The 60,948-nt window shown below is 35.9% G+C and overlaps 8 protein-coding genes across 19 annotated transcripts in view; 4 read left to right on the top strand and 4 right to left on the bottom strand.

Annotated features, from left to right (window-relative positions):
* The first annotated feature begins 487 nt into the window (after positions 1-487).
* On the top strand, positions 488-4,939 carry LOC113725246 (autophagy-related protein 18d-like). Its single transcript, XM_027248290.2, has 5 exons — positions 488-766; positions 1,741-2,541; positions 3,468-3,726; positions 4,230-4,353; positions 4,565-4,939. Exons 2-5 carry the CDS (start codon positions 1,762-1,764, stop codon positions 4,656-4,658), a joined length of 1,257 nt encoding a protein of 418 aa, XP_027104091.1. The 5' UTR covers positions 488-766; positions 1,741-1,761; the 3' UTR covers positions 4,659-4,939.
* Positions 4,940-5,194: 255 nt separating this feature from the next.
* On the bottom strand, positions 5,195-8,863 carry LOC113725247 (uncharacterized). Its single transcript, XM_027248291.2, has 6 exons — positions 8,327-8,863; positions 8,060-8,168; positions 7,808-7,899; positions 7,322-7,580; positions 6,661-6,804; positions 5,195-5,495 (listed from the first exon to the last, which is right to left on the bottom strand). The coding sequence occupies exons 1-6, from the start codon at positions 8,671-8,673 to the stop codon at positions 5,400-5,402; spliced, it is 1,047 nt and encodes a 348-aa protein (XP_027104092.1). The 5' UTR covers positions 8,674-8,863; the 3' UTR covers positions 5,195-5,399.
* A 2,109-nt stretch (positions 8,864-10,972) lies between these two features.
* On the top strand, positions 10,973-14,984 carry LOC113725244 (uncharacterized). Its single transcript, XM_027248288.2, has 6 exons — positions 10,973-11,370; positions 12,176-12,668; positions 13,075-13,414; positions 13,843-13,941; positions 14,088-14,208; positions 14,609-14,984. Exons 1-6 carry the CDS (start codon positions 11,142-11,144, stop codon positions 14,821-14,823), a joined length of 1,497 nt encoding a protein of 498 aa, XP_027104089.1. The 5' UTR covers positions 10,973-11,141; the 3' UTR covers positions 14,824-14,984.
* A 196-nt stretch (positions 14,985-15,180) lies between these two features.
* On the bottom strand, positions 15,181-18,841 carry LOC113725248 (uncharacterized). 4 transcript variants are annotated; one of them, XR_011838789.1, is made up of 5 exons: positions 18,188-18,841; positions 18,050-18,108; positions 17,557-17,613; positions 16,009-17,264; positions 15,181-15,768 (listed from the first exon to the last, which is right to left on the bottom strand). XR_011838789.1 is itself a non-coding variant. In XM_072073703.1 (2 exons), exons 1-2 carry the CDS (start codon positions 16,460-16,462, stop codon positions 15,257-15,259), a joined length of 966 nt encoding a protein of 321 aa, XP_071929804.1. In that variant the 5' UTR covers positions 16,463-17,121; the 3' UTR covers positions 15,181-15,256. The 4 variants fall into 4 exon arrangements, 1 of the variants encoding a protein (XP_071929804.1); XR_011838790.1 differs by lacking the exon at positions 15,181-15,768 and having other exon boundaries at positions 17,184-17,264; positions 17,893-18,331; XR_011838791.1 differs by lacking the exon at positions 15,181-15,768 and having other exon boundaries at positions 17,206-17,341; positions 17,893-18,331.
* Positions 18,842-19,668: 827 nt separating this feature from the next.
* LOC113725243 (cytochrome P450 714A1) lies at positions 19,669-23,889 on the bottom strand. The gene is made up of 5 exons (XM_027248287.2): positions 23,481-23,889; positions 21,216-21,442; positions 20,843-21,093; positions 20,376-20,742; positions 19,669-20,205 (listed from the first exon to the last, which is right to left on the bottom strand). The coding sequence occupies exons 1-5, from the start codon at positions 23,806-23,808 to the stop codon at positions 19,762-19,764; spliced, it is 1,617 nt and encodes a 538-aa protein (XP_027104088.2). The 5' UTR covers positions 23,809-23,889; the 3' UTR covers positions 19,669-19,761.
* An 11,189-nt stretch (positions 23,890-35,078) lies between these two features.
* Positions 35,079-39,022, top strand: LOC113725242 (uncharacterized). 2 transcript variants are annotated; one of them, XM_027248285.2, is made up of 8 exons: positions 35,079-35,707; positions 36,670-36,817; positions 36,918-37,068; positions 37,159-37,284; positions 37,380-37,460; positions 37,673-37,865; positions 37,939-38,209; positions 38,369-39,022. In XM_027248285.2, exons 1-8 carry the CDS (start codon positions 35,510-35,512, stop codon positions 38,632-38,634), a joined length of 1,434 nt encoding a protein of 477 aa, XP_027104086.1. In that variant the 5' UTR covers positions 35,079-35,509; the 3' UTR covers positions 38,635-39,022. The 2 variants fall into 2 exon arrangements, with proteins under 2 accessions (XP_027104086.1, XP_027104087.1); XM_027248286.2 differs by having other exon boundaries at positions 35,095-35,707; positions 38,372-39,022.
* Positions 39,023-47,341: 8,319 nt separating this feature from the next.
* On the top strand, positions 47,342-53,949 carry LOC113725240 (uncharacterized). Of its 4 annotated transcripts, none has more exons than XM_027248283.2 (12): positions 47,342-47,482; positions 48,094-48,148; positions 48,267-48,368; positions 49,074-49,259; positions 49,357-49,468; positions 49,541-49,574; positions 50,103-50,137; positions 50,243-50,277; positions 50,359-50,511; positions 50,588-53,061; positions 53,328-53,417; positions 53,556-53,949. In XM_027248283.2, the coding sequence occupies exons 3-12, from the start codon at positions 48,298-48,300 to the stop codon at positions 53,621-53,623; spliced, it is 3,258 nt and encodes a 1,085-aa protein (XP_027104084.1). In that variant the 5' UTR covers positions 47,342-47,482; positions 48,094-48,148; positions 48,267-48,297; the 3' UTR covers positions 53,624-53,949. The 4 variants fall into 4 exon arrangements, with proteins under 4 accessions (XP_027104084.1, XP_027104085.1, XP_027104083.1 ...); XM_027248284.2 differs by having other exon boundaries at positions 47,352-47,482; positions 48,054-48,148; positions 53,583-53,949; XM_027248282.2 differs by having other exon boundaries at positions 47,352-47,482; positions 48,054-48,148.
* Positions 53,950-54,766: 817 nt separating this feature from the next.
* Positions 54,767-60,948, bottom strand: part of LOC113725239 (uncharacterized) — an 8,239-nt gene continuing 2,057 nt past the window's right edge. The window contains exons 6-15 of one of the 5 annotated variants that reach the window (XM_027248280.2): positions 60,263-60,381; positions 59,588-59,980; positions 59,366-59,500; positions 59,079-59,216; positions 57,691-57,846; positions 57,137-57,370; positions 56,618-56,775; positions 56,205-56,319; positions 55,922-56,002; positions 54,767-55,277 (exon numbers count right to left, since the gene is read on the bottom strand). In XM_027248280.2, coding sequence (XP_027104081.1) covers positions 55,068-55,277; positions 55,922-56,002; positions 56,205-56,319; positions 56,618-56,775; positions 57,137-57,370; positions 57,691-57,846; positions 59,079-59,216; positions 59,366-59,500; positions 59,588-59,980; positions 60,263-60,381 — 1,739 coding nt within the window. In that variant the 3' untranslated portion in view covers positions 54,767-55,067. The other 4 variants (XM_027248281.2, XM_072073699.1, XR_003457301.2 and 1 more) reach the window with 4 other exon arrangements.

The following is a 60,948-nucleotide window of genomic DNA, read 5'->3' as shown; positions in this document are numbered from 1 at the left end:
AACGAAACTTGCTCTAAAAAATAAATAATAAATTATTTACCTATCACGGTAATTTAACGGATTCAGATTTTAAATTTTAAATTTATCAAATGTATCCTAACTCTAGTGGTTAACGTTGGTTTAACTAATTCAAAAACGAATCTAATCGAGTTTTCTATAATATATATATTTAATTTTTTATATTTATCATTGTGAAATGTCGATTATATCCTTCATTAAAAATTATATGTAAATATTATTTTTTAGTACGTAAGGTGGATTAGACTCGAATAAGTTTGATTAAGTTCAATTAATCTCGAATAGAATCGATTAAACTTGATTAGATTCAATTAAATTCGATCTTGAATTTGAACTCAAATAAGCTTAAATTGATCGGATTCAGTTCCGACTGAATTCGAATGCATCCCTTCCCTAGATTCCGTAAAGGAGAAAACCAAATTGTCTTTAAAGAGAGCAAATAATTGGTTGGCAGAAATAATACCACTCCACTTGTTGTACATCAATCATTGGGCCCATTTTTAGTCTCCGATACGATTCTCACCGACCAAACGACGAGACCCGCCACCCCCCTGCCCCCAAACACAGCCCCCGCGGCCTCTCTCTCTCTCTCTCTCTCTCTCTCTATTCCCTCTGGTTTCTGGTTGTGTTTGTCCTTCAATTAACCATGGAAAACATCTCCTAAATATGTGGTTCTGTAATACTGGCAGTGATCCCTCCGAATTCAGAGGTTGAAGCTTCTGGAGCTTGAGGTGAACCCCTTCAACAGGTATACTAATAGTTTCAATAACCCATGGAGTGAGTTCCAATACAAAAGAAATTTAAAAAATTGGAGTTTTTAGGGTTTTTGACTGAAGTATTTGTTTGATCACATCTTTCCTGGTTTCTTATGATGAATTCATGAGCAAGCGTATTTGAATTCAAGTCCTAGCAAAAACCTTATATTTTTTAGGATCATTGGAAGATGCTCAATTGGCTGTAATGATCGAGTAATTTCATGTATTATTTATAAAGTGTACAATTTAAAACTCTCATCTCTTTATTATTTCTAATTGAGTTCTGATTGGACTTTCACTTTTCTTTCCTCGTTTTTTACTATTTCACTTGTTTTTTCTGTTTGGTGTAGTATAATGGGTAGTGAAGTCGTAGAGAAAAGATGCTAGAGCTTGGCATCAATACTTTGGTGAGCGTTGTTAGGGTAGCATGTTCTTGTAATAATATTCTTGGGAATTTTTCTTGGACAACCAATTTGATCGAATCTTATAAATTAGTACACAGGGATGCATAATTTGCTAAGATTTGTGGTTTAAAATGTGAACTACTGTTTGAATTCAAGGTGGCTTGTACATTGAAATTTCCATATCTGAATAGATTTTTGAATTCGCAATTCGCATAAATTTGATGCCTGTGAAGCATAACCTGACTTTTGCGGTGACAAATTGAACTGTATTCTGACTCGTTGACTCATTGCACTGTTCCATGCTTCGAAAATGTCATCATTCCTTCTTCTCTTCCCCTTTACTTTTTGCCAACTTTTTCCCCTACCTAATCAATACTCAAGAGTAATTTCCCTAAAGGGAGATATGTTTTAAACCTATCTATTGCAGACGTTTGTTTGAACTGCCCTGATGTTGATGTGTACTTTTCCTTTCTCCAGTTTTTCTTGGAAATGGTCCATAACTGATAGTAGTTTTGGTATCCTATCACAGTGTATTTTCATTTGTAACTTCCTACTTTCTGTAGGTTCTAGTTGCTGGATTGCTGATGACCATTCTTTCATCTCCCATGAGTTCAGTTGTTTCAACATCTCAAGAAGTACTCTCGCCAGTGGGTTTTGGTTCCTGCAGATCTCCAACAGCTGGGGTATCTGGTCCTTTTGGCCATTCTGAACCAGACTTTAATGACAATGATGAAGCAGAACTGTTCTCTGTGTCATGGAATCAGGATTATGGGTGCTTTGCTGCTGGCACAAGTCGTGGTTTCCGAATATACAACTGCGATCCTTTCAAAGAAACCTTCAGACGTGATCTTAAAAATGGGGGATTTGGGATTGTTGAGATGTTGTTCCGATGTAACATTTTGGCACTTGTTGGTGGTAAAGCCAATGCCCAATATCCTCCAAATAAGGTTATCATTTGGGATGATCATCAGAGCCGGTGCATTGGTGAATTTTCATTTAGATCTGATGTTCGTGCAGTGAAATTGAGGCAGGATCGTGTTGTTGTCATTCTTGAGCATAAGATATATGTTTACAATTTTATGGACCTTAAGCTTCTCCATCAGATAGAGACTTTGGCCAACCCAAGGGGACTTTGTTGCCTCTCACACCATTTAAATACTTCTGTGCTAGCTTGCCCAGGTCTTCGCCGAGGGCAAGTTCGAGTTGAACACTTTGGCTTAAACATGACAAAATTGATCAAAGCTCATGATTCCCAGTTATCATGCTTAACGTTGACTATGGATGGTCTGCTTCTTGCAACTGCTAGTACCAGGGGCACTTTGATAAGAATTTTCAATACAATGGATGGTACTCAGTTACAGGAGGTACTGTTCCAGCATCAAATTCCTGTATTCTAAACTTTCATTAGGTCTTGGGGTCTTTGGTAAATGAGAAGGATTTTAAAGTGGTTATAGTGAATAAAACTGCTAAAATGTTTTTCTCTATTTACTATTTGTCTGGATAATATTGTTTTTAACAAAAGAAAATAAAATTGAAACAAGAAAGAAAAAGATCTTTGTTCTCTTTGGTGGCCATTGCCAAAAGAAAGATGTTCAAATTTTCCCTTGTCAAAGTGGAGCGAAGAAGAGAAACTGAAGTAGACAAACTAAAAAAGTATATGTTTTAGGGTAGACTTGAAATATATTGTGCCAATTGCAGCAATTCACATTCCATATGAAAAGCTAAATTTTGCTTTCGAACCTTGTATCTAGTTTATGACACATCTGATCTATAAAGATTATTTGTCCATCAAAAAGTTGTACTTGTGTTTCTCTGAAAAAAGAAAAGAACTCAGAATCAAAATCAAGGGCCGCATCGGCCGCATCTGATGAAGTACTGATCTCCCAGTGAAGAAAAAGATCATTTTTTGGAGTGAGTTAATAGAAGAGAAGGGGTTTCATCTTTGAGGGTGTAGCTATTCAATGAGATGCTTTTCTCTTTAATACTCGACTTTCTTTAGAATGCAAATTGAAATCTGTCTACAATACCTGGTATGCAGAAAATTCAATTGTAGTATATGATGTTGTTCACTGCATGGAAAATCCACTCTTTTGGCTTTGGCTTCTAAATTTGTAATGTTCTCTTCTATGATACTTAATATTGTCGCTTCAGGTCTTGACTGGCAGCTGATGTTCAATGTTATGTTCTTTTTTAGGTTCTAATTTGTTCCATAGTACTAATATTTGTTTCAATGTATTTCCTGCCAATTTTGCAAAGCTTAGTTTTTTTTACATTATTTGGATTTACATAGGTACGCAGAGGAGTAGATAGAGCTGATATTTATAGCATTGCTCTATCTCCGAATGTTCAGTGGCTGGCCGTTTCCAGTGACAAAGGTACTGTACATATATTTAGTCTCAGAGTACGGGTGGTAGGGGAAGACCCTGAATCTGATCCAGGCACTGCTAAGAATCCTGCATTGTTTTATCAAAATTCGTCTTCTTCACTTGATGCTCTCATTTCTCCTAGTACTGGTGCCAACCCTGGTTCATCACTGTCTTTTATGAAAGGTAAGAGGAATTTTGTAGCTTCAATGATAATAAAATCTAATTTCCAATCACGCACTGCTTATATGGTTTGTGCTTCATCTTCTAAACAATATAGCACTATGAATAGAATTAATTATCTGAAGCTGAACTTCCATGTATATCAGGATTAATGGCCTAGGATTCCTACAATGTTGTTTATCCAGTGCAACCCTATTCTGGATGCATCTAAAGCAGGAAAAATTCTTTGTAAATCAAATTCAGTAAGAAAAGAAGGTTTATTGCGAATTAACCTTATGGAGTAAGAAGACTTTCTGATGGTTATACTACTTGGTTGTTTTTATAAACCAGACTCTTTTCACAGCTTAGCCTTTTTTGTATGTCTTCTAAGCAGAATAGCACCCAAATAGAAAGGCATGAGAAAGGCTACCACTTGTTCAACAGTTGTAAAGCAACTTGCTCAGTAGTAACATTTAGTTACGTGGTTGGAAGTTTCACGCTTATATATATTGACATATATTGTGCAGGTGTATTGCCAAAATATTTCAGCTCAGAATGGTCATTTGCACAGTTCCACTTATCAGAAAGCATACAGTTCATTGCAGCATTTGGATCTCAAAATACTGTTATCATTGTTGGCATGGATGGAAGGTATGCTCTTATATAATTATGACAATTCGATTTAGTTCCCCCATCTGAAGGTGTTTGTACCTAGGTTTGAACTGTACTCTAGTTCTGCTCATGCTTCTTTAAGTTGGGTGCTTAGCAGGATAAATGTGTTGAAATCATATTTGAATGTTTTGGAAATGCTTATTTCCTAATCAGTTATGTTCTTTTTGTGTTTCTTGGCCTTCATTACCAGCTTCTACAGGTGCAGTTTTGATCCTGTGAATGGAGGGGAGATGGTGCAGCAGGAATATTTCCGCTTTCTAAAAAGTGAAAGTAGCCCTAGGTAGCACCGCTCAGATCTGCTTGCCCAGTTTGTTCACCCTTCAAGAGGCCTATAATTGTATAAAACGTACGTCTGTGTAAATGCATACCGTTGTTGTAATTCTTCAAGAATTTTTTTTTTTTTTTGGATGGCGCGGGGGGAAAGGGGTTGGTTTTGGTGGGGGGGGGGGGTTTAATTATAGTAATAAGGTGCATACTTCGTGGTACTGCACTGTTTGATGCGAATTTGTTAGTTGAGAACTTGTACAGCAATGATAATGTACATATCAAGCCATTCTTGCCTTCAGATTAGAGGAGTCATCCGTGCGGATCAGTATACTATTGTTTTTAGAAGTACTTTCATTTGTAAATTTCGCTAAATCTCCATTCATTGACCGTGAAGCATGTGCAAACTAGGCAGAGGTGTCAGATGTCTCAAAAATGTTTGTTTTTGGGTGTTTCGGAGGGGTAGAGGTTTTTTTTTCTTTTGTGGGGAGGGGTTTAAGGAATGAACACGAATGTCAGATGCACGCAGTGGCTCCTAAAAGTAGATGACAAAACAGAAAAGAAAAAAGGCTCCATTCATGTTGTATTCTAGTTTATAACACAAAATCTGTTGAGTGATAACAATATCCTTTATTTGTATACGAGTTCCAAACTCGTTCCTGGATTAACTGCTTTAGCTACTAATTCAAGCAATTGATACAGAATCCTGGGCCTGGATATTCACAGGATGCTCCATTCAACTTCTATCTGGATACTGGCTCTTATAATTTAGATCTGAATGTCTTCTGATCATCAAAAACAATCATCACCTTTCCAATTGCCTTCCGATCTTTCAGGGCAGAAAAGGCAAGATTTGCCTGCCAAAAGCAGAGAATTTGAGTCAAGAGGTTTTTGATCCACTTCAAAATTTTCGCTTTCGCTAAAGTGAAAATTTTCCACAATTGCTCTTCCCTGAAACTGCAATTCAGACGGGAAGAAGATCCAAAAACTCCAAACACTAGTAACAATTTCAGGAAAAGAAGAGTCTTCAGAAAACAAAAAAAAGTAGTGTCTTCCAAGTTTAGGTAAGTCTACACTTTTTTGTTTATTTTTTTTTATTTTTTAGGCAGGTGAATTGTGGGATTTAAGAAGTGAGGAGGGAGAAAGGAATTTCTGAACCCAAGACCTTTAACTCCAGAGGCCTTAACCTTAATCATTAGACCGAGGCCTCTTGGGAGTTTAGATAGGTTTACATATTCTGTTGTACAAAAATTATTTTGGAGCAGTTCACAGGTTCTAGTTTATGTCCTCCCATCTTTCATTAACGAGACTGAGTTCTCAAAATTGACTTTAGTTATCTCTTCATTTTTCCAGAAGAATATTTTCACTAACCTAATTTCAAATTTCAAAATTTTCAACTACACAGAAGAGCATGTGTTTAGCGAATATTCAGAAAGTTATCAAATCAAATTCAGTGGCAGGTCTTTGTATCATAGATTCAAACTATATAAGAAGAAGCCCCAATTTCCAGTTTTTGGTACCCATTAAATCACAAAGTAAACAAATCAAAATAGCTAGTATTTTGTTGCCTCAATCTTATTTTACTCTTAACATCTAAGCCAAATGGACTGGCCTTTTAGTTGCAGTGTTCTTTGACTCTTAAGAAGCAAATAAACATGGCCTATGAAAAAGGATGGAGTCGTGTTCACAACATCCAGCTGGAAGGAAAATATTGGAGGATAAATTTGAAGTGGCACACTTGTAATTTTTAGTTTCTTGAAGATTTGATTGGTTATTGGGAGTTTTTCTTTTCGAATAGAAAGAGGTAACTGGTAAGCAAGTCATTCAGAACCTGAATACAAGTAGACCACTGACGTTACCCTAAGATTGTCTGGCCCTTGACCAAATTTTCATTCCTTAATGTCCATGCAGGTTCTGTTTAGACACATGATTTAATGTGGCAAAGCAAACGGAAATACTAAGTTGCCTTTAGTTTTGCAAAACCTTTACTCCACATAGAAGAAGGAAAGAAGAGGTTCTCACTTCTGACAGGCTGAAAGCATGAGATATGTTAATGGTAATTAAGCCACTTGCCAACCAGGATAACAGCTCCTTTAGGGAATTTTGAAGTACAACTGGTCGATGTATCATATAGCTTCCCCAGTAGAGACCATGAACCGTCCAGTTCTAGAACATAAGGAAGCACATATCAATATAAATAATAGCAATACTTCCAGAGAGGAAAGAGCAAGTTCATAGCATCAGGTACAAGATTATGGTGTCAGCCACTAGCATGAAAAATGTCATGACAACTCCAACCCATGCCATATAGAGCAAGCCTCCAATTTGGAGCATGCAAAAACTTGCCCAATAGGAGATTAGCATCAGAAGCAAGCCTCCAATTATGAGGTTAGCTACTAAGAACAGATTATTTCTGTAACTTGACCTAACAAATCATCATATGGTAAAATCTCAACCTAGGATAAACTACATTTTGATTATTTTAGATAGAATCCTCAAATAGGAGAAAAGCAAGGAAAGCAGAAATTTCTAGGAACCTCAAGACTGAGGAATAAAATCCAGCTTTGAACTTGACCTTATGAATCTGGTCCAAGGAAATGATTTCTTTATTCCCTCAGAAGAATGATATCCAAAAATATGAAACAAGCAAGCACCAAATAAGTCATATAATTCCTAGTGATACCTTAACGAGAGCAATATTTGCTGGGATAACAGGCACATCCCCACTTGCAAAACCTATTACCAGAATGTGAGCTCCCCAATTCAACAACTTCATAGCTTCCTTTGTAACTTTACCACCAACAGGATCATACAAAACATCAGCTCCTTTTAGATTTCTTGCCTTTAGGAATCCCTTGACGCTTTCTGTGACATTTCCTTTACTCAAGTCAACAACATGATCAACACCTAGGGTCTTCAAAAGCTGAACCTTGTCATCTCCCCTGAAATTTTAATACACAGACCAAGTCCAAGTTATGCTAGACCAAGGTTCGTAAAAGCAACAAATTACTCAAAACCCTTTCGAATTTAGGTCTGCTTTGTTGGAGTAAGATTAATTTCTTGAAAAGTTTTTATGCATACTCAGTTGTACCAATAACCAGAAAACATATCATGTGCAACCAACAGGACCCTGAAGTTTCTAAAACTACATTAACCACTAGTAGAATACCTAGCAACGGCAATAACAATAGCGCCGCAAGCCTTTCCAATTTGCACGGCCGCAAGGCCCACTCCTCCAGCAGCACCAAGCACCAACAACACCTATGGAGTGGTATTCAATTATAAATCTTCGTTTTACTAGTCCAAGGCAATAATATAAAGAAATGCTAGTTATGCTATAGCCCATTCACAACAACCAAAAAAAGGAACAAAAAAAAGTGAAGAAAGCAGAAGGCAGAGAAGCTAGCATTATTAGTGCAACCTGATTAGGCTGCAATTGAGCTCTGTGAAGCAGGGCCAAATGCGAAGTCCCATACGCCACAGGAAGTGCACCCGCAGCCACTAGATCACACCCTTCCGGCACTCTAAACCTTCAGTAGTAGCAGGAAAGTTTTACAGAAACAAAATTAATGAAACTATTCAAGACCAATAATACTTAGTTCTACTATTTGGGTAGAAGAAGATGAAGAAGCTAAAACTTGAATCAATGAATTGAAAAAGAGAAAGAAGGAAGGGCGGACGGACTTACAATTGGGCTTCATCGGCGACGATGAACTGTGCAAAGGAGCCAAGGGAGGCCAAGGAGCAAACAGCATCGCCAGCTTTGAATTTAGTGACTCCGGAACCAACAGAATCGACGACGCCAGAGTAGTCGGAGCCGGGGATGAAGGGTAAAGGCGGCTTCTCCTGGTACTTGCCGAGGATCTGGAGATAATTGGCGTAGTTCAAGCTGGTGGCTCTGACTCGGACTCGGACAGAGGTGGGCGAGTTGAGTTCCGGAATGGGGTGAGTGGCTGTAAGAGTAAAAGGAGAGGAGGGGGAGTCGTCCAAAGGCAGCGTCGGATCGCCGATTTTTTTGCAGAGCAAAGCTTCCATTTTGGTATGACAGTCACAGATACGAGGCTTCGAATCTGCTGACAGATGCGGCAGATACGATACCCCCAATAAGGAAGTTTATTTTTATTTATTTTTTTCTGTCAGAACGGCATTGTATGAACAATAAGGAAGTGTTTGGTTGATTGTAAATTGGTCTCCCTTGGCGTTGCGGTTTTATGATTTGGAAGGAATGGATTGGACTGGATTATCGAAAGCGCAATTTCAGAAACCTCTTTGCGGTTTGGCTATTGCAGGGAGCTTTCTCTTAGTTTAAAAAATTACACCTTCCACCCCCATAATTTTAGCATTTCAATAATAATATAGACCTAATATACTAATTTTGTTCTCAAAAATCCTAAAATACCCCTTTGTTATTTAGAAGGGGGAAAAACTCACTAATAAGTTTTTTCCACGTTGTAACTATTGTAAATTGCATAATCACCGCTCTAAAGTGCCTAACGAACTTGTTAAACCACTTCACCTTAATTTGTATATTTTTATAATTTTGATAGCCTACCATTGCCGTCGCAAAGCTTCCCATGCAAATCAACTGGGACAATTAAAGTTTGCATTCAATATAATCTTTAGCCTCCTTTTTTTTTGCCTAAACTTAATGTTTGAATTGACTATTGTTACTATCCAACCTTGTTAACGCTTAAATAATGTAATCCACCAAGAATGACAACATGGAGTAACCAAAAGCAACACTAAAAGCCACATCTTATGGCTCTAGGCAAATCTAATTGCAGTTTTATATTTCAAAAATTTTTTTACACAATTGGCATAACACCCCTAACCTTTCTTAGTCCATATTTCTTTTTTAGCTATCGCTTTATTTTCTTGTATGTACTTTGTATCATCGCTATCCTTTTCGCCTTCATTTAGTTTAACAATAAATATGATTCGGCAACTTATCATTTTGCAATTTCAATTCATAATATTTATAAAAAAGGAAAACAAAAAAAAAATAGAGGATCTATTTGCAAAAAAAATAATAAATTATGAGATGTAGGAAAAAAAAGGTCAAAAAAAGAGTCTGAGAAATAGAACAATAGCTTAGTTTGTGTGGCAGCCATTGCTTTAGAATGAAAAACTAATTATAATTGTGGGAATTTTTTTTTGTTTATAAGAATTATTTATAAGTGAAAGATATTATAGTCATTTTACTACAAGAATAGAGGCTAGTGTAATTATTCAAACCTAAAGGGAAGTAAGTAAAATTGTCAGAAATCTCAGGTAGGTTTATGAAATTATCCCCTTCCTAAACAATGGTATAGGGAGTAGTTGTCGGGAGGAAAGAGATGGACAAAATTGCCGTCACGATTCACGAACGAGGATTCTAAGCAAAGAGTACAATACAATTAGCATTTCCAGAGTATTTGGAAGGTCATGACGTAACGGTACAAATACACCACCATGCTATATAGTAGCATTTTACACAGTTTTGCTTTACCATGAACAATCCTCCCAGCCAAACCACCCCCCCCCCCCCCCCCCCCCGCCTCCTCCTCCTCCTCCTCCTCCTCCATCCCAAAAACCCAAAAAATATACACATACATACATACATATATATATATGTACACACACGCTACGCTCATGCTAAAAATATGAAATAGCGCTTCTTTTTTTTTAAAATTTTTTTTTTAATTATTAAGGTCATTGCATTACTAACAAATAAATGACCACATCCAGTATAATGGGCTTGACGATTATTTATAAAAAGAAATGTTTATTAGATCATGAACATTTTTTAATTATTGTTTTATTTTTTTAATTAATTTTTTGTCTCATATACCACATTACATTTACTTCTCCAAAAAAAAGTTATAGTGGATCTATTTGATTATCAAGACTTGAAAAATAAAAGGCTTCAAATTTTGTCCTACTTGCAACATAAATATAATTTTTAATTAAATTTATATCTCATATACATTATATTATAAAAAGTGCTATAATATTATTTTATTTCAAATATATTTTTTCGAATAATCTCATGTCCAATGGAACTCAGTGAGTTTGTTTGGACAAGTCAAATTTGGTTTGCAAAATTTGTTTTCACAAATCCCAATCACCTTTTTATCTTGCCAATAACTTTTTTATCTCACATACATCACATCACAAAAAGTGCTACAGTAAATATCTCAAATAAATCATCCAAATAAACTCTTATCCAAACAAACTCAGTATTTTTTTTTCCAGATTCTAGCCAAGCACACTCATGACAAGGGAAAAAAATTTACTTTCTGGTCGAGCACACTCGATGAGAAGGAAATAATAAGAAAGCGGATTCCAAATGAATCCATCTCTTATCACACACAGAAGTGGTAGGTGGGGTGGTTGCCCCCGCTTCTTTCCCTGCCAAGTCTGGGGTTAAAGGAAGTCCCGTTTGATCCCACAATCAACAATACGAAGAAACCCCCCCACCCTACAAATAAGATTGGTGTGCCCACACACTAGTAAAACTAGAAATGAGTATCTGTGGAGTGTATCGTCAGCAGTTAGTGTTGTTTGGGAGCTGCTGCTGCCCTCCTCAACAACTGCCAAAGCTTCTTCCAAACCGCAAAACCCCACATGGGTTGCCACTGCAAACTTGTGGGAAATCTCAACTGGCTCTGATACATGATGCTTCCTCCAAATTTGTCCCTAGAGCTACTGCCTCTGCTGCTTCTTCTTCTTCTTCCCCTACAGAATATTCTGGTAGATCAAACCAGGCTTATATATATATATATATTGATTAAACATAAATTTTCTTGTCTGTTTCTTGTTGGTATATCATGTTACAATGCTTCCTATTTGCTAGAGCGAGAAAAGAAGCGGTTAAATTTGCTTGCTTACTGATATAAAATGGAGCAACCACAAACCATCATCTTAGTAGGAGTTATGTTTATACAAGTTTTACAGAATCAAAAGGGTCGCCAAAAGAATCCCTTTTTCTTATATACTGCAACGGTTACTACTACGTATCAGCGTAGTGGGTTCTTATGATGAGACAATTTAGGTTTACCTTCAAAATTAGCTTCTTTAACCAGAATGGCCTTTCTAATGAGATCAGTTCATCCGTATTAGCTCAATTTTCATCTGTATAGGCATAAAGCTAGTAAATTCGGTTCTCTTAATTGATTTTTTTTCTGAAGCAACGACAATCCTATGTCATTGCTAACCCCTTTCATAATTCTTTTCTAGATCTCTAAAGATTACTAAATTTTCCCTATTCAAGAAAATCCTAGTAAAGGAAATGGTTTCATAAGCTGTCTTTGAATATGTTATTGTAGAAGCAATCTTTTTTTTTTTTCGAAAAGGAAGGAATATTTATCATTGTTTATCAGTATTCTAAGGGAAAATTCAACAAGATTTACTCCTATATATGTTTTCCAGTTCTCTCGGGGAACAGAATAGCTATAGCTGTACCAGAGAGAAAAGTAACAATTGTCATCCTCTTTCTCTTCCTAATGCTATCTATATCTTGACATGCTTCCTGCTAATTATTGACTATTCTGCACAGAGCAACTCTTGGGAGGTGTCAAACCCAAGCCAAAAAAGCAGAGAATAGCAGGCATAGATCAGGATGATTTACAAGATCCCAAACTTTTGGCTGATCCTGAGAGTTGCTTTTGTGAGTTTAAAGGGGTACAGATACACTACAAAATATTTGATGCTGAATCATTGGCTCCAAACTTGTCAGAAGAGGCTGCTACTACTCAAGTTTCTGATACCACTGAAAGGGCTGGTTTTCCCATGATTCTGTTGCATGGTTTTGGAGCTTCTGTATTCTCATGGAATCGAGTCATGAAGCCTTTGGCACAGGTCACTGGTTCAAAAGTTCTTGCCTTTGATAGACCGGCCTTTGGGTTGACATCATGGGTCGATCCAACCAATCATTCACCTGCTGGCAGTGCAGATGCGAGACCTCTAAATCCATACTCGACTATGTTCTCTGTAATGGCATCCCTGTACTTTATTGACTTCTTAGCATCTGAAAAAGCAATTCTGGTAGGGTAAGTGATATATATTCAACCCTCTGTTCTTTTGATTGCTTCTCATATTGTGCCCATTTTCTGGTTTCTGAATATTTCATCATTAAGTTTTACTGCTAAGGGTTTCTATACTGTCTCTACTCTCGCACATTCTGTGGAGTAAACCATTGGAAATTAGCACAAACTCCTCAAATGTTGACCTGAATTGTAACAAGGAGAAAAATAGTCAATGTCAATGCTCTATACTAAATGTATTCTGCTTTGGAGGCATACTGTCAATTGAGAGATAAATTTAATTAATTTTTTAAGAAGAATACTTTCACACCTATGATCAATATTTTGGTACTTTCCCTCTCATTCTGTGAATGGTCCCTTTTCTGATGGTGAAAATCTCTGTTCATGCTTACTAAAAGCTAACAGATTCCAGGCACTCAGCTGGTTCCCTTGTAGCAGTTGATACATATTTTGAGGCACCTGAGCGAGTTGCTGCAATGGTTCTTGTTGCTCCAGCAATTTTAGCACCTCTTTTGAAACAGGATTTTTCCAAAGATAATCAGAGAGGTAAAAACAACAAGAAACAAGAGGAGCACTCAAATTCAGATGGTCACTGGAATCCAATTCTCAGGATTTTCAGCATGTTGTCAAAGTTAACTAAACATATTGCTCAGGCAATTATGAATATGTTGAAAGGGATGGGAGATATGATAAATTATGTGTACAAGAAGGCTTTATCTGCACTCCTCCGCTCAGCCATTGGTGTAATGCTGGTAATAAATTTCTTTTCGGGATAAATTTTCATTATTCTCTTGGCTTAAATTTATTTTCATGGTTTCCAATACTTAAGGCCCTGTGGTAACTAAATTATAACATCCTTTATCTTTCAGCTTTTGGTTTGAGAATTTTACAGATTATGTTGATAAGTTAAATTCATAGAGGATTTTGAAACACTATTATCGATGTAGAAAGACAATGACTATCTGAGACACCAAGTGCAGCTTCTCAACTCAACGGATGGAGAATCTCACTATACAGTCTAGCTTTTATTTACAATTTTTGGGATACTGAGGATGACCAAGGAATTTCATTAGATAAGGGAAATTTTTGCTAGTCTGCATCTTGTTCGTTTTAATGCACAGATCTGACGTTTATTTCTTTGTTGCATGTGGCTATCTCACTCACTTGCTCATGCTTTTAGGTAAGAATGATAATTGACAAATTTGGCATAGCTGTTTTTCGAAATTCGTGGTATGATTCAAATCAAGTTACTGATTATGTCCTACAAGGTTACACAAAGGTGATTCTTAAAAAGCTTTCTTTTCCAGTTTCCCCTAATTCTGGATGCGTTATACTAAGTTGCTTTCCACTCAGAGAAAAAACTCAGATCATACAGAATTTCTCTATTTATGTATATTTTTGTAACTCCCCACTTTACTATTGCAGCCACTGAGGGTGAAAGGTTGGGACAAGGCCCTTGTGGAATATACGGTAGCAATGCTTTCAGATTCTTCTTCTCAATCAAAGCCACAGCTTTCCAAAAGATTGGGCGAAATCTCATGTCCAGGTTACAAAATTTACCTAAATCTTGTGACCAATCAAAATAATCCTATGAAAGATAAGATCCTTTCCTACCATTGATCAGTTTAGAAGACTTGATAGAAAATATAATCAAGAAAATGTTTGGTGGGTCCTAAATTTTGGATTAATGTCAATTGATTGACTAAATGATCTGATTATCTAGTTTTTGTGCTTACGGTACAGTCTTAATCATCATTAGCCCTCTGAATGCTCATACATTTTCATCTTGAGCCTATAGTTTGTCCTAAAGGATTATTGCCTCTATGTTTTGGGTACTGTAGCTGTAGCATTCATCTCTTATATTTGATGACTATATCTTTTTAACAATTTCTTGAACTGGACATTGCTGACATTGTATATGCTGACATTGCCGATGTAAATTACAGTCCTAATTGTCACTGGTGATAGCGATCGACTTGTTCCCCCTTGGAACTCTAAAAGGCTTTCACAAGTCATTCCAGGATCTCATCTTGAGGTGATCAAGAATTGCGGCCACTTACCTCATGAAGAAAAGACTGAAGAGTTTGTATCTATTGTTGAGAAATTTCTGCAGAGAACTTTTGGTGCTTCGCAGGAGCAGCGTTTGCAAGTAGTGACTTAACCCTGGATCTTCTTAAACCAATTGACAATTGTGGAGAGGATTGAACCCTCATAAAAAAATGTGGAGAGATAATTAAACTCCAGAAAGAATTTCTCCCCATTGATTGTCAAAGTAAAAAGATGGATAAACATCATTTAATATTTCTTTTTGCCCGTTTTGTATCTCTTCATAGTATCCCCCGATGAGTAGCATTTTTTTTTTATTTTTTATTTTTATGAAGCAGCACATGTTGATTGCGACGCACTGGTGTCAGAAGCTTGAACATGCATAGCCAATATCCAAACTTCCTTCTGGATTTAGAGGGCTAGCAGTGATCACAAATATCCCATGTTTGTTACGGGGTGCAGGATGCAGTAATTGTTGAAGGCTGAAATGATTTAAAACAACAATAATGTCCCTCGCCATACAACAGCAGATTATGTTCTACGCATATTCAGAAAGGAGGATCAGTTGATATTGTGAGGCTAGCATCTTGTAAATTGCGTGGAAAATCAAAACCTGACATAAAATCATCCCCAAAGATCACCGCTCCAGCAGCTAATGCTCCAGCACCTAGTCCCACCCCAATACCAGGTCCCCTGCTGCTGCTGCGTCCAGGTGCTGGTCCAGATGATGGCATGTTCATGTAACTAGGCCGCAAATCATCTGTCCTCGGTAGAGAGGTATGTATATAGCCGACATTTGAGGGTGGTGGGGGTGGGGGTAGGGGTGGAGCTCTTGGTGGTTGATAGCTTGTTCCCCCGGCTGGTGCATAGCTTGGACCCGTTGGTATATTGGGATAATTCCGAGGAAATGGAAGTGGATGGGCATACTGGCTGCTTGTCTGCGGCTGACTTCCTGGCTGCAGCGGTGAGGGTGCAGGAAATTGTGAATGCAGGGGTCCGTGCCCAATATCCAAGTTAATTCCCATGCTGTTATCCATGAGCTTAAATCCTTCCTCATCACCTGAGAAACCAAAATTTCACAAATTTCACGAGGACATACATCGAAACTCGTTGATTCTAAGGATCCTACAGTCCAAACCCTTAAATTGTGTGGAAAGCATTATTGCTGTTCAATAATAGACATAGCCCATGCGCCAGAAGGAAAATTGCAGTATGCAGGAATCCGAACAAAGAGACTGATGAGGTTTGGTTCTCGTGAGAAAAAAGAAAGTCATGATGATGAGGGAGTCCGTAATTGTACCTTGGTATGAGCTAGACTCTTCCCTTTCTTCTGATATTCGGATTGAGATATCAACAAATCCTCGAGGTTTGTTTGTATTCTTCTTTCTCAGCTGAAAACTTCCTACTTCTTCCACCGGTTTTGGAACCTCAGAATTCTTCAAGTACTTCTCCAGAAATTCCTTAAGAATCACCGTTGTCGTTCCCAAGAGCCTTTCTCTAAGAAAGACGGGTTCTCTACTATAGACCTCGACGTGGAGGGCCATATCTTGGAAGTTAGGTTCAGAAGGATCAACCCCTGTCGAGAATTTGGTTTTCCAAACTGGATTAGCATTTCCCGAAGCATCTATCCTGGTGCAGTATTTGTTGTTAGTATCAATCCACCCAACGGCAAACCACTGGCGCTTCCACACTGAAGATGTTCGCCGGAGTCCCCTAGCAGAAATCAGGCAGACCTCAACCCATAGTTTTCCCATCACAGCTAAGATTCAATCGTGAAACGAAGACAGAACGGCAACAGAGGTTGCTTTCTGAAAAGTTCTTCCAACTCTGTAAAGAAGAGTTGATAAGGAAAAGAGAAAGTTAACAACTTTGTACCATTCCAGACTAATGTTACCCACAGGCCAAGAGAATTCCTTATCCATCACGACTTTCTAAATCTCTGTCACCTTTTTGTCGAGCAAATGACCCGTAAATCCATACCAAGAGGAGAGGAATCAGAACAAAAGTCAAAAGTTTGTCCAGCATAAAGTGGAAGAAAATTAGATGGATGGCCCACTCATGCGGCAATTTATCAAAAAAAAAAAAAAAAAAGGCTTGTTAACTGAACAACTTAAAAGCCTGTTAGAATGGTACATGAAATTGTTTGGCGATGCAGCACATCCCTTTCAGCTGGTCTAAAGAAGGGAAACACTTTAACCCAGTGCTCACAAGGAGCACAAAGTCCTACTCCATTAACTTACTGCCTGAAGAGTGCTGTGCGGTAAATCAGTAAATGGAATAGAGTGCCTATGGAACCCTTCAACTTTGAGGCCAGTCAATAGAAGTTCTACGTAGATTGCAATCCAATTATCTGAAGAACAGAGCATTCTGCATCTGCACGGTCATGGAAAGAGAGATTACGAACTCTACTATTGTCTTGATGGGGGACTTAAAAGTAGCTTTCTGCCAGCATATATAGCAGTCTGATGTGCATCAGGACAGCTAGATGTCCCAGTATACATCATTGTAGTGGAACCAAGAATATCTTCTCCAAATCCACATGCTTTAAAGAATAGCCTGAGGGTGAATACAAGGGCCATGTTAGCTTCAAAAGATACCCTTTTCCGAAAAATTGCAGGAAATAAGATCGATACCTACATTGATAAAAAAAAAAATGTGTTGATGATACAAGTAAATTATTTGAGATAATTTTGTAAAAAAATACTGTAATACTTTTTTAATGTGATATATGTGAGATAAAAAGATGATTGAAAAATGTGTTGATGATGAAAACAAATCAGTGTGTGTAAATAAGGTGGAAATAATGTGTAATCCAAACACACTGAATTACTGAAACTTAAAACTTTACCCCTCTTTCTCAGAGCAAAGGGCGGATATATCGTACACCCCTTTGCCAGTAAGCATTCTGCAAGAAATATTGGAGTGCTTAGACATCTTTCAGAGCTTGACTACCAAAAATTTTGAACAACTAGCACATTATGTAGCAAATGTATTTCCCATTATGCTTAGCTCTGCAGTCAGCAACCCCAAACAATCCTTCCCACAAAATGGTAAATGAATAGAGAAAAACCTGCAGGTAATACTAGGTAGAATGTTTCCTCGATGCTACACCACAATTACAACATGCCAAAAATGAATAACGGTAGAAAATTAAACTACACTTGGCTGATTAACTCAATATTACCGATCAGTAAAAGCTGAACAGTTCCTCGCATATACTTGTTAATTGAACTTTCGTCTCCTTCAAAACAATATAAGCAAATGATTTTCCTTAATGATTCCCAAATTCCAAGCAATGCCTAGAACCCTAGAATCTTAAAAATATCTAGTCCCATTACAACCTTATAATTCTTTGAACAATCCTCCGCCCAATTCCTCTACCCTGGAGAGAAGGGATCACCTGAAATGCACTGAAAAACAACTACATTAGAAGGAAAATAAAATAAAAATGACCTTTTCAGAAGGAAAAGTGTTCCGACCATGACATCATAGATGGAAGCAGTTAGCCCTAAATCAGAAACAGCGCGTCCAAACCCCACAAGCTTCCCGTTATCTGGAGTCACCGGCATCACTCGCTGAATCCAATTCCCACCAATGCCCATCCATCTTGTCCCGACTTCAGCAGTGGACGATAAATCATTAGCTAATTCGGGTTTCGTGAAGACCGATACGACAACGGAGCTATTGGACAGAGCAGTTCGGAGTTTGCCGACGTCTATAAGCTCTACGCGGCAATCGGAGTCGAGCTTAGGGAAGCGGTGGCAGGAGTGGTTGCAGAGAGCGTAGAGGTGCTGGAGATGGCTTGGGTTTACGTGGGATGGGTTTGTGGAGATGTACAATGGCGGCGGGGATGAAATCTGGTTGGTTATTTTTAGCGGGGAATGGAGGAAATTGGCGGGAATACAGCTGCCGTAAGCGGAGGTTGCAACGGCGGCCATCTCCGTTTAATCACGTTATTCTCTAATTTCTCCACCACACAGTTGCATACGTAATCTTTTTGGGGCAACGCCACAGGCTAAGGATGGGAAAAACAAACGAGGCACTTTCAAGAGATGGGTTTCCCTCAAAAAAAAAAAAAAAAAAAAAAACTTTCGACTTTGAAGAGATGGTTAATATTTCTATTTTAAATTTTAAGAAATAATTCCGGATTGTCTCCTAATGCATAAGAGGCATTGGTACGTTGATGATTGGGCGGTACGGATTTTTCATAAACATGAGATGCGATTTATCTAATACCCAAAATTAGAGTATTAACCCACCCATATGTGAGTGGATGTCCTGTAATATTAAGTTATTAAATTATGAATTTCTTATTAAGAATTATATATAACAATCATTAAGGATGCTAATCAAAGTTAAGGGATGTCAAATTCGGTCTGGAGTGAAGGGCTTTGCTTGATTCATTATCTCTCCTATTTAATTCAAGGATCGAGCCGCTCCTATTAATCACACCGTTAATTCAAAAGCAATGTTGTGGACTCCGGTGATCAAAATCAAATTTGAGTTAACATATTATTGCTCTCTAGTTTGAGAAAATGTTTTTGAAGAGGCTATGCTAATTGCTAAGACTAAGGGCGTATTTGGTAAAACTTAAGTCTAAAATCTAAAATATGAAGTTTGAATCTATTAAGTTGTTAAATTGTTAACTACTAAATATGATATATTTGAATGCGTATCACATTCAGTGATAAATGAATAACTTATCACTTAATTTTGGGAACAAGATTTGCCTAGAAAATTCAGTGCCATTTAATTAATTCAAATGTTCAATTTTTAGTTATCAAACAGTTTGAATATATTAAGATCTGAATCCATTAAATTTAACCCCTGAATTAGATTATCCTACAATGCCTAAATGAAATCAACAGGATGGTGGACCAGAAGAGAATTAACAGTTCAGATAAGGGAACAAGAAGAGATTAAGAAAAAAAAAGGGGGGGGGGGGGGGGGGGGGATGAGATGGAGGAAGAAGCACAGTGCCCCAAATAAAGGAGGATAGTTTTAAGGTAACATAAACAAGCTTAGCTACTTCCAAGACTTGATCCAGCTGAAGTTACATGCTGGAGGCCCTTTCGTATCTTTGAATTAGAATTTGGACACCTTGACCGGGTTCTACGATCATGCGGTAAGCTGGAGAATGTCGGTACTTGGGAGATAAAGAGAAGGTGAACTTGGAGATTATGAGGGAAATCACCACTTTCATTTGAACCAAAGCAAAATTTCGGCCTAAGCACAATCTTGGGCCTACGCCAAAGGGGACATAAACTTGAGGCAATTTGCAGGCACCAGAAATTCCATTTGCAAATCGCTCAGGCTTGAACTCATTTGCATCTGATCCCCAAATTTCAGGGTCACGATGCAAGGTTGGTATCAATGTCCATATGCAGACGCCTTTAGGCACCAGTAGGTGCCCAATTTGAGCGTCTTCAAGTGCCTCCCGCGACACAAATGCTGCTGGTGGATATAACCGCATCACTTCATGAATCACCATTTTCACCTGCAATAGCAAAGCCAGGAAATGCATGCAGCCAAAAATGAGGTTATTCCTTGTTAACTATGAATCTCGTAATGATTACAAATTAAGATTCATGTCTGGTGCTTTAACGTCTTGAAAACGCTAGACAAAACTGACGTGAATAAAGTTCTACGCTGACATAAAATGGATACCATTTTCATCTTGGGGAGAGAATCAGCATCAATTGAGCCATCTGGACAAACTTGAGCTATTTCATCGCGGATACGATCTTGCCATTCTGGGTGCAGAGCTAGAAGCATCAAGCACCATGATATAGCAACAGCAGTGGACTCGTGCCCGGCGAAGTAAATATTTTTGCAGTTGTCGACAATGAATTTCTTAGACGAATTCTTGCCCACATCATTGATAGCCCCTTCTAGTATCAGTTGCAATAGATCCTTCTCCGATGGAAATTCCTGTGAGCATTCTTCTCCGCGTTGTGCTATGGTTTCCCATATCAGCGACTCTATCTCCTTTTCCAAACTTCGAATCTCCTTTTGCTGTTTGCTTGGAAAAAATCTGCCCAATGGATGATGTTAGGTGTTACTTTCTACATGTACCGTTTTACTTTGTTTTTGTGTCAAAATGTGATCCAAGTATAGGCCAAGAAACACCATACCCCAGTGTAGGGATACCAAAAAGTACACTTTGATTTGCAATGACTTTCTGGAGGGTTCTGAGCTTTGAGAATATCATCTTGCCTTCGAAATAGGAGCTCCCAAAGCAGGCCCTTGATATCACATCAGCCGAGACACCCCTCAGGTCCCCCTCCACTCTGATCTCTGCAGTTGTTCCGCCTTGGGCTTCAATGCTGGCTTCCCATTTGGCCATCAATGGCTCTGCTGATTGCAACATCAGACCTACCATGCCCTGAAATGAATTTTAATCTAGCAGCCTCACTCGCACAGCAATTAACTCTCTAGTTTCAACTTTCAAGTCAATTATGTACAATTCAACTCATATGCAGTTCCGTTTATTGCAAACTTATTTACCTTGACCTTGTCGCTGAAGAACTCAGGGGCAACAATTTTCCTCTGCTGCGCCCATGCATGGCCATTAGACCTCAAAATTCCAGTGCCAAGCATAGGTGCAAGCCTTTTGGTAACATACGAAGGCTTCCCAAGATCCAAACTAGTACTGAGGTTCATCTCCTTGACTAGCTCCGGATGGTTTACGTACAGATGCCGTTTGTTTCCTGTTGAGTATGTGTATATGGGGCCTGTATCCAATAACAATTCCAAGTGATGCAAGGATCCATAGGACTAAAAAAAGAAAGATCAGAAAACGATAGGAGGTAGAAACAAAAGTAACGCTAAGGATTGGCCGTGGTGAACAATTGATTGGTCTGGCCAATGGCCAATCATGCATGCAGTACATCCGCTGGTAGAAATAATTGCAGCTGCGTATGATTGATTAGAAGGACGCGAGGCTAATTCGAGAATCAAAGATTGTGTGTTTCACCATTGTACAAATTGCACATGATTGCCGTCAGAGTGTTCCCCGATAAAAACATTATAACCCAAATGTGCTGAAGTAAAAGGGCGTACAACTTTGACAGAAGAGTGTACGAGGACTTAACACGTTTGTCAAAGCATGTCCCATAACCCGGGCAATTATTGCTTTGAACGGCAAACATCCATCGACCATCGACCAAATAAGGAAAAGTTTCCTCATCTGTTATCTCAATTCAGCAAGAGTCGCTATCTTTGTTTTCTTTGCTTTTGAAACTCTTAAAAAAGATGTGGCAGACATGAAAATCTGTACCTTTCCTACGGTATAACATGGATGAATATCTGCATCCTTGGATGAGCATCTCTTCCATTTCCCAAATCAAACTCACTTGATATCAGGTTTTATGATGCAAATCTAGTCCATTTCTAAAGTAGAGGGAAGGTTCCCTCTCCCCTGGCCCGGACAGCCTCAATGTAGCAACCTGCTGTTATTACGGGTCCTTTTTCCCAGGATGTTTCAGTGCTCAATCTTGACTTAAAAGAATATCAAATGCTGGGTTGCAATTCAAAGTGCAGCTCTAAAAGGGCAACTTATTAGTTTGAGCTGCAACCCAAAATTAAATGTTGCTCTAGATTTTTTTACGTCCAGCATAACTAGTCACAATTAACCAACCACAAAAGGGTATTCTTATGTGTAGTTGTGCACTGAAGTTAAAATGCTGGTACTTGGTTAAGTATTGATGGATTAAACCATGGGTTACTCTTGCCATCTTCTAATGGCAGTGCCATTCGAGATTTAATAATTCAGAAACAGATGATCAGGCTCCCAAAGTCCGAGTAATTGCTAATCTTTCAAGAGGAAGGATTGGTGTTATATATGCCTTGTTCTTTAGTGAAACAGCATTTTAGCTAGTACAAGAGATCGAGAAAGTAGACACAGGTCCTGACCCCCAAAAATTAAAGGACACAAGTATGGGAAAAAAAAAGACAACAAAAATGCTATAGAAACAGACTCATCAGTCCTTCAACCAAATTACCATATGTACTCCTTTTTTCAAAAAAAAAAAAAAAAAAAAAAAAATTTTTTTGCTCAGCACTCATGTACCCCCTCTTTTCTTGGAAGTGATGTGTCCAAATTATTGATCGAATCTAATCACTTTCAGTCTATTACCGATCACGGGTGGACTAAATGAGATTGCTTTGCTGATCTATTCCAGGATATCAAGGACGTCTCTTTCTTCTTTTCTAATTTTTTTAGGCCTAGCTCTGCATTCGTTGCTTTTATTTGTCTTAGATAGATGGAAGTAGTTGTCAAAAGGACAAATATCCAGACAATCCGGAGCTTATCTTGGCTAAGACATAAAAATGCTTTTGGAGTAATAAGGTTAATGACTCCAAAATAACTTCTAAAGCATCCTGACAAAATTATTACTTTATGTTTCAAGAGCCCTCATCAACTTTTGATGATCAGATAAAGAATTCAAAGCAGACTTAAGTATGTTTTTAATAAACAAACACAAGTAGTTCTCCAACCGACGAAGCCGGATTCTTTAGTTCATCGCTAAAGATAACTTTGCTGACAACATGTACGTAAACACTGGACTCGATAGCACCTTATCGCATTTTTCAAAGATAAAAGTGTCTCTGTCCCTCTAATTATGAACCCAAATGAGTAAAATGAAAGATAACTACGAATGAATATCTATAATGTGTTTATATCTTATTTATGTCAAAGGTGATGCAACCTTGAATGGCATCTGGAATTTTTACTAGTAAAATAATCAAAGGAGGAGGATAAGAAGTTACCGTATTCTTTTCTCCATTGTTCAAAGTATGGGAAGAGAGTGGAGGTGTAGTCATGGGCCACAAATTCGCCAAAATTTGCTGCTTTCATGGCTTTAGCCTGAATCTTCTGCATCTCCTGAACGTTTCCATATAGGAAAGAAGGACAAGGCCCTCTAATTCCTTGCCTCTGAAGTTTCCACAAGAGCCTTTTAGGCTTTAGCCACAGAACGTTGAGGAAGTATGAGGCCAGGCCAATCAGAAGCATGCCCAGAAGGACCCAAGATGAAAGATTCTTCAGAGATACAAGGACAGAGAGGAGGAGGAGAAAGGAGAAGAGAAGGGATTTCATTTTCTTTTTCTTTCTTTTTTTTCACTTTGGCTTCTGCTGCTCTCTTCAAGTCTATGCTTTGAACTGGTTTATAAAGGCCTTGAAGGGACTAATTGGTTGCTAGTTGCTACAGAACAAGACAAAGCATTACGAGGAGGAGAAATTAATAATTCCAGCAGCTAACTGCTTTCTCCCTTTTTTTCTTTTTATTCCCTTGAGAAAACAAAAAATATATGTATATGTATGTGATGTTAATGATTGGTCATTGGGTGATATGCTACTTGCTGAAGCAAAAAAAAAAAAAATGCCTGTCTAACGAGTGCCTGTCATTAAGATATATTTCAAATATCATATTTTTTAAAATATAATATTAATTAAAAAAAGTAAATAAATGTAAGGAAAGGTAATAATTTTAATATATATATATATATATATATACATAGTAAGTTAGGGAAAGTAAATAAATACAAGGGAGGGTATGTAAATTAAATAGAGAAAGTATATAAATGTAAGAGATGATGATAATTGTAATATATATATTTAAATAATAAGTTAGGTGAATTTTAAATATTTTAACCAGTGTCTAACATGCACTTGCTAGAAAATTCAGAAAAAAAAATACTGAGCTGATAAATTGGGAAATTGCAATGACGTCATTATTCCAAAAATTTGGCTCATGACCATTAAGTTGCACTCCCAACTTTTCTCACATCTTTCCCGTTCTGAAGTGGGATTGCCTCCATGCTTCATTATACTTTCGGCGGTGCTGCTTCCTGTTCTTTTGGAAAAAAAAAATGCAATGAGAATGAGGTGTTATTACTTATTAGTCATAAATTAAAAAGCTGCTATGATTATTCTAGTATTAATGGTAATGCAGAGCTGGCTAACATACACTAAAGCCTTATTTGATAACCTAAATTTAACACTTAAATTTAATATATCAAGATTTTAACATAGTCGGATGCATTTGATAACTAAAAATTGAATTAATTAAATGACACTGAATTTTTTAGGCAAAACTTGCTCCAAAAAATAAGTGTTATCACTTAATATGATATGCTGTATCAAATTTAGTATTTAACAATTCAATAACTTAATGGATTCAGATTTCAGTTTTCAAACTTCAATTTTATCAAACACATTCTAAGAGAGAGACTTTAAAATGTTACTTTGTGGATTCACAAGATAGATGAAGTATCATTTAGACATACGATCCTTAAAAAAAAAAAAATTCCCAGTTCAAATACCAAAAACTACTAGAAAATTAATATTATCCAATTTGAATTTTGTTTTTTACTTTAATTTTGAAAAATTCATTGAAGGGCAATAAGACTCAGAGGATGAGGGAGTTAGAATCTCAACCACTTGACATTCATTGGATGATTCGACTATAGATCCAGTGAAAATAATCGAGGGAATGGTAAAACGATAGGTATGCTGATCAAGAAGCATCTTTTGATTGTGACTTTGGAGTCAATAATACGAACGCCTTCTGTCTGATCTAATGCATGCTTATTTGTCTTAATGTCCAAAGAACTTCACTTTAACTTGATTGTCATTTAAGTTCAATTAAGCAGTGAGTTAGAAAGGTTAACTGGATATGGCCTGAAGTCAATTGCTTGGGATTTGGATTTCATGCATGCGTGACCAATTAAGCACACAAAGCAACTAGTAGAGAATTTTCAAGACAGAACAACCTTTTTTTATCCAAATTCAATGACAGAGAAAAGAACAGAAGAGTGTGACATAAACTCCATAGCTTACGAAACACAGTGTGATCAAAACTTGATTTTAATGAATAACGCTCGCGTGGTAGGGATGTATTATACTAGATTTTCCAATAATTGCATCACATTAACAAGTGCGGTGATGTAATTAATATGAGCTTTGAAACTCTATTTGTGTAAGTTTTTAATCAATAGCGTACAAGTGACTAAAAAATTGGGGTGTAGATACCCTTGAATACTGGGTATCTTCTTAGCTAGTAGATTTCATGTAATTAGGAATAGGATTAGCTCATATACTTTAGGCATCATTCAAGATGAGAAATTTTGGATTGCTCAGCGTCGAATTACACTAATTGTATAGTTCCATCGAACCTTTGTTCGAAACTGTAAAGCTTTTGTTAATCTATAAAATTACATATCATTCCGGAAGAAAAAAAAAAAAAAGGTTAGTAGGTTTGATGGGGAGGAGGAAATGATGGGTTGAGAGATTCGAAGAGGAAGTGTAAGCGAAAGATTTTGAATTCATACGCTCGTACTTGCATTAAAAGGAACGGATTTTTCTAACAGGTGCTTTATGATTACTTATTAACACACTTACATTCCATTCAACCTACCATGTATATCGATACTAACAATTACTACTTTATCTTACATTTATACACGTTTTCTAAATTAATTCCATTGCATTTATATTTTTTTCTAATTAATCTTATTTTTTTAAAAAAAAATCTAAACATTTGACATACATCTTAACGAGTGCTCAGACAGACCGAAATAAAAATATTAAATTTGAGACATTTAAAGTTTTAAACTCCAAGTATCTTCCTGTCTTTTATGATTTATGGTTGAATCAGCTCATATATCAAATGGGATCTTTCAAAATAGAGCCAATATAGATATAAGCCCGCGTCGATATGGTGTTGGGATCCCATGGCAGAATAAATTATGTAGTGTTGGAAATCCTACCATAGAATAAACCACGATATGAAGTACTACATAACAATTTAATGATAAATAAGTTACAAGCACGAAAATAAATGACACATAAAATATAACACGGTTTGGTTCTATTATTAAACAAGCATGAAAATAAATGACACGCAGATTTTAATGCGATTAGATTCCATTATTAAGCCTACAATCACAGAGAAAAAAATCAGTTCTTTATCATAAGAAAACAAATTATATACAAGAATATAATTTGAACCCAAATCAAATCCTTGTATAATTTCTCATCTCGTAAGGATCCTTTTCTCACTCGATGTATAAGGCTGCATATCCCTTTTGTAGTATGCTAAACCCCAATTATTTATAGATCTAATTACTTAGCCAGCATTCAAATAATAATTGAAAATAAGTGCTAACGCCTAATTTAATACTGAACAGGAAAGAATCTCTAATTCTTAAACTCATACAATTTCCTAAGTTACTATCTCAAGTAAGTAAAACAATTAGAAAACTAGTTATTTTCATACAAAATAAGAAACCACCTCCAAGAAATTAACCTAATTTTCTAACGTATAGGAGTTTATATGTGTGTGAGCGCATATTCCTGTATAGATGCAAATTCAAAATATGAACCTGCCGTACGTCCAAAACAACAAAGCACACAATATGCGACAGGACTTTTGCCAAGTGAAGCAGCCATAAAGATCCAGTATGGAAAATACTAATACGTCCAAGAATCGTGATTTAATCAAAAAGCGACATACACTCCCCTTAGGAGCATTTTCAAACTAGACAAAGACAAAGCATATTCAAATGCTAGCACCAGTGTGTTGTGACCATGAACCCAATTTCCTCGTGGCCTGAGAGGCATCATTGCCCGGACCCCGGAGCCTGCAAAGCATGTCGTTCGCAAGCGGTTCGATTTGTTTGCAATCCTAGTCCGGAGCCTGCACAGCATGTCGAAAGCGAAAGTAAAGAAAATCCTAGGATTAATAACCCGCCTAAGGTTTTTAGGGGGAAAACATAGCATTTATTTTCGGAAATAGTCACTTAACTTAGAGATTCATGTTTAAGCCCAATTGTTGTGAGAACTAGACATGTTTTATTCCATTCCATCCTTAATAATGCAATATCCTATTAATAGGTGCTCTATTCAACAATTTTGATCCTCTTGGACGTTGCATAAAATTTTATATTTCGGGAGCCTTTAAACTTGGGTAAAGGTATAGCTATTCTACAGAAAAGTCCCGTGTGTTTTTAAATCATACGCATCGTTATCCCATGATTTAAAATAAAGTAAAAAATTGGTGAAAATTATTAGATCAAAATCGTTTGATGTGAACGCGTTGGAATTACGTATAGTTCTTTTGAAAAATGATTTTTCAAAGACAAATTTTGACACGATATACCTGTTTTGCCCCTCAGGTTTTAATAAAACTACCATGGCTCTTCTTTAATTTCGCTTCAAACTCGTAGAAATCTGTAATTTTTACTTATATTGTTAGTGAATGAAACCGATGAATCAAAACTGTTTGTTCAGGCTTTTTTTTACTTATATTATAAGGATATTTTTATTATTTTACTCAAAGTCATTTATTTTAAGGATTTTATTCAAATCACTTCAAATCATGAGATAAAAATCACAAAACTTTTTTTTACAGGACAACTATATATATCACAGTAGGCTATTTTGTTCTTTACGGCCTATAAACTTTTATCCCGTACGTCACTTCTTGTTGTTAAAGTACGCGGGAGATTTGATTTGACTCTGCTTTGATCGAGTGACAAAAGCAACTGTTTTACCAAACGAAAAGCATACTCTATTAAGATATTAGCTACGCACCTCTATTAAGATATTAGCTACGCACTTCTTACAGTCCGTGGGGATCGATTTCAATGCTACAAGAAAATGGCTAAGGGAAAAAATATAGTAGCACTCACTAGACTGAGCCATAGCACCACCCCCCATTATTAAATCATTGTCAATCAAAAAAGAGTGTCACAATTTCGCGCACCAAAGGAGTGACATCTCTTTTTCAAGAATATAAGAAAACGAATACATTCAGGTGCAAAGGAACGCCGCCGATCTACATGTCCAATTTGGATAGAGGCCGCGTTAATTGTAAGCTTGCTTCCTCTCAACGACAAACTTTTCCACTATTACGGGTTAGTTGTATGATTTTTTTTCCAAGAGAAAAGGGAAAATAACAAACTTTCGAGATTAAATTTAGTCTCCGTTGATTATACACACACACACACATATATATATATATATATAACTTTGAAATAATACCAAAATTGTGCCTAACGTATTATGTTTGTTTCGTTTTATCCTTCATATTTCAAATGATAAATTTGAAGGCCTCACAAAACATAAAATTAGGGATGGCAATGGGAGCGAGCACCCGCGGGAAATCATTGGGGCGAGGGTTGCGGTGGGGGGTGGGGTGGGGCGGGGCAGGGACGGGGAGGAATTTTTTCCCCCCGTTTAGAAATGGGGCGGGGGTGGGGGTATACTTCCCCGTCCCACCCCCCGCCCCGCCACCCGTTTGAAAATATATATATGTACATAATTATATATATAATGATATTATCAATTATATTACTAATTATACATGTATATTAACAAAAATTATTAATTATTTATACTAAATTTATTAATTGCTTTATTTTAAATTCCTAACTACATTTAATACAATAACACTTGTTTCTAAAAAAAATACAATAATAATTTAGTGATTGTATTTGTATCAAAAGTGAAAATTTGATTATTTTAGTTATATTTGTTATATCATATTAGATTGTATTCAAATAACCTTTGTTTAATCATTTTTATGAGTTTTAATTGTGAAGTTACAATGACTAATAATTTAATGATGTGTTGATATTTTAGTACTTTATTAATTATAATGAAATTATATAATAAAATTTTTTTAACCTCGCGGGTGCCCCCGCGGGAGAAACGGGGCCGGCGGGGGCGGGGGGAATTAAAATGCAATGGGACGGGGGTTGGGGGAGGTGTCCCCCGCCCCAACCCCACCCCATTGCCGCCCCTACATAAAATGCATCAATATGTTTACCAGAAATATTTATGAGATCACCACGTGACAAGCTTTACAACATCAAATAGGGCAATTCCCAATTGGAAAATTAAGCACAAGCAGCTCACATTAATTAACATATTTTATACCAATTATGAAAGCTAGAGGTGTCACAATGGGTGATTTGGATGGATTTGGTTTGGTTTAAATGAGTAATGGGTAATGGGTATAAATAAGTCAACTCTTTTATATCCATTTAATTAAATGAATATATATTGGTAAGTTAAAAAATAAATTAGATAACTTAATTATCCATTTATAATCCATTTATTTTAATTTTTTGTAAACTCATTTAAATTCATTTTTGCAAACTAAATTATCAATTTATACTACCCTTTGCACCCATCATTAGTTTTAAATATTTACTTATAATGCTCAATAAGCCTAATTACCAATTTTTTTCCATCCCTTCTCGATGTCACAAAATTACATACTATTAATAAATGAACAATAATAATATAAAAATTAGAACTAAGTACTATAAAAATTAACATAAAAATTTAATCCAAAAATTTTGAACTCCTGGCATTTTTTGGTGTGTAAATTTAAAATTTTATTTTGAAAATATAGGAAAAGAGGCTAAAACTTGTCATAAATTGATAATGCTGAAAAATGAGCAAGTTAACAAACAAAGAGAAAATAAAATGATAACACAAAACCAATAAATAATAATAATAATAATAATAATAATAATAATAATAATAATAATAATAATAATGAAACAAATGTATATTGGATAACCCATTTATACCCATATGTAAAAATATAAGATATTCATGGACGTGTACGGGTAAATTTAACTAAAAAATTAAATGGGTATTATTGGGTAATCAATTTATACCCGTATGTAAAAATATAAGATACTCATATCCATCTATTCATGGATAGATATGGGTAAATTTAACTAAATGAATTTGTTTGACACCTATAATGGAAGCTAATTAAATTTATTCCAAAAAGCACAAATTAGGTAAAACGGCAAGTGAAAAAGATCCGACAATTTCATGAAACCGCACAAGGGGTTCGGCAGCCCAATAAATCAAGCGATAACAAAGAAAAAAGCCTAAAAGAAGGCATAATGATTTGTCTTCGGATGATATAGCCGTGAAGGCTACGGAATAAGTTCTAAATGCAATTATGATTTGGCTGCAATAAGGCGTAGATGGATCAGTTGTGGAAATAAAATAAAAAGCTAATTATCACATGATGGACATGTTCAGGACCAAGGTGGCTGTCGACTTTTACGACGTAGACATAAAAACATTTTATTAAGAGGCTGAGAATTTTTAGTTTTGAATTTCACTTGATTCATAAGAAAGTTTTTGTTTCTGTTTGTCTCAGTGGGATCAATTTTGAATTTAGGGCTTTGAATTAGGAGATTAATTTGTGCATTTGAATAAATATAAGGATTAATCATTCATTCATTAACAGTGCATATACTATCACCATTTGATACATGATAATTAATCTAAAGTTGAATTTGAAATATAAATTATACATATGTATCATACATTCAACCGTAATAATGTAGACATTGTTAGTGTATATAAATTTGACTCCTTTTTTTTTTGTGGATAAAAACAAATTTCGTTAACCGAATTACTACAGATCGTCCAACACGATTTGATTTATATCATTGCCTTGATGGTAGGTTAAACATGCACTAGAAATAACAAATACGTACAGTTATCTTCTAGTAAGATAAATCAGAATTCTTACTGGAAAAAATTTCTCATTAGAAACCCCTAGAAAAAAATAGAGAATTCTTATTAAAAAAATTTAGTAGAAACTTTATTAGAAAAATTAAAAAAATAAAATTTATGGCGGTCTATTGAGAAGATGAGAAAAGTTGGTAGAGAGAGAGAGCCTAAAATTGACTCCATATATGATTATTTTTTATAATTGGTGACATGTGAGCGCACATGCCAATTTTTTCTACATTGGAATCGTCTAATTTCACATCGGTATCAATTTCATGCTAAAAAAGTGGTCGGAATTAGTTCAATTTGATTTTATGAGAAATCAACACAATTAATTATTTGAAAAGCGGGGAGCTGAAAAAAAGAACATAAATTAGGAGATATATTTTCGACAACCTTTTCCCGATGAATGTAGTAAACATGTGACCACATGGATGTGTACTTGATTTTGCCTACATGTTCAATTGGGAACGCACTTTTATACTAGGACTAGATGAAAAAGAATGTAGCAACCAACCAATACAATTAGTTAATTGCTAATTTCATTAATTAAACCGCATACGAAAGCTACTTGCCACCTGACCAATTGTAAGTTACATACCCGTCCATATAATCAAATGTTAAGTATTGGATTTCGTGTTGGACTTGTTCATTAATAGCGACACTAATTCAATGCCGTCAGCTTAAACTGCTGCTTGGCTCCAATCACCGGAATCCAGACGTGAGGCTACCTCTACGCACTCAAAAAATGTATGAAAAAATAATTACATAGTAGTAAAAACACAAGAAGATCAGCAAGCAAGCAAGCAAGCAGGAATCATCATCATGATCCATTATGTGTTGTTGGAGAGATTAAAGTACGAAAGTGGCTTGGAATAGGACTGTAATCGAATCGAGCTGTTCACGAGCACGCGTGAGAGAGATTAAAGTACGAAAATAGTCTGGACTTTTTGGAATTGAGAGCTCCTCTCGGCCTCACGTGGTGGCACGGCCGCAGTTATTTGCGCTCATTTGTAGTGGATTTGGTTCTTGATCATCAAAAATAAAATAAAATATTTAGATGTTACCACAGCTAAATAGTCAAATATACTACTGCTAATTGAAAGCATCTCTTGTTTTAATATATTCTTTTCTTGATGGAAAACGGATACAAGATCAAATGGAATACCCACAATAAATTTTTTTTTTTTTTTTTTAAAAGAGAAGATCAAGAGGTGAATTTTACCTTTTAAACAGGTTAAGTGAAGAACAAAAAAATATTTTTTATAAATTGTAAGGGACGTTTTAAATATTTTTTTCTATTTAAAATTATACAAATGATTAACGATAAATTACAACGTTGTTATTGACTATCGTTGACGTCCCCTTTCCTGTCATTCATCAGGAAACTGGATGCGCGCTAAACCGTCAACTACCGTGGCACAGTGCAGCCGCTGGTGCTTTCAGAATCGGCCGGCTATAGAGGAAACATAGGAACTGGAGAAGGGAACAATAATGGATCTTGCCGACCAATTTTCGTGGGCCATGCTGTTAACCGTATGGCCTGGAGCTATCGAAACTCCCGTTGTCATGGGCCATTGGATTTCTGAACCATCAGTTCTTCTCCTGGATTAGACATGTTTGTGTTGTCGCTTCAAGCCCAGGCTCGGTCTTTTGGATAACTACTACCAATCTTTTTTTTTTTAAATATAAATTTAAATATCTTCTTTACCGGTGCTCTTTCAATAGAAGGTCTGAGGGCGATGAGGTTAAGGAAAGCTGCTGTACTCATACATCATTGCAGGCGGAAAGGATTCAGGAGTCCTCAGCAAAATTGGCAGTTAGCTTTGGAATGGGAAAACTTCCAAACACCGTGAATTAATTGCAGTCTAAAAATCAAACACCATTAATTGATTTCTTCTTTTTTTTTTTTTTTTTGTAAACAATGATTCTATCCATGTTTTCTAAGCACTCAATTCGTAATAACTAACCCATGGATGAGCATAAGCCTTTATATGGCTGATCCAGCATGCAAAAGCCCGATATGCTTGTAAAAACCAAAAAAATTTGCTGTTGGGTCAAAAAATAGCCCAACTTCACACATTCTCAGAATACTGGAAGTCCAGCACAAGGACCATGGAGTTCTGCGACTGCGTCTAAAACCAACGAAGGAAAAACAAACAAAGCCAACAAAAGAAGAAGAAGATTAGATGAACTGAATATTCTTGCAAAGTATTTTGGTTAGAAAGAAGCCACAAAAGCAAATGATATGGAGGAAGGATGAAATCGCAAAAACTTACATGGTATTAAGTTATGAGTAAATATTTATACACCGACCGTGTATACACTTTCACCGTTTAATTCATGACATGCGTTTGCATAATTATCATCCATTGAAATTCAACTTTTGCATGGTTATCATCCATCTAATGCTGACAGTTCAGTGTAGGAAAGATTAATCCTCAAGTTATTATATGGTACTTAAAGCAGATTGCGACGACATTTGTTTTAGAGGTTAATTTTGTATATACTAACTGTGTATATAAATAACATTAATTTTATTCTCAACAATGTAAAGAACACATTTTTTTTTTTTTAAAAAAAAAAAGGTAATAGTGGAAGCTGTAATGAAGACTAAAAGCTTTAAAATTTTTAACGTGTTGATGAAAATGCCACAGCCTTTGATTACTTTTAGGGTAACCGACACTCTCAACATCCTCCCGATAGTTAGTAGAGTTTCTCATTTAGCCAATCTTAAAATATACGCCAAAGAGTTAACATCTGCAACTGTCAACGAACAAGTAATCCTCAACTACACAAAGATTAATCCACAAGGTCCACCAAAAAACACACTTGTGTAAACAAAAATTGCAATATCAAAAGAAAATTTAAACAAATTAATGGCTGATAATATCAAAAGTGGCGACCAGCATAATTAGCCCTCTAAACAAATAATTTGCTACTAGCACTTCACATGGGATGATGAGATTCTGGAAAACATGCACGAAGGTAAAAGGAATAGATTCACTGGATTGGGATGATTTCCGAAGAAATTAATTATTTGCATCATAAACACAAATTTCAATACATCTTTTTATCTTTCCAATCACTTTTTTATTTCACATACATCACATCACAAAAAGTGTCACAGTAATTGTCTCAAACAAACATTTCAAATAAACTTCTATCGAAACACACTATAGGCCAATAATAAACAAAAACTCTTTTTTGTGACTCTTTTAAATTACAGGCTAGTTGATTTGTCAATTTACTATTATGTCCATATTTAATGTTAAATTATTAATTTATTGTTATGCTCATATTTAATTTACATTTAAGTCCACCTATGCAAATCACGACATTTTAAACAATGAATACAAATAATGAAAATTTTAAAATTAAGTAGGCAGACCATCTTTAGTTACTTATTCTATTAGTAAGCACTCCAAACAACACTAAACTTGGGAGGGAATATGAGGAAAGTACTTAACAAAAATGATTACGTTAACTATACATTTTTTAATCAGTGGAATGGAAATGAGGCTATTATCATTATGGGATAGGAGGGGGTAAGAATTATTATAACACAATAATTTTAAAAAAATTATTTACACATTCACTATTTATTATATCATATAATCTAATAAATAAAAATTATATAATAAAAATGATAGTGGGAATACAAATAATAAAAAAAAAAGTATAGTGTAAATAAATATTTCCCAAATTTTGAAACACTAGTGTCTAATCATTTTGAATCCGGATCTGTGAGACGAGTCGGTCGGACGCCAAATCCATTTTAAATTCGGACACATTCCTCCTCTCTGTTACACTTTAAGACATACTTCGCAAGCATCGACCCCTCCCCCCCGGCCCTTTCCGTTCCCCTTCCCTGCGTCTCCAGTCCCGGTCCTTCCCCCACTGTCACTCCTCTATTTACAGAGAAAGGGAACTATACTCAATAAAATGCGCACTTCTCGCTGTTGGTAGAAAAGGATTGATTTTTACAGTTCCATATGTAGAAAGAGAGACTTAATTGCGGTTAGAAAATCTCTCAGGACCTGGGGCTGGGGCTACAAAAGCTCTAATTTTTCAAATTGGGTTCTGAGATTTTTAGGGTTTTTCTAATTGAGGAGTTTGAGAAGCTGAGATGGCATATATACCCGGGAAAAATCTTCTCTGTAAATAATTTGGAGTTCGGGAATTTTTTTTTCTGCTTGTAAAAAATTGTTTCTGTTGTTGTATTAGTTTTTTTAGGGTTTTGATAATGGATGGTAGGAGAATAACGGCGAGTCCCCGGCCGTGCTCTGGACGGCGAGTGGTGGCCAAGAAGCGCCCTCGCGGAGGGATGGATGGTTTTGTGAACAGCGTTAAGAAGCTTCAAAGGCGGGAGATTTCCTCCCGGCGTGACCGTGCTTTCAGTATGAGTGATGCCCAAGAACGGTTTCGGAACATTCGATTACAGGTCCGGATTTTATTTTGTCCCCTTTATGGGCCTCTTCTTTAAAGTTTTATGGAGATTTAAATTTAGCTTGTGCTGGTATATAATCATCTGCATCATTTTAAGTGCTTCTTGCCCAGGAAAATGTGTGTGAATTTTGTTCTTAGGTTTAATAACTTTGGTACTACTGATGAAGTTGGGGTTTTTATTACTTGATTGATCTTTCTTCCTGGGAATTTTTTGGGATAATCCCGGTGTTGATCTCCCTTAAATTTGCAGTTAACTATGTTCAATGCTTCTGTTCATTATACATTTTATCTGAAATTAATTTTTTTTTAATTTTAGAATTAGCACAAATTGTAGGTCTGATTGAGCTGTAAACTAGTAACGCATGTGAAATTGTTACTGAAACTTGTGGGTTATGGAGTTTGATTGATATTTTGGAGGAGATTGAGGGAAGCCCCAGTGCTGATCTTGTACTTTTGTGCCTTATTTGTTATCTTTAAATTTAGGCGGGCTTTGAAAATCATCTGACTGTTTGAAAGTACTAGATTATATAAACCAAAAAGGAAGTTTTCTGAAAAGAATTGCGTGTTATACGTTACTGGCGATATAGACACAGATAAAGAGATGTGTCAGCTGTCATATTTACCATTCAGGGCTATGATTTTTATTGCCTATCATCAATCGTATTATGATGTTGTTGTATTGGTTGGGTCATTTGTCTGAAGTAAAAGCAAGTTGGTGTTCCTGTGACGTGGAAGCGTTGATTTGATGTCTAGACACTTGTCTACCTAGATTGACAGCTGGAACTTTAGATGCGTATCGGATCGGTTTTCTTTTTATTCAGGGGAGTCATTTCTATTTTGGATTTCTTCATGATTCAATTTAAACTATTAGTACATTCATTTTCCATATATTGGGGTAGTATTTGTCTGTTAATAAATTTTCCTTGTGATGATTAACTTGGTATATATTTTCAACAGGAGGAATATGATACCCATGATCCGAAGGGACAGTGTTCTGTGGTACTTCCGTTTCTTCGGAAACGATCAAAAATAATAGAAATAGTAGCTGCTCGTGATATTGTTTTTGCTCTTGCACAATCTGGTGTTTGTGCAGCATTTAGTCGTGGTATGCATTTGGAATCAAAGATTATTTTGTGAATTGTATTCTTTGCACTGTTTTCTGCACCCTTTTGTTGAAACTTATACAGTTGAATTGATGGGTGCAGAGACTAACGAGAGGATATGCTTTTTGAATGTCAGCCCTGATGAGGTTATAAGAAGCTTGTTTTATAATAAAAACAACGATTCACTTATCACTGTTTCAGTTTATGCTTCAGATAATTTCAGCTCACTCAAGTGCAGAACTACAAGGATTGAGTATGAATTCTATCACTTGCTTGCAAAAGCCTTCTTTTTGTCCTGCAGTGTTTTTCTAACTGATACACACACTCCTACACCTTATATCAGATACATCCGAAGGGGTAAACCAGATGCTGGTTTCCCTCTTTTTGAGTCAGAGTCATTGAAATGGCCCGGTTTTGTGGAATTTGATGATGTTAATGGGAAGGTTCTCACATATTCTGCACAGGATAGGTAGGTGTTGAATACCATCCAGTTGGTTACTTATAATTCATTAGCAAGAGTTGTCAACGGTACTGAAGTTGTTTCGGTCATGATTTCTTAATCAGCATATACAAAGTTTTTGACTTGAAGAACTACACGATGCTGTACTCAATATCAGATAAGAATGTTCAAGAGATTAAAATCAGGTAATTTGTCTAATTCTTGATGTTGCATTGACCAGTAGATTGTTTGCAATTCCCTATGCTGGCACCTGCAAAGGATAACAAGTGGAGTTTTGTGTTACAAATTTTGTGTTTAGTTCTTGGATCAGTTATTTTTATTTGCCTGGATTGGCATGTTATCTGCAGTGCAGATCGTTAGAATGTAATTGATCTTGTTCTTTGTCATGGGATAACAGTCCTGGAATCATGTTATTGATATTTACCAAAGCCTGTGGTCATGTTCCGCTGCAAATTCTGTCAATTGAGGATGGGACTGTTCTCAAATCTTTTAACCATCTCCTTCATCGGAACAAAAAGGTGGATTTCATTGAACAGTTCAATGAAAAGCTTCTTGTCAAGCAGGAAAATGAGAATCTCCAGATTCTCGACGTAAGTGTTTGATACAATCTTGTGATACCTTTTTATCTGTTAGCAGCCAAACTCAGACAACTATCTTTTGTAGGTCCGCAATTCTGAGTTAACTGAAGTTAGCAGAACTGAATTCATGACCCCATCAGCATTCATATTTCTGTATGAAAACCAGTTGTTCTTGACATTCAGAAATCGTACTGTGGCTGTTTGGAATTTCCGTGGTGAGCTGGTTACCTCGTTTGAGGATCATCTGTTGTGGCATCCGGACTGCAACACTAATAATATTTACATCACCAGTGATCAGGACCTAATTATTTCTTATTGCAAAGCTGATTCTGATGATCCATTATCAGAAGGAAATGGTATGTTTTTTGTGGGAATTGGATGATTTTGAATGGTTCTATTAATAAGAATTGAATTTATTGGTTGTGCATGCAAACTGTTTATTGTGTCCAAAAAGTGATGTTTGCCGAGTTACAGTTGCATCTAACATCCATTGATTTCTATATGGTGGCCTGCAGCAGGTTCGATCAATATCAGCAACATTCTGACAGGAAAATGCCTTGCTAAAATAAAAGTAAGCAACAGCTCTCCCCTGGACGACTGCTGTTGCAGTTCTAGTTGTGGTGGGAGAAGTTGCAATTCACAGAAACGGGTCCAAGCTGCTAAAGTAAGGAGCACAGTTGCAGAGGCACTGGAAGACATTACTGCCCTTTTCTACGATGAAGAGCGCAATGAGATTTATACTGGAAATAGGCTTGGCCTGGTCCATGTGTGGTCAAACTAGGGTGATCTGATGTTTGTACCAGGCACCCATGTTTGCTTGGTTCTTCTCCATATGGCCAGTTCATTTTGCACCCCGCATTGCTGGAGTTGGCTGGGACTCTTGTATCATTAGAAGCATTTCAAGTGGTTTAGCTTTCTTTTTATTTTCTTCTGTTTTATGTGACCATTTAGCTCTTTATGTTGTCCCTCAAAAGCGGGGATACTCTATCATGTCATAATTTTCCCGTATTGTGTTCTTGAATTGCTCATTTTGAGCAGGAAACTAGTTTTTGTCCTGTAGATGCAGCTTGAATCTAGGGTTGTCGGAATGATGTATGTGGATATTGAATTGACAAGCAGCTGTTTGTTGATATATGTATTGCATAGTGATCCATTTGGTTTAACCTGAATATGATGCTCTCCAGCTCCACTTTAGCTGCTTCCCTTCACCTCTTGTCACCCAAGGAAATATGACGTGGTGTTAATTGGTATCATCATATTGATGTCTTTGTAGTTGGTTGGGACAAAGCTGCTTCCTCCATTTCTGTAATTGGTCGGATGTGCTACCTACTTAAAACCTAGTAGGGTTAATCCTAATAAACTCATTTGAACCAGCATTTTCCCTATTCTATCACAACATTCCCAATCAAATGCAATTGGGTTGAATTACTCATTTTATGTCTGATTGAGTTACAAGGTTACCCAGTATCTACCATTAATCCTGGCTACTCTTGGTTACAGAGAGTTAGAATTTTAGGATCTTGAAATTTGTCATTAGAAAAATTTAGGAAGTTTACCTGAAGAAGATGATAGCTCCCCATTGCCTAGTTTTTATGTACATTTCTGTTCGACCAAGAAATATTTTTTTTTTATATAACACTGTAATAGAATGAGGGTATATTTGTCATGTGAACTGCACATGACTCAAATAGACATAAAATAGGTTATTCGACCCAATCGCATTTGATTGGGAAAATTGCAAATTTGTAATAGAATAAGAGGTGTATTGATTTAAATATGAGTTCTGGAGAAAATCATTAAGTTCTGGGGGTTTATTGAAATTAACCCTAAAACTTATCCCGCAGCTTTTTTTTTTTTGGGTAGCAATAGAATGGCGGTCTGTCTCGTTCGTTCGACTTTGGTTTTGAAGGAACCATGTGCCTTTTTTTGGTTGCAGACGTTAGCGATGTGAGAATATCCAGATTTTCCTCAGGAATTAGTTCACGATAATCATGAATGTATCTCACTTTCTACTCTGTTTATGAGTCTGAGTCATTGCCACACTATTTCGAAAGCGTATTTTTGCAAAAGGAGATGCGGCTTAAAGCACTTCTCCTTGTGACAAACATATTGGTGAGATTGTCATATTATCAGCATATGCATAAGGGCCTTAATCAAAGAAAACTTGGTGTTATTATTAACAAACAAACAGTCTTGATTTATTCTATTTTTATTAGGACAATGCTTTAGTAACGATAGTTATGGTAAATAGTTTTTACCTAATATAACAGGTTGTTACACTTTTAGCGAGCATTTGATTATTTGTTGAACATATCCACCTAAATAGGATAACACCTAAAAATATGGAAGTAAGTTTTCCATATAAAATAGTAAGTTAACCTTAATAGATTAGTAATTTTTATACCTCAAAAGGTAAATTGGAATAAATATTAAACTTACTTTTTAAATAAATAAATTACTACCTTATATCCCGAACTTACTTTTAGAGAGTAAGTTTAGTTCAATTAACGTAAGTTTTTATGCATAAATAGTAATTCTTACTAATAATATGGTAAATTTGATTAATGATCCAAATTTACTGATTTTTGGAATACATGTACAATTTTACATTAAAAACTTATCTCAAACTAGTATTAGGAAGTTTATTTGAAATAATGATAAGATGTTTTATTAATGATTAAAACTTAGTACCTTAGTTAGTAAGTACTAGTAATATACTCGTATAATAAATGATTATAGGTGTAATTTAAAATTTTTTTGTATTTATATATTTTAAAATACTATGAAAAGTAGTTCCACTTTTCAGATAACCTTGTAAAATGTGTAATAAAATTTTGTCATATTATAAGTTTTTAATCATTTTCAATTTTTGAAAAGTTTGGATAACAATAACAACAAATCTTCCTAATTATATATAGAATGTCACTTGTTTATATATCACAATTTTTATAATTTAACACCTATGAATATAATAAGATGATAAAGTTTTAATAAATTTACATATGGGACACAAGAATTAATAAGAGTTAAAGTCCAAACAAAATGAGACAGAGTATAATAATAAAAATGACAAAATTAGTATAACGGTTAATATAAGAAAATCAGTATGATCTGGACTTTTTTCCTTGGGAGATTATTCATAAAAATAAGATCCAACAATTAAATGAAAACCACTTGCACATATAATCTATTGTATAATTTAAATTAAATTCAGTTCAAGTATAAAACGGTCCTAAAATAATTAGCGCACTATGATACAATGTTATTTTAACAACAAAAATTTTTTCCACTCAAAGTCTCAAATATCCATGACATACATATGAGGGATATTTTACCATATTTGTATCTAACTGTAAGTACAAATTTTGTTGCTGAAAATAAAAGACACGAAAACCTACACAAATGTCAAATTTATTAAATCAAGTAATAAGAGAGTTACAATCTCTAAAAATTATTTTTTATTTTGCTAATTACAATCTCTAAAAATTCTTGAATCAAAGAAATTAATCCCCTAATTCTTCTCTTCGAAAGCACTCCTAATTAAAGCATAATAAAATCAAGATTTTTTTAACTTTTTAATGTAGTAGTTATATTTACTAAAAAATTAGTAAACCATTCCTACAATGCATTGCTTCTCCTAAAAGTACTAATATTTTGTAAATAAATTGACATAATTTTGTAAAAGATTTTATGCATTTTCATTAATATAATCAAGAGAATTTTGCACCTTTAAAATATAAATAGAAAGAAAGGAAAATGGTATGAGTATAAAGGTGACCAAATGCAATATATATGACATCATGTGTTCAGATATGGTTTGTTAAATAATCAGTAATTTAGTCCTGGTCAATATATGATGCATATTGATTTCTTATAAAAAAAAATATAATTTAGCAATTATGCATTAACAGAATTCGTAGTTTGAATGCAATCAATTGAGCACATATTTCCTTTTTTTAATTAGCTATTATTTATTTTATTACTTAGGTTATAAATTTACATGTAAAATAACAACAATAGCGTGCCAATCCTCGGACCAACAGAACTTCAATTGTTGTTAACTAAACTAATTTTACATTGATAAAAATTAGTCTAGAAAATGAAATGTTAATGGCAACAATTGGTAACAAATAGCAATCTTTTAATTTTGGGAAAATAAAAAATAAGTTCCCAAAAGTATTTCACTTTTATATTTAAAAAAATCTCAACTTGTTAATTAAATTCAAAATTATTTTATTATAAAAATTATTCTTCCTCAAATTAACATCAATGATTAGACATGAGATACAAATATGGAAAAAAAGAGATAAAAATATGGTAAAATATCTCTCATACATATGTAATGGATATTGGAGACTTTTGGCAAAAAAAATTTTTGTTGTTAAAATAATATGTATTGTAGTGTGCTAATTATTTTAGGATCATTTTGTACATGAACCAAATTTAATTTAAATTATACAATAGATTATATATGCACGTGATTTTTGTTTAGCGGTTGGATCTTATGTTCGTGAACAATCTCCAGAGAAAAAAAAAATCTAGATTGTACTAATTTTGTTATACTAATTCTGTTATTTTTATTGTTGCATTAATTGTTACACTATTTCTTTCATTTTGTTAGGTCTATATTAATACAAGTTTAATTCTTATTATTTCTTGTGTCCCAGACAATAAATATATTAAAACTTTATCATCTTATTATATTAATAGTTTTTAAATTATAGAAATTACATAGATAAGTGATATTCCATATATAACTAGGAAGATGTGTTGTTATTATTATCCAAACTTTTAAAATTTTCAAAAATTATTCAAAATTATAATACGACAAAATTTTATTATTTTATAAAGTTATGTGAAAGGTCAAAATTTTTTTCACAATATTTTAAAATATATAAATACAAAAAATTTTTAAATTATACATATAATCATGTATTATACAAGTATATTATGAGTACTTACTAACTAAGCTGCTAACTTTTAATCATTAATAAAACATTTTATTGTTATTTCAAATAAACTTCCTAGTATTGGTTTGGCATAAGTTTTTTTTAAGCAAAATAGTACATTTGTGCCATAAATTAGTAAGTTTTAGTCATTAATCAAATTTACTATGTTATAAGTAAGAATTACTATTTAAATATGAAAGCTTACTATTACTTGAACTAAACTTACTCTCTCAAAAGTATGTTTGGGATATAAAATAGTAATTTATTTTTTTAAAAAGTAAGTTTCATATTTATTCCAATTTACCTTTTGAGACACAAAAGTTACTAATTATTACGGTTAACTTACTATTTTAGATAAGAAACTTACTTCCTTATTTTTAGGCATTATTCTATATAGGAGGATAGGTCAAATAGGTAATCAAATGCTCGCTAAAAGTATAATAACCTGTTATATCAAGTAAAAACTGTTTAGTTATCATAACTATAGTTACTACAGCATTTTCCTTTTTTTTATTATTGCCCCTTTCTATTCTCTTTACGCTCTTCCCACCCTTGAATTGTTACTCGAGATTCGAAAGTCCCTCCCAGACGACATAAGTTCTAATCTTACCAACTTATAGGCCTCTAAAAGTAGTTAGTTTGGACCCAAAAGAGTGTGTGAATTGCCTACATTCGAAAAGGGAAATAGTTTTAAGTACTGGTTGAATTTCAATATCAACATTTTTTTTGAGCTATCACTTCCATGTTTCCAATTTCATCATAACGTAATAGAGATGAAAGTCTCTGAATTTTGTTATGCTGTTGCTTGAGGGACGAAATGACCAAAAAAAAAAAAAAAATGGGGACCCATTAATGAAATGTTGCTTCAAGATTTTCCAACGGTTCTTCCCACAATCACCTTCCAAGGCAAGATTGCAGATACCAAGTATAACCCACTTCGACATAATATGTTTTCTTTTGAGTGTCCTTGTAAACATGGCTGCGAAAACGGGCATCGGGACCCCAATCTTCACGGCCTTCTGGCAAACAAAAAGAAAAAAAAATCATGAATTGTCACCTCATTCTATTAACTGTTGCCAACAATTCAGCAACTACCACTAAAGTTTGGCAAATTTTCTCCAAAATTTTTTTATATTTTTCAATTACCTATTTACTTGCATATGTATCAAATTGTTACACTATATTTTTCTATAAAAAATTTAAAAATAGCAAATCCAGACAGTCTATTAGACTCGTGCCGGGGTAACTCGATTGATTTCCACTCGAGATTTTTACTTTAGGGTCTCTGGTTCGAGTCCCAGTTGTTACTGTCCTGGGCATCGGTCAAGCACGCTTTGCTTGAGCACTATAGGATTAATCGCGTGTAGATTCGGATACCCACAATGCAAAAAAAAAAAAAAAAGACAGGCTATTAGATTCTGCAAATCTATAGCATACACGTATTTGTCTTAAAATTAATATTCGTCACTATTTATTGCTTTAGGAAGGAGAATGTGACCTAAACATATAACTAGTGGCCTTGGCAACAGAAGCGATCAGTTATTATAGTGAAAGCTAATGCGGAATGCCGTATTCATATGTCAATTGAGTAGCTTACTCAATTCCAATTTATCAGATGAAAAATTATAGTAATAACAGCTAGGATGAATGAATGAATATGAAATACAACTTAAATTGTATAAAAAGGACCGATTGAATGAAGAGTTTGTATTCTTTAATATATCCTGCTCCTGAACTAGGGGTGAAGTTTACAACTTGTGGCTCCTTCAGTTTGCATTTAATTCTTCATTTTTAACTTAAAATTTTTTGGGCTTAGACTTGAATACTTGATGAACATTTGTATTTGCGTCCTATAAATAATTGGTACTAACGAGTAATAAGTAATACCACCAATCTTGTTTAATCTTTTGGGTTAGATTTCATGTTCATTGTATGGGATTTCAAAGGCAGTGGCTTGTCTTAATCGATAGATTCTTTATGCCATGGAGGTAGTATTATTTTTCGTAGGTGACAAAACATCGGCTCCAACCTACTACTTCCACATTAGTTGGATCTCATTTATCTTGTGGGGTGGGAGGTCAAGAATTCATATCTTATCTTCCATCTATCAAAGTTGTCATTTAATATGATTTTTCTTAGATTCATATGGTATAGTCCGATGGTGGTTCAATTCCCATCGATTCGTCGTAACCCTATTAGATCATCTCCCATAATATAGGTTAGAGTTGGACTAAAAGTATGAATATGTAGATTAAGCACCCATATGACCTAATAGTGATTCAATTCCCATCGATTCCTCTTAATATATATTAGAGTAGGATTAGAAGTACGAGTATGTGTAGATGGTGTCAACAAGCACCCATATGGTACAATGGTGGTTCAGTCCCTTCGGTTCCCGCGACCTGTTAGATCACCTCCTCTAGCATAGGTTATAGTAGAACTACGGTAGGAGTAAGTGTAGATGGTGATAATAGATAAAAAAAAAAAACATCGGCTCCGTACATTGGGATTTCTTTTTGTGAACTCGTGCTTTTTCAATCAAAAATTTTTTTTTTAAAAATCTATCACACGCTATTTCAATAGAATTCATTGTAGTGAAATCTGTCTAGAGACACAGGAGATTATTTGAGATAATTTTTTGAAAAAATACTATAACATTTTTTTTAATGTGATGTATGTAAGATAAAAAGATGATTAAAAAATATGTTGATAATGTAAACAAATTAGTACATGTAAATAATGTATAAATAAGATGCAAATCAAACAAAACTAGACGGGGTTTATTTTTAGATATATATAATCAGTTCTCCGGGTGGAAGCTGGGAAGGGAGCATGAAAAGGAGAAGAGAAAAGAAAACCCAGAGGGATAGACGGATTAGATAGTGTGAGATTTCTTAGTTGTAAAAGATTCAGCCCCACAAACCTCGTGGATAGACGCGCAAACACATCCTCTGATCCTCTTAGATCAAATCAAAGAATACTGCTAATATGGAATCGGAGATATTTTAATGTTTGAAATCACTTTGGTTTCCCGGCCTCTCCCCATTAACGAAAATAATTGCTGGGTACAGACCATTTGATGATGGATTATGATGATGATGAGGATACGACTAATATGTAATAATAATAATTTATCTGTCGTTATCGGTAAGACGCTCTTTCATGCAAACACCTTTATATTTCACAACAAACAAACTTAATAATAAAAGTATGATAATCATCACTTAATCACGTTTCTCTTCATTTCTCCTATTGCTTTCATTGACTTTCTCTCTACGTGGCTTTGCAACTCTGATTAATCTGGTCAATTTTCACTCCATACCCAAAACATCAGCGCTGTAGCTGTATTATCATGTAATCCACCATGCTAAGCATGCATTAGCGACCCACCGACCGACATCCCAAAAAAAAAAAAAAGGGTTTGCAATGAGGGTAAATTTTAGTTCTCCAAAAACAAGTCGAGAATAAAAAGTCACACAAAAAAGGCCTTTTTTTTTGGGATAATAGAATAAAGGACTGAGAATAATTTGCCTTGCTTTGATTGCAAATCAAACATATTTTTTATTTTAAATATATCAAATCGTTATAATACATTTTCCAACGAATACGGATTCCTAGTAAGGGGTAATTGGAGGCTGATTGAAGAGGTAGACGGCCACTCTAGGCTGTTCATTTTTGTTTGTGGGATTAACTAAACATCGTGGCTTTGTTTGGACAGCCACTTTTCGCCAAAAATTTGCGTCGTTTTCCGTGATCACATTTTCCTATTATCTTTTTTTTTCACATATATCAAATCGTTACAGTAATTTTTCTACAAAAAAATCCTAAAAAATGCAATCCAAACACAATATAATCTTATATAGTTGTTGCAGGTGATTAGGAATGCGCTGTTCCGGGTTGCTGACCTATTTACTCTCGCCGTCATTAATTAAACAAATTCTGGCATTAAGTGTTCGTTCTCATTAGGTTTTGATTTTGGATTATTAATTTTTTTTGAAGTTTTCGTACAAATTTTTATCTTACAATTATATGCTTCTTTAATCACTAGAAGATTAAAAATTTGAAAGAGTTGTTTATTTGAATTTTTTTTAATTTGCAAAGTTCAGAACAAACGAAAATAATAAGAATACATTTATTTACTTCGTACAACCCAACCGAATGAGCAATTAACGGACAAAGAAGAAAAGGAAAAAGAAACACATGACGCGCCTCCGGTTGTTCGGTGCAACAAACACTAGAAGGATTTGATCACAAAAAACGGTGGTCCCCTTTTTTTTTTTTTTTGCCTTTGTTGTTAAATTCTCATTCACGCTACCAATTCCCCGACCACTCTCTCTCTCTCTCTCTCTCTCTCTGCGCTTTTCTCATTTTCCTGTCTTTCTCTCTCACACACTCCAAGGTGTTTCCTTTTTTTTTTTTTGGGGGTTAAATCTTTTTCCCCCATCCTTTCTCATCTCACAGTACACTCACTCCACTCTTCAGTCTCCCTTCCCTTCCATCTCCGTTAGTATTATATTTAATCCACAGTACAAACACTTTTTGGTTAAAGATTTGAAATCTCCGTTCATCCATTTGAGATCTCCTGCACCAACAACAGAAACTACCTCCTCGGCCTCCTCCTTGGCAGTCTCATTTCTCCTTTTGTTTTTTCTTTTTTCATTCCGTTGATCTCCAACTGCAGTAAGTCTTCACTCTCTCTCTCTTTTTTCCCCTCCTTATATTTTATCATCTGGGATGTGGCTGCTTTCATTAGTTTGTTGTAGTACTCAAAGGTGCATGTGGAAAATATATGACGAGTTCAATCCCATGCTTGAGATTTGACCTTTTGCTATTGCCTTCACATTTAGCTTAAAAACCGCGACTTTTCTGTCGGTGGGTTCGCACGATGTTTGCTGTTTCCTGATAAAGTTTGGTTTTTTCCTGAAGCTAGATCTGATCTTCATTCGTGGTTTTTGCTACCATTTGTTTATCAATCGCATTTTCTTGCTAATATATCTACTCATTTTACTGATGAATGACTGAATGTGTAAAGAAAAAGAAATAATTCACTAATTTGACTGATATTTCCCCGTAGAAATATATGTTCGGGTATTGCTGGTAGATTACAAATTTTAAAATATTAAAAAAAAAAACTTAACATTTATTTTTGGGAGCTTAGTTTCTGCTGATTCTTGCTTTGATAATGCATTATAGTATTACTTTTCTTCCTTCTCACTTCTCACTGGTCTCTGTTTGAGTTACTTTCATGCAGTGAAATTGTTTGGTAATGGTCTTTGTATATTGTACTTTAGTGCGATGGAGGTAAGGTTGGGGTTGCTGAATGCTTAGCTATTCTCCTGATTCCAGGTTTGTGTATTTTATCCATGTGCACGCTTATTTAAAGAGTCAAGTGAGAGGAGGATAATCTAGTGGTTTCCAAATCTAATCTTTATGAATTGTTCTTTTTCCTCCTTCCTTCCGTCAGGTTCTTGGGCATCTGATTTAACCCGGCTAAGATGGAGAAAGGGGTAGATGCCAATATCCTGCTTGATTACATTGAATTTCAGATTTTCCCAAGCCAGAACAGGTACAATTTGATCACTTTCTGATCGCTATATTTTATTGGAGGGCATTTTTGTCCTTGGATGAAAATGACCTTGTTCTAGAGCTTTTGTTATCAATGTTTGCTGGCTTATTGTTTTTGAAATTCATGATGATCTTATGCTAGTTAGGACTGTCAAGGTGATTTTTTTTATTTCAGAGTATTATTTATGAGTCTGGTGTAGAATATTTAGGACAAATAAATTGGTAGCATCAGATATTTATATTTTAAATTCAAAAGAGGCAAAGGGATGGGTTTATACCATCATTCATTGAAACCAAGCTTAGAAAATTATAGTTGTCTCTGGTGAAGCAAATGGAGGCTGCTAATAATGTCTGATAAGATTATAATATTTGTGCACGATAGACTGAACAGAAACCAAAACCAACTAGTGTAATGAATGGATCCATTAATTTGCAATACAAATCTTTTTCTGCCATTACTACTGAACAATTTCTTTTTTCCTTCATTCTCTAGTCTCTGGGCACTGATGCTTCTGGACATGGTATAACAGTTATCTTCAATACTTATTCCACTGCATAGTCAGAGAATTAAATGCTTGATGAATCTTCTACTAGGACTAATGAGCTATATAATGATGATATATTAACTTAGCTTTTGAAAAAAAACAAGGTTTTCTATAGAGTGAAATTCCTTGGCTCTGTTTTTTACTTGGATAAACTTTTACAGGTACGAGGCATGCGTATGCCGGGGGAAAAAAATAGAAACAGTAACATCTGCAATTCTTGAGCCACTGTTGCTGCATTCCGCTACTATCAAAGCATTGCATTCAGAAGGATTTGATGCCAAATATAAACTCATAGCACCTGAAGATCGTAATTCTTCCAGATGGTTCAGAAAGTCCACATTAATGAGGTTCATAACCGCTAGTATTTTGAGCTTCATTTCTGCTTTCTTAGGGAAAAACGAAGGATGTGCTCCTTTTCATTTACTATGACTTGTACATTGTCAGATTCTTGCAAGTTATTGGTTCATCAGAAGTAACATACGCAACTGATACTGTAAAAGATGAGATATCTCAGCTAGAGGAGGCCCGGAAATTTCACCTTTCATTGTATTCAAAGGTATTTTGTTTCCATCATTGAAACTAATCTCTGGAGCTTGTTTTCAGAACAATAATGTTTGTTCCTTTTCAGGGCCCTCAAAATCATCTTGAGACTGGGAATGCAGGTTAGTTTTGTTCATTACGTCTTTCTTTGCGGTTTTGAAAGCTCAATGGGTTGCTGTGTCCCAGACTGAATTGGATTTGGGTGTAGGGACTTTCAGGGTTTTATTTTACCATGGTCTTGTTTTCTGATGTTTAAAGCCCACCAATGACCAAACCTTGAGCCTTGCTTCTTATTACATAATTGAATATGCTAGTTTTATGCTATTGGAAATAACAATTACTTTCAGCTTAGCTTTGATGTCTACACCAATTGTTCACAAAGCAGTGGTAGGAGCTTGCCCTGAGGCAGCAGTTGCCTGGGCGCCTCGATGAGCTAGTGTAACATTTAGATGGGTTCTATTCAATCCTCTGGGTTGAATGCTTTGATATGGCTTTCCAATATTATGTCTTCAATGTTGATAATATGCTCTTCCTGCCTTATTGGTATCATGGTGGATGAGAAAGTGCTATTTGTATCTCCTGACCTCCTCTCACCCACAACTTCATCCTAATTCTACCAGACACTAAATAACAGTTCCTGTTTTTGACAGGCAATTCTTCCAACAACAATGCATCAATCCCGAAAGTAATGGTTCTCTTCCATTCACTGTGTTCTTTATTCAAGTTTTAATTGAGAAGCCTGAATATATTTTGTACATGGTAGCTGATCTAATCAATGGTGTCTCAACAGGCTGGAATTAGCTCTCCGTCATCAGATGATTCCAAGTACATTCTGTAACTTCTCAGTTTTCAATGAGAATATGTTTGGCTTCTAACATGTCTATTAACATGCATATTGTCAAACAGAAATGAATTGCTGCGAGCTATAGATATGAGACTTTCTGCCCTAAGAGGGGAATTAGCTACTGCATTTGCCCAATCAGCTAGGGCTACATGCTCCAATGAGGAGATGGATGACTTGGAAAAGTTCTCTCATCATTTTGGAGCCACAGACTTGAGGTATTTAAGCTTTTACTGATGCTGCTTAGTGATGTGATATTTGAGAATATGTATTAAGTACTCATCTTTATTCCAGGGATTCTTTGTGCAAACTCCTGGAGTTGAACGAAGAGAATAGTCGAGATGAGATTCCAAGTGACAGTCAGAGGCACAGAATCAATAATAAGCAGGAGAATAATAAGAACTGCAACCAACCACAGTCAGATACTCCTGTAAAGTATAGTGCTTCTCCAGCAAAAGCTGCACAGATTGAGAGAGAGAGCTCCTCTGAAAGTGGAGAATTGTCTTGCTCAGGTGATGAGGAGCAACCATCCGTTCAAAGAAGCTGGACTCTTATAAGACCTGCTTCACCTAGAAGATCTGCATCTCCAATGCGGAGGGTTCAAATTGGACGATCGGGATCCCGGAGATCCACTGCATTGACTATCAAAAGCCTCAATTATTTACCTAGAGAAAGGTTAAGCTGTCAAAAAGATGCAGCTACAGAGAGTAGCGATGAGGAAGCATCTGAGCAACCATCAAAAAGATCCGAGAGTAATGTAAATAGAATCAGTGTGCAAGATGCAATCAGTCTTTTTGAAAGCAAGCAAAGAGACCAAACAGTGGATATCCAGAAGACAAAGTCATTGTTAAATGTCAAGGTTGGTGCAAATAAATCTGTATTGAGAAGATGGAGTGCTGGTGCAGGTGAAAATTTTTCTGAAGATCCCCAAAGTACTAACTCAGATAATGCTGTTGCCTTACCGTCAGATGGTGTGGAAAACACCGGAATCGCAAATGAGTTGCCAGAAGAAAAAGCTGAGCATGATCTTCCTTCTGAGGATGATGCAGTTCGGCCTGCTGAAGTGGGTATTAAGCCAGACTCTCCTGAACGAGGATTGCCTGATGCAGCTTGCATTCAGGAGAATGCTGTCTGTAGTCAAACAGCAGAAATTAGTGAAAATTTAATGGACTCAGCTGAATGGAGTCGACAGAAGGAAGCAGAACTTAACCAGTTGCTAATGAAAATGATGGAAACTAAGCCGGTTAAATATCGAACTGGAGCACCTGCCAATAGAAAAAGCCAGAACTTGCCAAGCGAACAGAGAGGTGGTTTCTATGACCACTACAAGGAAAAGAGGAATGAGAAACTCCGAGGAGAAACTGCTGGAAAACGAGCAGAGAAGGAAAAACAATTTAGAGTTATGCAACAAATTCTTGATGAGAGGAAAGCCGAAATGGCATCTGCAAATGGGAGTGATGCTGGTAGAAAACATAATGTGAAGCCCCAGAAATCACAGAAGACGTCATCCCCAGCAAATCACAAGAAGGAAATATCAAAACCTTCTGTTGTTAAAAAAGCTTCACCAAAAGCATCTCCTTTGCCTGCTACACGGAAATCATGGCCAACTACAGCATCACCAAGACCTACAGGTGTCTCACCAGCTAAAACCCCTCCTGGGACAACTTCTGCTGGTACCACTACCCGTAGAAAATCACAACCAGCACCACCAGTTCCTCGATTGAGCCCAAAAGTAGAGAGATCACAACTCAAACCAAAGTCAGTTAAACCAAACCAGAATGACACTAACAAGGGTGTTAAAGATGCAAATGAAAAGCAGCAAGCTTTGAAAAAAATTACCAAGTCAGCAAAACCAAAACTTCAGTCTATGGATAGGGATGCTGCTTCCTCAGCAAAGCCTAGCTTCTATAACAAGGTGACCAAGAAAAGCAGTGTTGTGCCTATTGAATCAAAGCCTTTTCTCCGTAAGAATTCTGGGATAGGCTCTGGAGTTAGTCCGGTCTCGAGGGCTAAAGTACCTCCTCCGCCTGAGGACACGTTAATCGTTACAGGAGATGCTAATCAAGCTGAAGAGAATGAAATTGCTTCTAGCTCATCTGATCAGGTCATTGAACAACAGGAAGTGAACCTCGAGGTAAATAAAGATCATGCAGACATGGAATTCAACATTCAGGTAAACCAGGAGAAATATGAGGAAATGGAAACTCCTGTTGAGGTTGCTTTTACCGAACTTGATGGTTTTCAAAACCTGACTGATGCTGATGCTGCATTAAATGCTCAAGCTACTGAAGAATCAGATATCCCTCCTACAGCCTGGGTGGAAATAGAAGAGCATGAGGAACAACCGGCTCCATTCAGTGGCAATGTTTGCCAAATTCAATCACCATCCAGTGTTGCACCAGTTGGAATCCCCAGTCCACGTGTTCGTCACTCTCTGTCTCAGATGCTGCTGGAGGAGAGCAGTGAACCTGATGTTGTTGAATGGGGCAATGCCGAGAATCCTCCTGCCATGGTCTACCAAAGAGATGTCCCCAAGGGATTGAAGAGGCTTTTGAAATTTGCTCGAAAGAGTAAAACGGACACAAATTCAACTGGCTGCTCTAGTCCATCTGTCTTTTCTGAAGGAGAGGATGATACTGACGAATCTAAATTCGTTACTAAAAGAAGTTCTGACAATTTACTGAAGAAGGCAACGCTTCATGCAAAAAATTTGGGACTTCAAAACACCTCGTCACGGGACAAAAGCCTAGCTGCTCATGGGACACATGGTATTTTTATTCTTTTATTTTCTTTTTTTTTTTGAATGAGCTCATTCAACAATACTTCTTAGCTTTATTTTACTAATCTTTTGCGAAGCCGTGATATAAAGTCTGAATCTTTAAAAACTATAGGAACTCGGATATCAGACCAATTTTTCTTCATTTTCCAACTCCATTTGTTCCGTGCCACATATAGCTCCATACATGGCATGCATAATATAGTTTTACCTGCTATGGTTTCTGATGCTGTTAAATGGCAATGAAAAATCTTCCAGCTCGAGCAAATATAAGCAAAACCATTGGTCATAGATTGTCTGAGAAGTTGCAGGAGGGACATATTTCTGCTCCGGTGACTTCATCAAAAGGTTGGTTCCTGTCTTTCTGTTTTATTGTTCTTCCCTTTCTTTTACCACCTCTAGTTTCTAGGACTGTCTATGTATGTGATGGTGATGTCTCCCTTAATTCTCCTTAGATTCCAATTTGCTTGCTACTTTGTTTTTCAGCAACAAGGTCATTCTTCTCTCTTTCAGCATTCAAGGGTGGCAAACAGAACGAGGTGAAGTTTCTGTGACAAGTCTGGGCTCGTACTCAATGTTAAGGTCTTTTCCATGGTTCATGCCTGAATGTGGTGTATCTAGGAACACAACTGATGTTTCTCATCCCCTCGTGGTTGGAGGAACCATTTTTTGCCGCTTTTTAGGCTGTAAAGTACCCCGTAGCGTCATACTTGAAATTGTTTGACCAGCTGAGAATTGGATTTGTTGTATTCTACATATAAATTTAGGAGCTTTTCTAGATTTTGTACGATTAGAAACCTCAAAAAATTTGTAGTTTGCTGATTGAACTGAATGGAGTCCATATATCATCTGATGTAAAATCATGTTGCAATTATTTTTTTTCCCTCGACTCCTGTATCACAACTTAGGGTTTCTTTGATAATATAAAAAAGTGCTGAATCTGAATTTTTTCGGACAATCAGATGTTTTGATTATTTGATAAATGAAAATTCATTTGTTGAATTTATTAAGTAGTGCTGAATTTGTGTGTATTTTTTTTCAGCACAAGAATCCTAACTGAATGATTACTTTATCTTATCTAGCAAATCTACCCTTGTTTGTTAATTATGTTCAAAATTTTTATCTAATTAAACAATCTAATATTTTCTATCTAATGATTTTCTATTTCTCTTTTCTCCCTTTTGAATGACTTTCACATCTTCTGCATACTTCTCATATAATATATTTCATCTTTTATATTAATTTGATTTAAAAATAAATATTATCATTTTCATACCTAACATTTTTAGCTAATTAAATCATAGGTTCTATTTCTTTTTTAGATGAAAAGATATAATGGTAAAATTGTCAAATTTAATTTATTAAACATTTAGTTATAAATATTTATCAAACAGTATAAATAGATTTAACATTAAAATTCAGATATTCATACATTCTTTTCAGTGCTTAAAATTCAGCAAATTAATTGTTTCAGTATTCAGATTTCAGATTCAGTTTTATCAAACAGAATCATACACATTCATCGATATCGCTAACCCCTTCAAGTCACATTTTTCTCTCATCTGCATTGAATCGACTCCGAATTTCAGTGTAGATTTGCCATTGTATTGCCCTCGGGGAACCAATATTGCGGTCTACCAGGATTTAAGTAATCTTACCGTTTAAGAATCTTGACAATGAATATCAAGTTCATTGGCTTTAGTGGCAAAAATATACTTGCTCTTGTCCATGCTTCACTATTATTTACAGAATACAAGCTTCAAATTTACATGACTACACGCTCAGCAAGGTAGCCATAAAATCATAGGGCTATTGCCAGAGTTCGTAACTGCAGGTAAAGGAAGAAAGGTATGCACGAGGCACTGAAGAGATTTAGCACAATAGTGATCTCGTTCTGGAAATGAGAATTTAAAATACCACGTGGGATATACAGCCATTTGATTACAAAACCATTAGGAATTGATGGCCAAAACGTGAATTGCGGAATAGGGGCTGAATTTATTGATTTCTAAGTGCTTCCTCCTTTAGAAGTTGCAAACAAGGAAAAATTTTATTCGCATGTGACCCATAATAGCGCAAAAAAATTGCGGCAACTCGGTTAAGGGTGTCTGAAGCAGTAGAATCTTCAAAGGAAAGTTGGATGGATGCAAGTTTCAGCAACTCATTTCCAATGGCAATGTGATTAGGATCATAAAGCTTTTCCAAGATCTGCATGGGAAAAAAATTCTGAATCCTTCATCAGGCACCTTAAGTTTTAGATGGCTGAATAAGTATTGTGCTAAACCAAATTTGGCTGCAAAATAAACCTCAGACGGCCCAGATGTCATTAAATTGAAATACAGTTTCCTAGCATAACTCCCCATACAAATCGTTTTTTCTTTAGATGTTTTTGGTGAATGCCCATTTGGAATTCTGGAAACAATTTCCAAACTGTATCACATGCATCATCACCGTTGTTAAAAAAGTTTTCTCAGTTAAAAATGAAGTGGTAGTACGAATTTGACACACTACTCGGGCAACAGGGAGATGGTGAGAGTCTTTTTTGTTCAGGGGGGTATCAATTTTTCAGCGTGTAGGATCATGGCTTGGGTTGGCCTAGAGTTAGGCAGCAAATTCCTAGCCCACTAGCCTCACTAATATATGCTTCTCAGACTAATGCATGTCTATTGGCAAAGATAACTCTACAGCCCCAAATACCCACTTGGTCCCATCCGAACAAGGCATTACTGACAGTGACGATCAAATCTCAAGGACATAAAAGAACTCTAATGCATCCAGGAACGGCCACACTAAAACCCATTATCACAGAAAGACACTTGTAACAGATGTTTCTTGCTTGAACAAATTCATACCTTAATAGATTTTTGACAGTGGTCCAGTGCAGTTTGCAGCTTACCAACCAAACAAAATGCCTGTGCCAAAGAGTCTTCCATCTGAAAACATCAGCTCAGAATTGGTCAACTCATCAATCTTAGAAACTAATCAAGTTGAGATTTCAAATAACAATTCGCATTGCAATCCAATGATGACTTCATACACCAGGAGAACCTCTTTACTTTCGCCTGCCCAAAAAAGGGGCTAGGTGACAGACAACCTTTTCTGGTCGGGCTTGGTGGAGCTGATTATACGACTCACCTCTGCTAGTCTCTTGTTGAGAGGGTGAATTGTTCTTCTAAGAAGGTCAAGAGACCTCAATGCATCCTGAAGTGCATTAACAGGGACCTCACTGGAGGCAAATGCATCCTGCAAACTACAGAGGCATGTGAATAGATCCATTACATCATTGGATGAAATATATACAGTATACAAAAGCATCGTGTGCACTCTCAGGAGAACAAACATGCCAATTTACTTCTATGCAGCAGGTGAACATGTTTGTTCAATTTACTTCTATGCAGCAGGTGAACATGTGATTCTCCATATAGATGTGTACATGGGAGTAAAATACAAACATATTTTGTCATAGACCAATTTGCTGGACTCAGGAGGCCTGTATATAACTCAGAATTTTAATTCTGCTGCCACATTTTTATTCACGGTTGACATACCCTCTAAAACATATGTCAGCTTCATTGATTGCTGAATGTAAGGATTCCAAATCACGCTCAGTACCACAATTCAAACAACACCCAGGTTTAACAAGATGATTGTTTTCAAGCACATAGCGAGCAATTTTACTGATGCTATCAATTCTGCACTTGTCAACCTGCAGTATATCATGAAATCAATGGAATTGATATCACCAACAATAATCATCATAGTAACGCTCAATATATAGGTAGCGCTCAGAGATGCTGGATTTATGTACTAAACGGTAACTATCAAGGCTGCCAAATTGCATTGACTGGAGATTAGATCATGTCATCAACTTGTCTACATGTCCCAAACATAGAGCAGCAAACATGCTTCTAATAATCATAATTCAGATGCCTTGATGTCCGATTAAACTCGGCATTTTTAATCAATTAACTCCTGCAAATTTTATATTCTGGAAAAAATAATCAAATATACCCTAGTTGTTCTTTGAAAGGAAACACTCTTTTGAAGAGACTAAAACTTAAGAATACCTTAAGATTGGAATTAATCATTCCAGGAGGGCCAAGGAAGGAGTGTAACTTCTGGTTCTCATATTCCACAACATGGCTATCTAGGACTACCCCATAACAATTCATTTTGACACACCGATAAGAATTAAGAACAAGGTCAGATAGATTCAGTTGTGAGCAACCACTACACTTGCAACTAAATGAGTAATGATCCTCCAAAAATTGTTGGCGGTCCTTGCAGTCCAACTGCCCTACCTGATGAACAACAAAAAGAATGACAACATGCAATTGTAGCATCATGAAATGGCCCAAGCCAGATAATCAACAACTTGCATTAAGAGAGAACATCATGATATGAGGAGAAAGAGAACAGAGATACAACAAGAAGACTACTTCAAGTTGCAAATAAACCAGGCAACTCGAGGCATATGTCATGCTCATAATTTAGCTATGACTACTAACATATTTCTGGCAATAACCTTCACAATCATCATAGATTCAACAGTATAATATTACAAAAATTCTTAACCTAAAGAAGCAAAAAAGAGATCAAGCTCAGATCCTGTGGACTGAACCTGTGGACCATAAGACAGCTCAAGCTCAGATCCCCTTGCCAAGTATTCTGTAGCTCTCACATAAAGAGTGCGTGAAACAAAATATGCATGAATGTTTGGCTGGCAAGAATGGTTAAACATGCTCCCAGCTAAATAAACTGCCTGACCCACTTTCATCTGCGGAATAATGTCAGAGAAAAGTATTTGTCAGTCAATAATAAACATGACGCTCATTGCAGAGACATGATAAGGATAATCTAATGCTTTCTCAAGGAGAATTTTTTCAATGTACAACAAAATTTGCAAAATTTAAAAATTTATCATTTACAAAACCAGTAAGATTACTCTAAATGGCAATAGTGACTTAAATAAAGAATCTTCCTTGCCCAGACACTAACATCAAATTCAAGCTGTGATGAATGGAAAACCACTCCCAGAAACAGAATTCCAAGTTTACAATCCCGTGAAGTCAAAAAGGTAACTTGTGCACCAAGAAAGTCTAAGGGTGTAAAAGTGCCACGTGTAAACATTTAGAATGCAAAGATATTCTGCAAAAACTTCACCTGTTACATAAGGTGAAATCAAGACTCGCAAGAGAATCAGGAGAACTCACACATATTGACTTACATCACTAGCAAAAACTCACTCTTCATGAGGTACCAATACGCAACTTTCTCTTAGCTTAGGTTTCCATTTACTTTCTACTTGGAGCTGTCTGATTATATAAACTGCTATTTAGACGTAGCCAAGGCAATTTCTAAAAGACCACCGAGACATCAACATAGGCAAACATCAAGTCACAAAGAGAACTGCAGTATTTCAAGCAAGTAGGGACCAACTTAAAAAATTGGGAACTTTCAAACATTCCGAATGTAATCCACGAAATTTGTGTACAAGTTCAGAGTCAAAATTTGTACACAGATTCTAATTTCTAAGAACTGAGGAGTCTAGAATTTTGGTCCTTAACTACTTCTAACATCTCAGCAGAACTCCAAAACAGTTAAAAAAAAATGGAATATCTTATGCAAAATGAAAATGCACAATTCTCCTTATAGCAGAGCAACTCCAGCATACACATTATTTTCTTCTTGCAGTTCACTCCTTGGCCCCCATATCCAAGTGTTATAAGGATAAAAAGGGCAATGCGCACAGTGAACAAAGAAAGGACTACATATAGCTTATAATGTGGCCACATTATGCAACTCAATGACGCTGAAAAAGAAACACAATGGTTCAGAAACATTCTATTTCGATGATCTGTTTTCAATGTCAACATACTCATTGTCAAACAGGACAGGCTTAGTTTACAATACAGCAAACCATCTTAGTTGTTGAAGTTACTGTCTACTTAATTAGTATCAAATAAAAATAGTGCCCTTAAAAAGGAATAACAAGAATGTACTACAAACCTGCTTCATTGAAATTGTTGAAGCATCTGCAGCTGGGGAAAATTTTGGATGCTGTCTCAAAGAACCAATCGCATCAAAGGATGTCATCCGGACAATAGCCATGGAATTAGCCCTGATTTGAGATAGAAGTATAACAAGCTGCATTTGAGAAAGAATACATTAAACGAGAAACATCAGAAGAATCGAGAATCAACCATCTGAAAATCCAACTTTCCATCATCTCAAATGTTATGCACATCATCAAGTAACACTCAATATCAGAATTTACAAGTCAGAAAGAATCATACTTGAGCAATTGTCTCTCCACTAATAGCAAATTCGGAGCCATAAGAATGCTGAAGGCAGCGCATCAACACAATCGAATATACATGGAACTCCAATTTGCTTTCTGGAGGGAGTTGAGCATAGTTGTGACAAAGATCCTAAGTACATGTCAGCATCTGCCATATTAAGAAGCACATAGGATAGAATCTGAAACAGCAAATTAAAGCAAAAGAATGAGAAAATACCCAAAGTCCTCGGAGGCTGAGATTTAGGCTGGAAGGCCTTTGTTGCTCAATATACTTCGCCAGGACTCGACCAGCCAAAACTACTTCAGATGGCAACACCAAAGGCCAATGTAAACCTCCACATTCGTGGCCATGTTCAGTAAAGTTTTTACTGCATGAGCTTGAAAACTTGACTGAAACAACATCTGACATGTACTTTTGTAGATCATCTGAAAACTTATAAATGAAGGAACCATCAATTGCAGTGTCATACATCTTATCTCCACTGGCTTGTACTTGACAAAGCTGAGAACAGTACAATGGGATCAAACATGAGGGACACGGCAGTGAATCCATTGGTAATTCATTGAAGCAGAAATGACAATGGCTTTCGCGACAATGCTTCAATATAATCTGCACAACATACTGTTTATAAAGAAGTGGGTCCAAGCAGACACCAAACTACAATAACAAGGATTCAACACATTTCATGTCAAAACTTAGTTAATCTTCATATTATCACAAGGCAGATTTCTCAATAAAAAATTTTTAGTTCTAAAAGTTTCCATTTGAAACAATTTTCACCGGATGAAAAGTATGCCAAATTAGGAAGCAGTACAAAAAGAAAGAATATATATGCTAGCTTAAGGAGTTGAAGCACTCATCATTCTGGGAAAGAAGAACTTCAAATCATACCGCAGCATAAGGATCTTCTTCATGAACTAAGGATGCTTCTGGAATATCAGCCAGAGTAGTGAGTCCCCTTCCCTTAGTTGTTGTAGAGACACACTGAAGTTTTATTTGGCACGGCTCATCTGTCACATAAGACCTACATTATAAGAAGTGAAGGGAGAAGAGCAGTCTGTTACAACTAGTAAAGGAGTTAATTATTTATGGAACTAGTCTGTTACAGAAAAAATAAACATTTTAGTTCATGCATTCAAGTTTGAAAGTTAATATGCATAGTATAGAATGTTATGTCTGATAGTACACAGGTTCTTCACAAAATTAACCAAAGCCGATGAATTGGGGCACCATCGTGGTAGGGGACACAGAACGATTCAAAGAAACAAGACAATAGAAGCATTCACGAGATCAACTTTGCCCAAATGTGCTACTACACAAGCTTCCTTTTTCTAATGTCAAAGCACGCTCTATGAAGCCTTATTGCATTATTCAGCTTATTCAGACCCCAATAAAGACAAATCACAAAAGGCTAATAGTCAAGCTTGATGAACAAAAAAAAGAAAAAGTGAACCACTTATAAGATTGAGACTGTTTTCCTTGCCTCTTCAACACCTGAATCATTAAGAGAAAAGGACGACTTATCAACAGACTAAGAGCAACTTTATTTCCAACTTCAATTGGTGCAACCAGATGAA

This window comes from Coffea arabica, chromosome 2c (assembly GCF_036785885.1).
Source record: "Coffea arabica cultivar ET-39 chromosome 2c, Coffea Arabica ET-39 HiFi, whole genome shotgun sequence".
NCBI lineage: Eukaryota > Viridiplantae > Streptophyta > Magnoliopsida > Gentianales > Rubiaceae > Coffea > Coffea arabica.
This window is presented reverse-complemented; position numbering and strand designations above follow the sequence as displayed.

Coding starts and splice junctions, on each gene's coding strand:
- LOC113725243 (XM_027248287.2), bottom strand. CDS start 23,808: ATGAAATCCCTTCTCTTCTCCTTTCTCCTCCTCCTCTCTGTCCTTGTA. Junction 21,443..23,480: donor ACAATGGAGAAAAGAATACG/GTAACTTCTTAT, acceptor TATTGGATACAG/GCCCCATATACACATACTCA. Junction 20,743..20,842: donor TTTGGTATCCCTACACTGGG/GTATGGTGTTTC, acceptor TCCATTGGGCAG/ATTTTTTCCAAGCAAACAGC.
- LOC113725248 (XM_072073703.1), bottom strand. CDS start 16,462: ATGGGAAAACTATGGGTTGAGGTCTGCCTGATTTCTGCTAGGGGACTC. Junction 15,769..16,008: donor AGAGTCTAGCTCATACCAAG/GTACAATTACGG, acceptor TTGGTTTCTCAG/GTGATGAGGAAGGATTTAAG.
- LOC113725246 (XM_027248290.2), top strand. CDS start 1,762: ATGACCATTCTTTCATCTCCCATGAGTTCAGTTGTTTCAACATCTCAA. Junction 2,542..3,467: donor ATGGTACTCAGTTACAGGAG/GTACTGTTCCAG, acceptor GGATTTACATAG/GTACGCAGAGGAGTAGATAG. Junction 3,727..4,229: donor ATCACTGTCTTTTATGAAAG/GTAAGAGGAATT, acceptor TATATTGTGCAG/GTGTATTGCCAAAATATTTC.
- LOC113725247 (XM_027248291.2), bottom strand. CDS start 8,673: ATGGAAGCTTTGCTCTGCAAAAAAATCGGCGATCCGACGCTGCCTTTG. Junction 8,169..8,326: donor GTCGCCGATGAAGCCCAATT/GTAAGTCCGTCC, acceptor CTACTACTGAAG/GTTTAGAGTGCCGGAAGGGT. Junction 7,581..7,807: donor ATTGTTATTGCCGTTGCTAG/GTATTCTACTAG, acceptor TTAAAATTTCAG/GGGAGATGACAAGGTTCAGC.
- LOC113725244 (XM_027248288.2), top strand. CDS start 11,142: ATGAGTATCTGTGGAGTGTATCGTCAGCAGTTAGTGTTGTTTGGGAGC. Junction 12,669..13,074: donor GAAAAAGCAATTCTGGTAGG/GTAAGTGATATA, acceptor AACAGATTCCAG/GCACTCAGCTGGTTCCCTTG. Junction 13,942..14,087: donor TCCTACAAGGTTACACAAAG/GTGATTCTTAAA, acceptor TTACTATTGCAG/CCACTGAGGGTGAAAGGTTG.
- LOC113725242 (XM_027248285.2), top strand. CDS start 35,510: ATGGATGGTAGGAGAATAACGGCGAGTCCCCGGCCGTGCTCTGGACGG. Junction 35,708..36,669: donor TTCGGAACATTCGATTACAG/GTCCGGATTTTA, acceptor TATTTTCAACAG/GAGGAATATGATACCCATGA. Junction 37,461..37,672: donor GTTCAAGAGATTAAAATCAG/GTAATTTGTCTA, acceptor ATGGGATAACAG/TCCTGGAATCATGTTATTGA.
- LOC113725240 (XM_027248283.2), top strand. CDS start 48,298: ATGGAGAAAGGGGTAGATGCCAATATCCTGCTTGATTACATTGAATTT. Junction 50,278..50,358: donor CCGTCATCAGATGATTCCAA/GTACATTCTGTA, acceptor ATTGTCAAACAG/AAATGAATTGCTGCGAGCTA. Junction 50,512..50,587: donor TTTGGAGCCACAGACTTGAG/GTATTTAAGCTT, acceptor TCTTTATTCCAG/GGATTCTTTGTGCAAACTCC.